We start from the raw sequence: 66,346 nt of genomic DNA on the forward strand, positions 1-66,346 counted from the left end.
ATACAAAAATGTTAAAATGTGTGTAAGGAATACGCGTGAATTATCCGAACCTTTCAATAGTGAACTAGGAGTTAGAAAAGGTTGTATTTTAAGCCCCTTTCTTTTTAGGGTTTTCATTATTGAACTAGCAGTGCAAATATGTGACATATGTACTAATGGTATCCAACTACACCCAAATATAATACAACTATTTCTGCTACTCTTTGCCGATGATATTGTATTATTCTCTAGTACTGTTAATGGTTTACAGAAACAAATAGACGAATTAGACAAATGTTCTGACCAATATAAATTGTGTGTAAACAGATACAGAACCAAAATTATCATTTTTAAGAGAGGTGGTGCTTGTTAATCGGTGTTTGTAAAAATATCAGATCTTTGGATGAAATGTCCTTCAAAACGTTCTTTAAAATATTCCATATGAAGATAAGTCTAATACTACAACATGGCTCTGAAATATGGGGACTACAACAATATGACACAATTGAAAGAGTCCATTTAATGCATGCAAAAGAATTCTTGGGGTAAAACCGAACACGTGTAATATGATGGTCTATGGGGGATTAGGTAGATTCCCTATGATTATATACTCTTCCATGCCAGCAATAAGGTATTGGGTAAGATTATCGCATATGCCATGCCATAGGTTTCCAAAAACATGTTATAATCTGATGAAGTTGTATGACGAAAATGGGAATTGGGTGACTGATATTGGAGAGATGCTGTACAAAACTGGTTATGGTTATGTGTGGTGCGATCATAGTGTTCGGTTACACACAAACTTTATCATATCATTTACACAAAGAATGTAAGATAATTTCCAATCTTGGTCGGAATCACTACTTCTGTCCACAAAATGCTTATATTATGTCAATGGAAATCAGACATACGTTTTGAAGACTATTTAGCAAAAATCGGCGTTAAAAAGTTTCGTATAGCCCTCTCTCGTTTCCGCTGCTCTTACCATGAAGTAGATATTGAAACTGGTAGGTATACAGGTATACAAAGGGAAAAAAGAGTATGGCGGTTATGTAATAGGAATGCTGTTGAAGATGAACAACTTTTCTTTCTAATATGTCCTGCTTATACGACTCTACGAACAAGCTACCTAAAACCATACTTTTATAAGCACCCAAGAGTAAGAACATTACTTTCACAATTAACGGATACTACCATACCACTATTACCGAATCTGGCAATGCACATCTACTTCGCTATGAGACTAAGAAAAAGGTATTGTTACAGAGAAGAACTTATAAATGACCTCTGTCTACTCATGTAAACTCTAAATATACTACAGGCCTGCGGCCTTTTAAGTACGGAAATAAAGATTTATTGATTGATTGGTTGAATCCGGGTTTTCCCATGTGCCATAGTGTAATAAAATCCGACAAAGGCAGTAAGCTAGAATCTATCAGTGTGTATAAAGCTTCCAACGTCATTCTACACTTGCACTCGGATGAATCAAATATTGCAGGCTCTTGTATTACTATATATTTAAACTACGGATTTATGTTACTATCCCTTCCGGTTTCCGCACTTTCCCATAGTCTCAGTGCCCTTTTCAACCCGATGAATAATATTGTAAGTGTGGATTTAATACCTATCTGAAAGGTATGCCAGTTTCGAGCGTTCCACAACAAAACGAACTGCTTTAAGACATTCGACAAGAACGCAGGACTCTAAGATTGCGCTGCAGCCTTGTATTTATATTTGGGTGGTAGACCAAAACTCGTTTTAATTTAATTTGGTATGTTTCATTGATTAATCACATTGTAATTATTTGCTGATTTCAGAATTTAGTTGCTTTGGTAGGGGTGGTTGGGTAGCATAATGGTCAAAGCGTCCGCGCGCCACTCTGAAGACCCGGCTTCATTACCTGTTACCCACGAGGACACAATGTGTGAAGCCCAATACTGGTGAGCACGACCCTCCCCCACCTTCCTTCTTCCCCCACACCATGCGATATTGGTCAAATATTGCTAAAAGCGGCGAAAAATTAACTCACTTACAGTCCACTTGAGTCCAAATCCCCCAATGAATTGCACTCTTACTGCAAAATAAAAAAATAAATAATCGTACATGACTGAAACTAACACTAAAGGAAATAGGAAAAACACACCAACTCAGCAGAATTTTGATATAAATTTTGTCAACAAAATATGAAAGTTATTTATCAAACCATCATTATTTTCATTTGATACTGCAAGATTTGTCACATGGGTGTAGCAACAGCTCAGGTAACAGCCAGGTAAGCGAAAGGCACGTGCGATGTTCATTTCATCGGTCGGGGTTGGTATCAAAAGTCATCACACTCATCAGAGTCATCAGAGTGCACTCGTATGATAACAAGTCTGATAGTCACCTGTTGTAAACCGCTTTGAAGCCAGTACTGATGATCCACTGCATTTTCAATTTCTCTGTTGTTTTTGCCATGTGTCTTGTGAAATGTTGCCATGGATTCGTGGACTAGATTTCGAACGTCTGTCATTTGAAACGTTGTGTTAATCCGTACAATGTCATATTTGATGTTACCCCAGATCAGTTCAATCGGGTTCAAATCGCAATGATAAAGAGGCAAACATAAGACATCAATACCTTGTAATTTTAGATACCGGTCCATTTTGTTACAGGTGCTCTGTTGTTGATTTTAATGATTTCATAAAGTTTTGGTTTTGTTGTGTTATGTGGAATCGGTACATTATGGTTTTCTAACAATGTTGGGTCTTTCGTATCAGGATCCTGGAGCATTGCCCATGACAGTTTGTGGGCAACGCCGGAAAAATGGTGCTTTTGTACCCATTCCAAGACAACCTTTCCATTCATTTTTGTGTGGTAAGCTCGGTTGCCTTTGGCTTTAGCCCTAACACACAAGAGAACTCAGGTAAGAATCCCAGAGATTTACTGCATGAATCACTATGAGTCGCCCTCTTTTGCTTATTGGCAGTCTTCTGGAACATGCCTCTTCAGTGCTAACGACCCATTCCGTTTCTGCAGTGTGTCTTGAATTCACCCAAGTCTCAGGCTCAAACCCCTCTTTCCTCATTTGACATATGGTCCGTAAATATTTTAACTCATTCACACAGTATCTGACCTTTCACATAGAACACGTCTCACTTCCCCGCCAACTTTGGTGTACCGAAATCCGAACTTATAAAGCAATTTCCAAAGCTGGTACTTAGATATTGAGAGGGAATGCTGAGTTTCCATTTCTTTAGCAATATGCGTAATGATAAGCGTCTATTCTTGCCATATGAACGTAGGATTGTGTTCTAGACATGTTGCTTTTGCGAATCAACATTTTCAGCTTTGATCAGATTTGGCGGCAAGCATATCTTCAGTGGTCAGTTTTCCGGATAGCAAGTTAAATATAGGTTTATACGAGCTTCTTTGCTGTTATATTAATATATTTTTTTATTATTTGTTTGATTTGGTGTCAAAGGAGACTCATGGATTTGTAACCGCTGGTCCTGCTTCGATATTCGTTGCTTGAATGCAATGGTGAATAATTGATTGCCTGTTAGCTAACAGGCGCCATGTGTATTATTTGAAATGAAACAGATGAAACAGACACGCCTATGGATTGCACCAGCCGGGCTTCCTTCCTCAATGCACCTGGTTGTCACTGACTTTCCAGATTCGACCGATGTTGAAGAGATTCACGAATTGGAGTCATGGCTGTGCGTTTTGTGAAACTGACTTATGTGCTTCCTTTCACCATTTTAATTGGAGTCCTTCTATGGTTACCTGTGATATTGCAAAATGAGTATTGTTCGCTGCGTAAATTACATGGATCTTTGTCCCAGTTTCAGAAACGAGATTCAGACTTACGCCGGGATATTTTGAACTATAATATCACCGTTGACAATCAAATCAATGCCCGGAAACCAGAAAGGCAAGAAGGGAGGTTAGTCAAGGATTTACATCTTTCTAAACCCATATCCCCAAGGAAGGAGTTTGACAGGAACAGTTTAAGTGAATGGTCAAACAAAACTTTCAGTCCACCAGGAAGGGTAAAGAAGGATTTGCGTGATTGGAAATATGGTCCTAGAAAGACCGAATTAAACGCCAATGAAGCTGAAAAGAAGGATGAAGCTGACAGGCGTTTTGGGGGGTTTCAGTGGGTTAGTGACAATATCACGTTTGTATATTCTGGTTACTATGACGACAGAGATGACATTCCTGTGGTTCGTGTTATTGCCATGATTCCTGATGATCTGAAGTATTACTATACCTGTATCTTGGAGTATCCCAACGAAGTGTTCTCTCATGTTATTGGTTTTGCGAAATACAACTTTGCTCGAGTTTTACCAGGCCTCTCCAGAAACAGGTATGTTTACTTTTATGCCCACGATAGTTTACATGGAATATATATATAGGCAAGACAGATATATATATATATATATATATATATATATATATATATATATATATATATATATATATATATATATATATATATATATTCTACAGTCACTGCCTTTATCAAACGCAGTTCATTCTGTTACAATGGCAATGTCGCATGAATTTCTTTGTTGTATTCGAAGAAAGCGTATCGATGTGTAATGTTACTTCAAGTTATAATTTAGAGGAATGAAATGTGTGTATTTGAAAAGTTAATCTCCCCCGCACGACCGCACCACCACTCAGAATACGGAATGGTTGGTTCCGTGTATGTGTTTTTAGCTGCCTAAGCACGATAGTTGTCTCGCATAGAGAGGGAGAGAGAGAGAGAGCGAGAGAGAGAGAGAGAGAGAGAGAGAGAGAGACAGTGAGTGGGTGAGTTACGTTTTACGCCGCACTCAGCAATATTCCAGCTATATGGCGGCGGTCTGTAGATAATCGAGGCTGGTCCAGACAATCCAGTGATCAACAACATGAGCATCGATCTGCGCATTTGGGAACCGATGACATGTGTCAACCAAGTCAGCGAGCCTGACCACCCGATCCCGTTAGTCGCTTCTTACGACAAGCCGAGTCGCCTTTTATGGCAAGCATGGGTTGCTAAAGGCCTATTCTACTCCCGAATCTTCACGGGTCGATCGATCGAGAGAGAGAGAGAGAGTATAAAAACGGTATAAAAGAGAACAATATAACACATTAATTGATTTACAAACACGCAATTTATTTAACACATACAGAACATGCTTGACCGTGACTCTTTCATCACAAGGGATGCAAGACAGATCCTTACGTTTCAATAAATGCTCATGTCTGAGTCTTCTGTGGTCAATACGACGTTGTTGCATGATGAACTCTTTCAATCGGACTGACGGCACAAGTTTGTGTAACTGGTGGTTAGTTTCATTTTAACTTATTGATCCCTAATTGAGTGTCCGACTTCTGTTGAAGAGAACAGAACAGCTCTGGGTGTGAGTCAACACTTATGCCTTTAGTTCACAACTGAGTTTCCAGCTCTTTAAATATTAAACCAAATACTATATCTATTTAGAATATTTATATACAGTCGTTATACTGAACTTACCACCGTGTGGCAATGAGCTGGCAGCTTACAAAACAGTCAGTATTCAATAAGGATATCCTACAAATGGGGAACAAAGATGTCGCATAAGCAACTGGAGAAATGGACATAATGGACTTATATACTCATTCTTAACAACTAGTCGATAATTCATCCCAATTCGCAAGTTAATTAGGGAAATATATCTATTCAATACAAGATACATGATAAATACGAGAGCAAAACAGAAGCTACTTTTGTATCTAAGATGGATTTAAAACTTGTGAAGATAATATCTGACCAGCTGCTTAATGATATTAAACTTAACTGTGGACAAATGGATTTCCATAGTAAAGTTTTGTTTGGAAAAGTAACACAGTGTAACGAGCTTGCAATTAGAGTGACGTGGTTACTGTGATGTTGAAAGGTGTGTCAGTGCTGGGACAAATCTATTTTTACTTTCTGTATACTGCTCAGATAGCTTGTACAGGCACTTGATGAAGCATAAACTAAACATGTTGCTAAAATATTTACAAAACAGTGATAAAATAATCTCGACAACAGTAATGTCTCCCCATCGCCTTAGATATACAAACAGGTGCACAGATTATTCCACTTCTATTCATCCATTTCCTATATTTGCAGAGTATTCAGTCATGTATAGATTCCTATGTGCCCTATGTTTCAGATACCGAAATGGCTATGTGATTTGCCCTGTAGCAAAGACACTTGGCAGACCATCCTTCCTCTCGGTTCATCAGCAGGGAAACATATCTCCAAGAAACAACATCACAATGTGGCGTTCCAAACAACGGAAAAACTCTTTGACCCGATGTATCAAAGCCTTTGAATCCAACTACAATAATGTGTCACAACTTGTTTGGAACATTGAACTCAACCGATTGTTTGGCGTGGACAAGTCTGTCTTCTACCTTAACAGTCAGACGCAAGATGTTGTCAACATGCCCCAGAATTATGAGGCCGAGGGTATTGTAGAAATTAGAAATTTTAGTATCAACCTTCCCGGAAGCCCAATTGAGATGTATATAAAATCAAATAAGCACTGGACACAATTAGGAACATATCACGAATGTCTTTTGTCTCAGATGAAGTCTGCAAAATATGTTACATTTCATGATGTTGATGAGATCATTGTTCCAAGGAAGTACAAATACCTTGTCCATCTTGAAGACGACCTTCTCAATAAAACATCAGGCAACAAGATAACCGGTTCTCTTCTCTTCAAGAACGTCTACTTTCCTGTTTTCAAAAACAAGACGACAAAAGACTTCCCCTTCAAACGTCTTGCTGAGATATATGATATACACCCCCTACTGTACACAACAAGAATGAAGACAAACCATGAGGGGATTTCTCCCAAACGCCTGGTAATACCCGATGTAGTTGAAGAGATGTTTATTCACCACGTGGAGGTATATAAACCAGGGTACTTAACTCTGGTGGTGGAGGAGGACGTGGCTTCGATGCATCATTATCGGCGTGCGAAAACAAAGTACATGTATGAGCCTGAGTCGGAAGACGTCTACATGCACAGATTCTCCGAAACACTCGTTGCAGCAGTAGTGAAACGATGCATGAGGGGCAATCATGCACAGAAGAATATTTCAGTGAACTGTGCCGGAGGATCATTCGCAGAAACTCAGTCTGGAAATTGATGTATGTTCTAGTACACACGGAAAATGCATTAGCACTGCAATTATAACTGACATTGTGTTGTGTTTCTGAGAATGTGTCTTTTACATTAACATAGAGGACCTTGGTTGTCCTTAAATAATTTTGTAACGTTCACGTACCTGCTGAAAAGTGGCTCTTTGAAGCTATAAGGTATGTTTTTGTGTGCTTTAGTAAGTCTGAATTGTTCAACGCTGCTTTATTTATTTCTGCTCTACAACAGAGTATGAACTTAACTTTGGACAAAACCGGTATTGCTGGATTTTTATTTTAGCGGTCATGGTCATGTGTTTTACAGAAAAAAATGAGGACAGTGACACAACATGGTATCAAGAGACACCTCACGTGATTCCAATTAAATTCTTATAATGGGTTCTTATCATGGCAACTGAAAAATCATGAAGAGGTACACATGGATCGCCACCCTCACACAAATACGCAGGCAGGCAAATATGTTTAATAAGCTTGTAATATAAAGTGAAAGTTCACGAGTAAGGAGAGTGTGCAAGAACATGACAACTACTTTGCCAAAGTGATAGCAGGACCAATATGCAAATCATTAATGATATGCAAATGCCAAAATATTATTCCTGAAGTTGTCAACAACAGTTTACAGTAAACTTTCTCTTTAGGATTTGGTGAGCAATATATATATATATAGCCGTCCCTGCTAACCCACACCAGTGAATTGTTTGTTTTTAAGCTAATTCGTACTGTGCAAATCCAACTTAACACAACACGAATTTTTGTCCTATTAAGAAGGATCTCCTTAACGTCATATATGTCGTTCTCTTTCACATCCATTTTGATAATACACATGAAAATCCTATTTCACCATTTAGCTCCCTTTCTCAGACTCTTTGATTTTGAAGGGTGGAGATAAGGGTTAGAATTGATCTTCAATAGCCCACACTTGTCGTAAGAGGCGACAAACTTGATCGAGTTGACACGTCATCGTATCTCAGTTGCATAAATCGATGCTTATGTCGTTGGTCACTGGATAGTCTGGTCCAGACTCGATTATTTACAGACCACCGCCATATAGTTGAGTGCGGCCAACAATTCGCTCACTCTTTGGTTTTATTTCTGCCTCATTGTGTCTCCCACATGAAATCGTTTCTTGTAAGTTATATCTTGGGGGTATACGAGGCACTGGAGGTATTCCAGGGGAAACACATTTCGATACTGCACTGTTGATCATATACAGATATGCCACCTGAAGGTTACTTAATGAATGGACTAAAAGAAAACTAAATAGTAAAATATAGGACCAAAGCAAATGAAGCATAGATGCAAGCAGCGAATGAACAAACTAAAAATGTATACGAAACACATAAAGTTGAGTATACTTAATAGTCCTTTCCCCTTCAATGACAAATCCCAGTCCTGTGTAACCTTCACCTTCGTAACCATTTTCGAATGCAAAGTTGTCATTTGCCAGCTTTGATGGTGAATACTGAGACAAATAGTTATCATTGCTTTTGCATATTCATTAATGAAAATCTTCCACAAAACCATTTTTTAGGAAAAGAGAATACGTTTTTTTAGTTTAGTAATTTCATCAACACACAACAACATGGAATCTATATAAACCAGCTTGTGAATACAAAGCAACCCAGCCCAAATCTTAAGATTTTCATTATAAGGGGCAAAGCATTATAATAATTTCACCCTTGGAAAGAAGGCACATTTTCTCCATAGTAGTTGGTATAGCGTTGACGTAGATCTTTATTGCCATTAAGTATATACTGAGTGGTCAGTTTTCCGGATAGCAAGTTAAATATTGGCTTATGCACGCTTCTTTGCTGTTTTATTTATGTTTTATTATTTGTTTCATTTGGCTTTAAAGGAGACTCATGGATATGTAAACGCTGGTCCTGGTTCGATATTCGTTGTTTGAATGCAATGGTGAATAATCAAGTGCCTGTAAGCTAACAGGCGCCATCTGGTTGTGCATTATATGGATTTTTTGGTGTAACGTAATGTAACAGATACGCCTATGGATTGCACCAGCCGGGCTTCCCTTCCTCAATACACCTGGTTGTCATTGGCTTCCCAGATTCGACCGATGTTGAAGAGAACCACGAATTGGAGTCATGGCTGTGCATTTCGTGAAACTGACTTATATGCTTCCTTTCACCATTTTAATTGGAGTCCTTCTATGGATACCTGTGATATTGCAAAATGAGTACTGTTCGCTACGTAAATTACATGGATCTTTGTCCCAGTTTCAGAAACGAGATTCAGACTTACGCCGGGATATTTTGAACTATAATATCACCGTTGACAATCAAATCAATGCCCGGAAACCAGAAAGGCAAGAAGGGAGGTTAGTCAAGGATTTACATCTTTCTAAACCCATATCCCCAAGGAAGGAGTTTGACAGGAACAGTTTAAGTGAATGGTCAAACAAAACTTTCAGTCCACCAGGAAGGGTAAAGAAGGATTTGCTTGATTGGAAATATGGTCCTAGAAAGACCGAATTAAACGCCAATGAAGCTGAAAAGAAGGATGAAGCTGACAGGCGTTTTGGGGGGTTTCAATGGGTTAGTGACAATGTCACGTTTGTATATTCTGGTTACTATGACGACAGAGATGACATTCCTGTGGTTCGTGTTATTGCCATGATTCCTGGTGATCTGAAGTATTACTATACCTGTATCTTGGAGTATCCAAACGAAGTGTTCTCTCATGTGATTGGCTTTGCAAAATACAACTTTGCTCGAGTTGTACCTGGCCTCAGAAGACACGGGTATGTTCAATGTTTGTGAGAATATTTTAAATGTGGCGTTTACTTTTATGTCCCCGATATTTATTTTACAGAGACCGGTAAAGCTAGATATATTCTACGTTCATGAAACGCAGTTTATTCTGTTACACGGCAACGACAATGTCCGATGAATTTCTGTGTTGTATTTGTAAAAACTTATTAACTTATTAACGTGAGTGAAAATGAATAAAATTGAGTATAGAGCAGTAATTAAGTTATTAGTTCTTGAAGGAAACTCGGCGAAGAACATTGAAGAAAGGCATTCAAGAGTTTATGGGAAGTCTTCCCCTTCATCTGCTACCATCAAACGATGGGTCAATAAATTTAATCATGGTAGAGAGAGTCTTGAAGATGACCCCCGTCCAGGTCGCCCAACAACAAGCACTAGTCAGGAAAACATTTACAGAGTGCATGGACACTCCACGAGTTAGAGGAGACCACGGGCATTTCACACGGATCCATTGAGACAATTCTTCATGAACATCTCGTCATGTCTAAGGTGTGAGCAAGATGGGTGCCAAGAATGCTTACAGATGAAATGAAGCAAACAAGGGTCACCATAAGCAACTCCATGCTAACCAGAGACATCAAGAATCCAGAAGATTTTCACTTTAGGCTAGTAACCTGTGATGAAACCTGGATCCACCACTATGATCCTGAGACAAACAAGAATCCATGGAATGGAAACATGTCACTCCTCCCAGGACCAAAAAAGTTCAAAGCCTCCAGATCAGTGCAGAAGGTAATGGCGACAGTCTTCCGGGATAGGAAAGGCGTCATCCACATAGATTACTTACCAAAAGAAAGAACAATGAATGGGGAATATTACGCTAACTTGTTGAGGCAAGTGCGACAATCAATCAAGGAGAAGCGCCGGGGCAAGATCAGACGTGGTATTCTTCTAGATCAAGACAATGCTCCAGTACACACCTCTCGCGTTACAGCCGCTGCTGTCCAGGAATGCGGGTACGAAATCTTTCCGCATCCCCCCTACTCTCCAGACCTGGCACCAAGTGATTACCATCTGTTCCCAAATCTCAAGAAACACTTGCGTGGTCGTAGACTTCAGGGTGATAATGCGCTTATTGCTGCTACTGAGGCTTGGTTTGAGGACCAAAATGGCGCCTTCTACAGAGATGGCTTCAGCGAACAAGTGTCTTGACTCACAAGGGGACTATGTTGAAAAATAAATGTGGTTCATACCAATATTTTGTGTTTTTCTATGCAAGGCTCAAAACTTATTGACATCCCCTCGTAATTTGTAGGTGTAACAGGGAAATATCTCTATTCAATACAATATACCTAGAGAAAACCACAAGCTAATTTTGTAACTAAGATAGATTTAAGACTTGTGAAGATAATATCTGACCAGATGCTTAATGAAATTAAGCTTAACTGTGGACAAGTGGACTTAAAAGTCACACAGTGTAACGAGCTTGCAATTAGAGTGACGTGGTTACTGTGATGTTGAAAGGTGTATCAGTGCTGGGGTAAATCTTTTTTTACTTTGTGTATACTGCTTATATAGGTTGTACAGATACTTGATGAAGCATAAACTAAACATATTTACAAAACAGTGATAAAATAAACTCGACAACAGTAATTTCTCCTCATCGCCTTAGATTTACAAACAGGTGCACAGGTTATTGCACTTCTATTTATTCGTTTCCTGTATTTGCAGAGTTTTCAGTCACGTATAGATCATGCACAGAAGAATATTTCAGTGAACTGTGCCGGAGGATCATTCGCAAAAACTCAGTTTGGAAATTGATTTCCGTAATGGAAAGTATTAAGCTATTCTTGATAGAGTTGTACTCAGCGTTTCAGCTATATGGTTTCGGACTATAAATGTTGCTGTCTTTTTGATAAGATGAGGGTGAGGTGATCAACTGACAATCATAAACATGGGTTTAACACACTGAGCGGGGTTAGGCAGGGATGTGTGTTATCTTCATACTTATAATAGGTAGATAGTCTTAACATATGGTGTTAATGCCGGTAACAATATTTTGGTGTCTTCTTGTATACTAATGACATTACGCCAGTTTTGCCAAAAGAACGTTCTTGGCAATTAATGCTCGACTGTTTTGCTGAATGGTGTAAGAGGTGGAGATGGTGGTGGTTGTGGAGAGAGGAGAGTGGAGAGATATATTCAAAATGTTGGTTGGCAAAGTGTACACTTGTATATTTTACATAATGACTTTTTATAATGGCCACAGACCGACCAAGGATGTACTGGATAGTAGGGTTGTGCACTGGCAAGCAAACTGTGGCAAATAAACTGTTGCAATATACTAGTATGCGCTTCCGGCACCCGTATTATGATTCGTGTTGTGTCCCATTGGAAACTTAAATGTTTTGGCAGTAAGTACCACTAATTGTACTTGTCGATCCTATTTTCGATAGTAGTCCCTAAACATATGTCTTATGGGTCAGATAACTGCAATCTCAAAATCAAGTTGCATACTCAAGGATTCTATTTCCCTTATATACCATTCATAAGATTACGGTATGCCGTTTTGTCATTGAACAACGAAGGAATAAAATGTTTTCAATGAAAATTAATTCAAAACATAAAGATAATCACAGAAAACTTTATATGTTCTACACCCAATACACCCGTTCTCAGAAATAATACTGCAATACGTATCGTTTCAAAACACGTATCACGACTGTTATGAGTGTGTATTTTCTGTATATTTTGTTATTTATTCAGTAATAATTAGTATTGGGTCACAACATTTAGTGTTTTGAATAATAATTATGATAGGTCACCTTTTGTTTAAATAGATGTCAACACTTTTAGGATTCTGGTTTTCCGGAATTTATCTGCTCCTAGTTTTCTATGTGTTTACTTCCGGGAGACTTATTCGAGGGCACTCTACAGTATTGACAATGGTCGTAAGTGCTCGAACTTTCGGGAAATGACTCAGTATATATAAAAAGGCTGGTTGCCGTGTTGAGAGCGACACACGTTCACATAACTGGAGGATATACATCACTGCCAAGACTTGATCATCAAAACCCTTCAACCCCTGACTCTACATTATCTGCTGTCAGACTGATTGCTGTGTTTACATTCTGCATAGTTGATTATCTCTCGTACTGAGACTTTGGTGAGTTTGCTATATTATATCTTGTGACCCATTGCCTTAGATTTGACAAAGTTTGTCACTTAACCGTAACACGATATACCTGTACACAATATTACTGTGCAGGCTTAGTGAATATATACATCATTTCATTCCTCATAGAAGGTAAAAGAAAATCATATCAATAAAATAAGCGTTTATTGTTTTAATGGACAAAACAAACATTTAAAGGTATATCATATAAAGGTACATTATCTCCTTAGTAGCTGGGACATCGGTTACGTAGATCTTATTCAATTACATCACCTATATCAGTGAATATATACAACATCAGCCATTCTTCATAGAAGGTAAAACAAAATCATATAAATATGTGTATGCGGATTCTAAGAACACTGTAAAAAGCTGAATCGAAATATAATTCCTTTAAAAAGTTTTCATTGTCCCCTAAATGTCTGAGAACTTGTGTAGTTCTCAGGCTATGGCATTAACAAGTGAGAGTCTCACTACTCAGCAACAATGCAGCAGCGACCAGCGCTCATGGTCAAAATAATTTGGTTGCAATTACAAAAACACAAATGGATTTCTTATTACCTGATGGTAAAATACCATTGCACAAAACAGACAAAACATGCACATATAATCTTGAGCTACATATTGATGGTAATGTTGGTATTGAATGAATTTAGTGAGCAGATCTTTCTATCATTTTTGATTCAGTTATATCCTAAAGTATGTTTATGTATTATTTGAATTTATGTTCACATGCGTATTGCTTAGATGGTTCTTATAGGTGGTCATATACGTCCTTGAACAAGTGATACAACTGTACATATAACATACTTCATTCCTAAACACAAAAAGCAGAAGATAACAAAGTGATTTTGTTAAAGAGTACAAAGTATGCAAAGCTCCATAAACCTCCAAACAAGAGAAAGTATTACTTTTATGTTTGTTGCCGAAATACTGAAAAAGTTAACTTTCATATTTACGATACCTGCATCCAACACATTCCTTTAACAAAACAAAAACACCATCATTTCATGTTTCATTTTGGACGTCATCGACATATATGCACACCTATAGATGGTTATGGAAGCTGTAAACAGTGATGTTCATCATTATTGTTTCCACCGATAGGTGTCATACATATTCTTGAAGTAATTTAGAATTTCGTTCAAAATATGCATGACATACGTTGTTACACTTCTACAGTTTAAGGCACATAAACATCGTACATCTTGTTCCCATGGCCGCTAGGGTACCCCGACTTCTCACGGGCTACAGAGTGGAGGAACTGGTCATACGTCATGCGCGATGAGTTCGTATTTGTACTTCCGGTTGGACTGTATCTATGTTTTTCATTCCCATGACGTAATTGACTTCCGTTGCTGCCGTTGCCACTGTTACTGCCGTTGTGAAGCTTCTCTAAACTCTGTGAAAATCATATATATGAGAAAATGTAAACGTATAGATAATAATTTGAATAGTGGCTATTGTGAATATTTGGCTATTCATGGATTTACACATGTATGTTCTTGTACACACGGAAAATGCATTAGCACCACAATGATAACTGACATAGTGTCATGTTTCTGAGTGTGTGTCTTTTACATTAACATAGATGACCTTGTGCTGCCCATAACTATCTTTATAACGCTCATGTATCTGCTTAAAAGTGGCTCTTTGAAACTGTAAGTTATATTTTTGTGTGCGTTAGTAAGTCTGAATTGTTCAACGCTGCTTTAATTATTTCTGCTCTACAACAGCGTATTGCTGGATTTTTGTTGTGTAGGACATGGTTATTTTTTTACAAATCAAGAAATATCAATAACTTTAATTGTTAAATCTGGAATTCGAACCATGAGTTATACCTATACTGTACTGTTGGGATGCAGCTCGTTTGGCCTTTGTGTCACACGCATGGTACGTGAAGCTGACGTAAATACTGTTCACGAACACCTTGTCTTTTGAATTTTGTCAATGCTTTCATGGAAGTCCGAGCAAGTATACTTCCAGCTATCACAAGGGTACAGCTAATCATGATTAGGGCATTGTGTGATTAGTTAGTGACTTATGTTATAACACAGGGATAGCTGCCACATACACACTCTGTTGTCAGTAACTCACAACTCACCACACCATTTCGAATACACACCATTACCACCCAATACCCATTCACATATTATCACTGCTACACAACTCTGTTACTGCCTACACCATCCCTCACAGACAACTCGCCACTGTAGGACCAGATGGTTGAGTATCAGAGTTCAAAAGGTGAGTATATAGCTGTTTGTTCAGAGGTTAATCAAGCGTTAATACAAACTTCACACCTTTATTCGTGAGAAATGCTTGCATAGTAGTAACGTCATTAGAGCTACTTATTCTGAAAGCGCGGCTTCACACAATGCGATGAATTTTAGAATCGTTTACCGAATCATTTTTTCAGGGTCGGCATTTTTGTCGAAATCTTGGCTCATTCTGTTTTGGTTATAAAACTGAAGTTGGGGCGCCTTTTTAGTCATCTGTTGAGGCATCTGTTTTACAAAAAAATAAGGACAGTGACACAACATGGTATCAAGAGACCGCACCTCACGTGATTCCAAATTGAATTAAATTCTTATCATGGGTTCTTATCATGGCAACTGAAAAATCACACAGAGGTACATATAGATCGCCACCAACAAACAAATACACAGGCAGGCAAATATGTTTAATAAGCTTGTAATAAAAAGCGAAGTTCACGAGTAAGGAGAGTGTACAAGAACATAACAGCTGCTTTGGCAAAGTGATAGCGGGACCAATATGCAAATGATTGAGGATATGCAAATGCCAAAATATTATTCCTGAAGTTGTCAACAACAGTTCAAGTTTTACTTTCTCTTTAGGATTTGGTGAGCAAAAAAATAACTATAGCCGTCCCTGCTAACCCAAATCAGTTAATTGTTTGTGTTGTATTATCTAATTCGTACTGTGCAAATCCAACTTAAAAGAATACTGTATAGTATTTTTGTCCTATTAACAAGGATCTCGTTAACGTCATATATGTTGTTCTCCTTCACATCCATTTCCGGTCTTCTGAAAAGGCTATGTGACCATTTAGCCTCCTTTTTCTTCAGTAACCCACACTTGTCGTAAGAGGCGACAAACGGGATCGAGTGGTCAGACTCGCTGACATGGTTGACACATGTCATCGTGTCTCAGTGGCGTAGATCGATGCTTATGTCGTTGGTCAATGGATAGTCTGGTCCAGCTGGAATATTGCTGAGTGTGGCCAAAATGTCTTTGGTTTTATTACTGCCTCATTGTATCTTCGCTTTATGAAATCGTTTATTGTAAGTTACATCTTGGGGGTACACGAGGCACTGGAGGTATTCCAGGGGACCACATTTCGATACTGCACTATTAATCACATACAGATATGCTACCTGAATGTTATGTAATGAATGGACTAAAAAAAATCCAAAATAGTAAAATATAGGACCAAAGCAAAATACATGAAGCAAACAGCGAATGAACAAACTGAAAATGTATACGAAACTCATAAAGTTGAATATATTCAAAAGTCGTTTCCCCGTCAATGTTTAGCCAAGACAAATCCCATCCCTGTGTAACCCTCACCTTCATAACCAAAAAACAACATGCAATAATGAAGAAATAAAATTGGAATATTATATTAACATTCGTGAAGACAAAGCACAATACAAGAGTTGCAAGAGGACCACGCCAAACAATAAACAGAATGATGGGACAAAGCTCCGATTTTACCAAAACAACTTTACTTGGTGTTCGCTAGTGTTGACTGCTTGGTCCTTCTTGCTTCTATAAAACTCGTATGATCCATTTTCGAATGCAAAGTTGTCATTTGCCAGCTGTGATGGTGAATAGTGAGACAAGTAGCCATCATTACTTTTGCACATTCATTAATGCGAATCTTCCACAAAACCGTTTGTTTAGGAGAAGAGAATACGGTTGTTGATTTAATAATTCCATTATTCTACATTACCCTGTGATGCAGTAGAAGTTTTAATGGACTAACATAAGGAAGGTGGGCACCATGAAGAAGTTGGCCTAAATTAAGGAAAGCAGGGTAACATAAGGAAGGCAGGGTAACATAAAGAAGGCAGGGTAACATAAGGAAGACAATCTAACATAAGGAAGGCGGGCTGACAAAAGAAAGGCGGGCTGACAAAAGGAAGGGAGGCTAACAGAAGGAATGTGGGCTAACATAAAGAAGGTGGGCTAACATAAGGAAGGTGGGCTACATAATGCTAAATAATCTAAAGAAGGCGGGCTAACAGAAGAAATGTGGGCTACATAATGCTTCATAACATAAGGAAGGTGGACTAACAGAAGGAAGGCGGGCTAACAGAAGAAAGCTGCTCAAATTTATCACCGCAATGTTCTGACATATTCATGTTGAAATTGTTTTTCTTTACTCAGTCAAGATGGTGTATCCGCATCAATAATTGATTGACCAAATATTTACTTTGAACCTTTGAATGATTGAACTGATACTCTGGGAACAAACATAGTAATAATCATTGTCAACGATCTCTCATGACTAGGGGTGTGTCTTTATTCGTTTAATGTAATAGTTCGGGGGAATACTGTAATCTACTGCACTACACGTGGGTAAGAGCCCACGATGTACTAACTATGGTTTCAAAGATCGCTATCATTTTGAAAACACTCACTGTATTTAGATGGTTATCCTTTCTTAATCTCTCGTTACAGTGTCTTATCATTCTAATTACAGGAGAATATGAATGTAACTCAGTCCCGTTAAAAATCACAACATGTATCCGATTAATAAACTTATTATTGCTACAATTAATGCCATCTTATCAAGTATGATCACTTTCTGAATTACGTGTGTTTGACAACGCATATGATCAACTCCTCTTCCCAAGTTTTGATTATATATTTTAGTAAGGCCTTCATATAGGGTACAATATTTCTTCAATCACATAGTGCACCTTCAGTTAATAAACATCCCTCCAGTATGCCAATGATTAGGACAACAGACTCTTGACCGCACTTAAAGTCGTTTGTTTGAAATTTTTGCATAAATTTAAAATTCTAAATTCTACAATAAAACGGAAGAAAAGGAGACAATGCTGGAACAAAACTGTGGCGTCCTCAATGCTCATAAAACAAGCTTAAGTGCAGTTCAGATGCTTAAAGTCAGTGATTCGGTGAATGAAACAGGCAAGGATCCGCCGAAGAGCTAGGGCGATAATCTAATACGCTAAGAGCGCATATCACAAACTGATGCAGTCATGTCAAACACAACGACCCATGAAGCTTATAATTATAAATAGAATTATAAATTATAAATATAATTACAATAACTGCTATTTTTCAGATGAATGGGTTCTGTAACGCAACACAGACCAGTCTCAGTACTAGTCTTGTCATTTCATAGGGGAATTGCAAAAGCTGGTTTTCCGTCATGTTATTATCTGATATAAGACAACACTGCTTACCGAAGACGACTTCATGCTTCTCATCTCCTTGATCTTACAGATGCACACGACGATGCCGATGACGATAAAAGCAACGCTGACGCCGATGACAACCTTTTCAAGGGTGGTGAGTTTCATGTGATGATCCATATCATCATCTGTTAAACGGAATAAAGGTACAGATTCGGTGAGTGCGGCTATATAATATATATTAACAATATTATATTAATTACGAGTAAAGCGGTGTTAAAACTCTTGTAGGTATGTCACCGATAAGACGTTTAGACGATCGATTTCAAATGTTTTCATTGTAGTGAAATATTCTTGTAAAATGTCTTCAGCCTCAACACAAAAGACAATATCTACAGCAGATCAATGTAAATATTACACATGTCGTTATTGCTTCATGGCTAGGGGTATTAACACGCTCATTTTGCAACAGTTATCGTGTTTGTATTATTCTCAATAAAGCACTGGGTAAGAAAATGTATTCACTATAGTTTAATTTGATAAAAAATTATAACAAAACCCCGCAAAGTTCAAAACCACAAATGTAACATAGTACATCACAATCGAAAAGGCATAATGATTTCTTGCTGGATTTGTTTAGCTGCTATCAAATAATGACACACACTGATGCCTTTCCTTTACCCCGCGTAGCCTTATCTCAGTTCATACACCCGATAGGAAGGTCATGAATAGCTCTGAACTCATGCAGAGTCTGACGTACGGTTAAATACATGTTTCGGTCTACACTAGGAATGTTCAACGAACCTGTGTCTGCAGGATTAGTGATCTTCAGATAACCTGGATCCACAACTACGTTTCCCAAAGAGCCGCTGGATTGAACAGACTGGAAGAACGATTTGGTATCGTCTTTCAGCGCTTGTTCAGTTATTGTACCAGATGAGGGTGTTACTTGAAAGTCAGCAATGACACTCCCCTGCCTGAAGGAGAATATATATGTGCATTTGAAACATTCATTCTTAGTCACCAATATCTCAGCTTTATTCTGGTCGTAGTTAGAAGACTGATGGATAACACTAACAACTGCCCTCGTCACCCCAATAGTGAAAACACAGATGGGTAGGTAATGGTATTAGCTTTGTCCTGTCATTCTAGAGACCCGGGTTCATTTCCTCCATGTAGAGTGGTAACCTAATTCTGTTGCTAAGTGATATTGCTGTAACAATGGTGTAACCCCACAAGCACTAACATCGCCTAATCTTTGATAAAATAATGGATTGATATTGATGATGCCATTAAAGGCATATGTTAACATTTAGTCAGTATCTTAGGTATATATCCAAAACAACATTACGAGCAAATATATTGACATAGATATCAGTCTAGAGTTTCAGCTTTCTGAATACTTCTTGTTTGTGCTTGGCAGAGGACAACGTGATCCTGTGACTACATGTTCCAGACAGGTCTTTTTCAGAATTTCATTCACAACAAAGTCAGATATCGCTATATTTGAAAATGCTAATTACATCAAATCATTCTGACTTACCTGAGATTGATGACATTTATTGCTTTTATAGATGCAGGTTTATTGAGCCGACTTATCTGAAAAGTAGTAATATGTATTTATTTAAACTCCTCAATAAGTACAGGATACAAACATACAGGCACTGGGAATGTTCTGTTCGAGAGTGTTATAGTGTTCTGTTGTATTGTGACTAGAAAATTCCTTATGGTTTAGTAAAATACTCCTCGTCCGGACTCGTACATTAATCATGGAGTCTTAGCTCCGCCAAACGGGAACTATTCTAGCTTACAGAACATCACAAGGAACGGCACAAGCGGCATCAAACAGCACGTCATTCCGACAGTGAATGTACAGTTTATAGTCTCTCATTCAAGATTCTGTTCAGTTTGCATCGCCGGGATTTAATACATTGCCACTGTCTATAGCTCGTGCCTATCTCATTGTCTTCATCAACATTAAACCCGTGAAGGTATGGGTTAGAATACTGGCCTTCAGTAATCCATGTTTGTCGTATGAGACGACTAACGGGATCTGGTGGTCAGGTTCGCTGACTTGGTCGACACATGTCATCGGTTTCACATGTCGATGCTAATGCTGTTGATCACTGGATTAACAGCTCTTGTTGAGACTCGATTATTTACAGACAGCCACCATAAAGCCGGAATATTGCTGAGTGCGCCATAAACTAAACTCACTCAATCACTCGTTAACATGGGAAGGGGGCGATCAGCAATATCAACATATAGATTTACAACATTCGAATAATAAAAAAGCTTGCATATGCCAATATGCATACTACATGTTCATTTGTCAAAACCAACCATAAAATAGGCATACTTTATCCCCATTACCTATACTGCCAACATGATAATTTGCTTACCGCCTCCTGCAACTGATTCTTCAGATTCATATATTCAGCGGAGAGCTTGTTGCGGTATGCTGAATTATACTGCAGATTGGGGAAGCGAAGGGAAGCCACAATCATGAGTGTTGGTTGAGAACCTTAAATCAAAGTGGTCGGAGTGTAAGACTTAGATCCGTAACGGAAACTATGAAGTGTAAGACAGAACAAACAATCAAAACTGTCATCGATAGAAATTGATGTTGATGCTCAAAGCCTGGAATCGAAATGACCACCAAGAAAGATCAATGAAGGAATCCTTCTTTATCCCAAATCTCCTCCATTCTCCACATAGATACCCCGATAATGTGACACTTGCTCCACTGATAGGCAAAATTAAATATGCCTCCATATTTGATCGTTATTAAAGACAAAAGACGTAATTCGATGGTGAATTGTTCATATAACTATCACAAGGTTATGATTTGGACTACGTTTGCAATGTTACTGTAAACCCAGCAATCATCTCATGATGTTTGATATGATGATTTGGTCGAATCAAGCCTTAAATTTCCTTAAAACATCTTCAGTCCAATATGGCCGCCGCACCACGTGACTTTTGACATATGACCAAGAACAGAAATTGTTCAACAACCATAGGCAAGTTTGCGCTTATACCTCCATCTCTTGCACATGTACTGCTGAAACAGATTCTCTGAGCGGACACCTGGGGCGTAGCTGCGTGTTGGGAGATGCCCCGGGTTGTTGGATCGTATCCTCCACCTACGGGGAACAACAAGAAGGGACACCCGTCGCCGGTGTCTGTGAAGGTGAAATCCTGGGTCTGACCGGTGTTTCTTTTCCGGGAGAACTTAATCTCAGTAACTCCATTGGTGACCTTTCCTGATGTGCCCATCAAGTTCTCTACTGTGTCAATTTGAGGAGGACTATACCCGGTGATGAACCTGGAAATAAACTATATTTTAGCAAAGAACTAGGTTCGGGTCCCGATGTGGGCCCATTTGGGCGGTATCCTTGGAGAAGATACTTAAACACACATTGGCCCGCCCCAGTTCAGCCAGCTGTAAAATGGGTACCACGCAAGGATGTGCTGACCATATGAGTGTTAGTTCATTGCGTCTAACAGGCGGCGTGGATGTATGTTCCCCGGGGAGGTGAAAATGTATCGGAAAGCTTCCAAAGACGGAATAGTAATGTACGTAGCGGCATGAGAAGGCAATGTGCCTTCAATACGACAACAAAATACAAAATTTCTCTTGCTTGTCCGAAAATAAATACAAAACTTTTTATGAGGAGCCATCATATCAGTTTTGACACGTTTGTTCTCGCCAGCTAGACAAAGCTATATTCATAAATACATGCAAGACATGGAGAATGGCAGTGTTCACATTCCGTATATTATACCACGCTTGGAGTTTAGATACCAGACGCGACTGCAGTGATAAATGTTACTATTTGACTGCATACCTGCTTGATACCTGCTTGGTATATCACACCATCCTAAGATGTCACGTAGGCCTATCTACCAGAGTGAGATACATATGAATCTAGCTTAGTAACTAAGTATCCTTTTCCATCCAACTTATTACATACTTGCCTCAGGTACACCACCCAAGGTACGTTCATGTATGAGATATCAAGCTAGTTATATACCTCACTGGAAACATGGATCAGGTTAGATTGCGCGAGATGTAGCACTCTTGTTTCACACCTGGCTTCACACCTGTAAAAGTCTGGTAACATGTACATACCTGTCCGAGATGTGAGTTGTGGAACCATCCACCCATCCAATCACAGCGTCGGATGATGCCTGCAGATGATCATGTTTTGAGATTTTCACATGTATTGGCAGGAGTTACTGTGTCAGTTACTTCACTAACAAAGTGTAAGAAAGTGAGTGAGTTAGCAATAATGGCAATATTCATGCAGTATCATGGCGGGGACACCGGAAATGGGCTTCAAGCATTTACCAATATGGTGAATCGAAATCGGACCTTCGGCGTGACTAGCGAACTCTCTAACCACAGCTGCTTGACACGTATTAGACGAGTCTGCGCAGTGAACGGGTTTGTGACAAGTAGGCGGGGCTGGGAATGTAGATGAATACACCTGGTTGCTACAGGTACATGAGGTAGATGGGGGATTAAGCACGTGCAATACACGCTGACCGTGGCGTGAACTCAATGTCGCTTCTGTTTAATACGTGTCCAGTAGTATGATATAACAATCAAAACACGATTGAACTTGAAATTGAACTTTTCAGTATTTAGACGACAACCCGTTTCCCTCTTGTTTCAAATGTTCTGGAGGTCGTTCCCATATATACAAAGTGGGATCATTTGTCATTTTGTGGCTCATCTAATATTTGTCAAGCTGTAGGCTATCCCATCTGCCCAGGTTTTAGATAGAAAGACACGAACGACTGTATAAAGTGGAAGCTTAATGTTTAGTAGAGGCATCTTGCAGTATATAGACATCGAGAGACTAAACAGAAGTCATACATGTAATGAAGATAATGTCTGTGGGTGTCATCGTCTTTATTATCAGGAACACAGCGTTTTGGAGTATATCCTTATTCAGTCTCAATGATGAGGAGGTTGACATCTACAAAAACTCTCTTTCTTAATATTCTAATAATGCTTTGGACTGATAATATCCTAGGTATATGCCGTTTCACAGCAACCCAATAACTATAAAGCACAACTACAACGAAATTGAAATAAACTGCTTTCTGCTCCCAGAGGGCCATCATAGGTCCGTCTTACTACTAACAAATATGCACGTCCACGAAGAAATACGGAAGCTTTTAATTTCCATAATTTTAAGGGAAACCACCTACCATTCTCCCAGTGGGTGAGAACCCGAGACCTATCCACTTCTTCTCTCCATTCAGTCTGGCGGTGACAGTGAAGTTGACCATGTCGTTGGCCACGTCCACGACCCATGTCACCTGGTAGGGGCAGTTGTTGCACGTGGCTGGCCATTGACCAGTACATCCTGTGGGAGTCGCAGCTCGTTCTGCAATGTCACAAGAAGCTTTATAGTCTTTTTGCATACCGACGATCTACTCTGGCTGGTTTCTTGAACTGTAGCACTACGTCCTTTGTAAGCTAGTGACACAGTATCGAGCTACGAATACTTTGTGGATTGGAAGAATGGTTTGTGTAGACATAAGGACTGTAGCTATCAAAACCTTCCCCAGACAATAAATTGTATCTTTTGTGCACCATAGGTGAAAATTGTATTCCTTTTGTAAGTGTCTTCTGCAAGGTACCCCAAGATTCTAGTACTATCACAAAAGACATTACCGCTTTATGTAAGTATTTATGCATGCTTATTTTATGATATATACCCATCAACATTGTTGATGTTACATAACGTCCTTGGACCAGCTGTCTCAACTAACGTTAACACGGGACGTTCTAAGTTCAGCTGGTTCAAATAACGATTACACATGACATTTTCGGACCAAATGGTGCAAATAACGTTAATACATGCCGTTCTTGGACCAACTGGTGCAAATAACGTCAATACATGATATGTTCGGACCATCTGGTGCAAATAACATTGACATATGGCTTTCCAGGTCATCCTAGAATACATATGTCTACTCTATGACGTACCCCTGAAGTTGATGGTTGCTGTGCCTCTGTTGGGTCTGTGACCGTGGTACTTGAGCTCATCGTCATGGTAATACATAGTATTGGACGCTGTCCCAGCCTCGATGCCAGATCTCGGTGTATGAATCAAGTTGGCGCTGTCTTGACCTTTGGCCCAAATCACAGTCATGGGGGCAGGATCGAAACTATAGTCAGCACGTTCAGTGGCTGAAAAAGATATTGAAATATTAAGCTAACCAACTCTTAACATCTGCAAATGAAAAAAATAAACTGATCTTGTCCCTTTTTTCTCAAAACAGACTACGATTGACTAACTACAACGATGATTACGACTGAAGGAACTGAAACAGCAGGGCGATAGACTATCATCAGCTATGTAACACAAAATTCAGACAATTTTCATTCATTGCATCTTTACGACGTTCGCAATGAACCCACCTGTGATCTTCTTCCTGAACAGTATAACAGTGTAACCATTCTCCTCAAAGCCGAGGGCAGCTGTGAGACTGTTAGTTCCACCATAGAAGTCATCATGCTGAGGGGTGGACCTGTCCCTGGTGTAATAGTCTCCCACCCTGCTCCTCAATCCTCGGGCAGACCCGATCACCATATCCGTGCAGTCCATTGGATGGGTGCGGGCTAGATGAACATAATGTGTATTAGTACACACACCAAGAAGTTAGATTAAGGTTGTTTGGACATTGTAAGAATTATTATATGTTCAGTAGACCATGCATGAAAACATCCTGTCTTTGTAATTAATTAGTTAAGCATTGCTAATATGCAACAACACTTGTTGCTTGCTAGCATTCTTTTCTTCCAAATCCTTGCTCGCTTTCGTCTCATTCATATAAACAGACTTATCTCCATGCTTCCGGTGCTTCGATCGTACCTCCTTGCTTATCACTAGAAATTGTCCCTGGGATGCCAACTCCTCCTCCACCAGGGCTAGGTTCGCCTTCAGCGTTTGGTTCAGCTGTAGTCTCCGGTTCTGCTGCAGTCCCTGGTTCTGCTGTGGTCTCCGGTTCTGCTTTGGTCTCAGGTTCTGCTGTGGTCTCAGGTTCTGCTGTGGTCTCTGGTTCTGGTCTGGTTTCTGGTTCTGCTGTGGTCTCTGGTTCAGCTGTGCCCTCTGGTTTTGCTGTATGCTCTGGTTCTGCTGAACCCTCCGGCTGCGGCAGTGGTCTGCCTGCTGCACTTCGTCCATTAGCTGGACCAGACAGCAGATAACATGATGATGATGCTCTGTTACCTGATCCTTCAGGTTCAGGTTCAGGTTCAGAATTGCTCCCTGGCTCAGCTGTGGTCTCTGGCTCAGCTCTGGTACCCGGTTCTGCTGTGGTTTCTGGCTCAGCTCTGGTCTCCGGTTCCGCTGTGGTTTCCGGTTCGGCTGTGGCCTCTGGTTCAGCTCTGGTCTCCGGTTCCGCTGTAGACTCTGGCTCACTAGTCCCTTCTGGTTTAGGAGTTGGTAAAGCAGGCAAAGCTGGGAACATCTGACACCCGGATCGAAAATCTGAAATAACGATACTAGAATATATAGTTCCGTGTTCAGATTAGAGAACGGATGATGCTCTTGTATTATGTTGGATATTTTTTCAACATAAGCAATCTTGTAATTTCTAATCGTCATAACACAACCCTCAGTTACCAATATCTTGGCTGCTACAGTTATCCAAAAGATAACTTGACTTAACCTCTGTGTAAGAGGCAACAGTGTCATAGTTCCTAGACCTGGTGATCCTACTATCAGTCACTGGATTGTTTGGCCAAGACTTTACATTGGCGACATTTGTTAACACATCCCACTCAGACACTCATAACGAACTTTTTGTACCTGTAGGTTTCCAACCCAGGCCAACCCATGTTGTAGTCTTCACCCTCATCACAACCTCCATTTCTTGCTCAGCCTGTAAAAGTGTGGACACCATGAAAATAAGACAGAGTTTCGATACTGCTTCGAGAAACACACATTCAGATATACAGACTGGACGAGTGTCTAATTTCAAGCGGACAGAGGCTCGTCTTTTTGTGCGATAGCTGATGTATCTCAATAACCAGGTACCAGTACAGGTATGTGCCACGAGGATCCTCTCGTATTTACGTCTTGTAATATGTCTATCAACATTACAAATATATCCTTCCTTGAATACGAGTCATTGTACTATTCTTTTGAATCGGAACTTAAGGCTTTACTATTACCAGTTTCACGTCCAGTCCAGATATTACATGTTCCATAATCTGGTTAAAGTTGATGATGTCATATTAAAACAATGACATAGTTTATATAGCTGCATTCTGTGTAGTGTTTCAGTGATGTTTAAGGGTGTATTTACCTGTAATTCTCTGTAAAACAACTCAAAGTCAGTGTTTAGGTTTCTCCTCTCGTACTGGCTGTAGTCGATCGTCCTGCTTTTCACTGAGGACACTGTGAAGAGAGGTTACATTTCGGGATTGTTATTGGAGTATATTGTTCCAATTACGTAAGACTGATAAGCAGTGTTTAATATCGTTCTGAGCAGTATTGACATTGCATGAGCTGTGTGAAAAGGAATACCCAGATACGCTATTCGTGGACATGTAGATCTGAATTGTTCACACGTATGTCATAATTTCTATTTTCCCTGTCTGGTGCTTTCATTTATGGGTAAACAAGGACTGGTCGGTTCGGTATTTTGTATCTGGGGTAATCATGCTTATAACTGTGGCATGGTACCTCAGTGAGCTAGCACTATAAAACCAGCTTAGCTGTGCGCTAGTACAAGCAGCCACGCATGCAAACGCAAGCCCGTCGTCTTATGAGCGATATATTGTTAAGTACGACGTAAAGCCCAATTTCAGCACCATTACTCTCGTAATGGGGAATCGAAAACGACACTACTTCATCTTTCCATGTGGCTACGAATTACCACCACAGTATACGGTGATAGACACCATGACCATGAGACACAGTACATGCTGATATGAACTGATCGGTGATATGTACCAACACATTCTATTTTCAGCATTAAAGAGTAGAATCGGTTTTAAAATAATCGTTTTTCATTTCCCAATTTCTTAAGGTTTACGTTCATGGTTATAAATGCATCCCTGTCATAGTGCAGCCTGGTTACACAATATTCCCAAGGTATCGGACAGCGATGGGACTTACCTTTCTCACAGTTCTTGCCGAACCATCCTATGTCACAGTAACACTGGAACCGAGGGTAGGACGTCGCCTGGGTGTCTTCACATACCCCGTTTCCGCCACAGTCGGAGGCAGACTCACAGTCATCTGGGGATAGACATGGACAGTTGTTTGATATATATAATTCCTCTGACGCAGATCGTGGAGCTAAGAAGGTGACGGTTTTGCTGTGGTTGTCAGTTTTCGGATTTATGCGGCATCATTTTGTGAGCGCAATAAATAGCAATAGCGTTCATTGTATAAATGTTTTGAAGCGCCAGTAAAATATTTTGTGGTCGTAGTCATACGCCTGACAAATTTGACTGTGAACCAGCTAATATGATACAGTCACCCTTTTTATTTTATTTAAAGTTTTGTAGATCTAGAAGAAACAAATATTCGTTTGAATTAGTTCAACTAAGTTACTGTAGGTTGAAGGCCATGTAGGTGTACCTTTATATTGGCATCGGTCCCCTCGGTACAAACGGTTGCAGAAACAGCGATCATCCTGCCATGTTCCTCGCCCAGAACAAAGTCTCTTGGGGTCAGCGGCATCGCCTAAGTGGAAATGCATATGACGTGAAACAGATAAATGCCTTATTCATCAATCCCTAGCACATAGTCTCCACCGACAACATGAACTTGTACGTTGAATAATTGTTGAAATACAAACACATGTGCGACATTAGCTTCAAAATTCCGTCTTAAGAGAGTGAGGGAGTGAGTGACTTAAGTTTAATGCCGCACTCAAACCTATTCCAGTTGTATGGCAAGAAATCGGTCTGTAGGTAATCGGGTATCGACCAGATAATGCAGTGATCAACACCATGAGCATTGATTTGCGCAAATGGGAAGAGATGCCATGTGCCACCCAAGTCAGCGAGTCTGACCATCGATCCCTTTAGTCGCCTCTTACTACAAGCATAGTCGATTATTGTGGCATGCATGGGTTGTTGAAGAACTGGCTAGCTATTATCGAAACGTTCGTAGCTCTACGAACTTCTTAAACCCATTCTTAACACATTGGCTACGATCAAAGTTGAGAATTCTTAGGGCTACGAACGTTTCGATAATAAGGGCCCAGTTCTTCCCCGGATCTTTACGGGTCCCATCTTAAGAGAAATATTCTCTGATTATTTTGACAGAGTTAGTCAGTTACGTTAATAAATTTATTTCATTTGTATCATCATGATATTGAAGGAATGCTCAGACAATTTTTAAGGATTCCACTTTACTGAGACTATTCAACAGTGATTATTATTTCCTGTCAGAGTCTACTCTTTACATGCATATGTGTGGATTCATCTGCTCATTGGGTCACTCGAGTCCGTCAATACCCCATCATATAACCAGGTATGTTTGTGTTTGGCCAAATGAGTATAAGAATTACTGACGATAATGTTATTTATGCAATAACAGATAACGCCCCCACGACATATCCACGTACTTTTAATGATTTTGATGTCTGCACAGCTCCAGAAGATATACTGGTTAGTACACGTTCCCCACTCCTGGGCTTGTCTGATCAGTCGAAGGGTACACCCATTACACTCAACGTCGGGGAGGGTGATAGTGTAGTGCAAGGTTCTGAAAGGTACAACAATACATCGAGCAATTGATGGACTTTCAGCCCACACCAAGGACAGGAAAGCCTTGATTTTCAGAAGTTCGTAACACACGGGTGAGTATTGTGTTGCGAAAAAAAAAATACGTGTGTGGGCAACCGGGGATTTGAACCCATAGCTAGGGGACTGTGGATGATAGGATCTTCGACTCTCGTCTTTATTACTCTTATAAACGGTAACATTGAAGAGAACAAAGGCTTGAACACTCTGTTGTACCCTTAGTGTCTTCTATGTGCAACGAGTCTTCTTTGACGCTCGTTGACACGAATTCAGACAGAACATCATATCCACACTACATTATTCTTACAAGGAGGATTGGGATGCTAGACCACTATCTTTCTCGACATATGCGTCAATGTCAACAATGATTCTTGGAAGAATATGATCAGTGGACCTAATGGTACTGAGACAACAAGTTGGAACTCCCATAATACAAAACTAGTCACATATGGCTGCAACATTGACCTTTCTCTTGGTGATTACGTACGTTGAATCGTTGTAGCCCAGAAGTACAATTGGGGTTCCAACGTTGTTTCGGGATCCTGTTGAATTCCCTGGTTCTGCCGTACCCTCTGGTTCTGCCGTACCCGCTGGTTCTGGTGTACTTTCTGGTTCTGGTGTACTTTCTGGTTTGGGCGAAGATTCCGGCTCTGCGTTTGTCTCGGGTTCCGCTGCTGCACCTGTTTGTGATCCCGTCCCGCCAGGTCGGACAGTAACGGAAGTATCCTGGTAGCGCATTACTTCCCTGTCATTACTGTCCAGGATTTGAAGGTAAAACCCTCCCTGAAAAGGTGACATTATTATTTAACATTAACTCGGTCAAAACACCTTGAAAACCCTTACCGGGGAAGCGTTTGCACAACATCGAAGACCTCAGTAAACCATTTCAAATATTATTGTAGGCATTTTGAGCATATTTCCAAATCATGTGATATCTTGTTTTCAATTGTACGACTATTACGGGTATATTAAGGTAAACAGTTGACTTGGCCCAGTGGACATGTACACCCTTCACATACTTCTCTGGAAGTAATTTAAATGATGAGGAATATAAGGAGAAAATATGTAATATAGTTCTGGAACAGCTTACATCGTCTTGTAATACCAACTGAGTATTTGAAGAACTGTTCAGTAGTTCGTTAGCAATGCTTGAATGAAAGCACGTTACGAACCATAAATAATAGAAGATGGACAACTAATCACACATCATGAATTAGTAAGACACTGAGCTTCTACTGAGTTGACATTCTGAATACATCTTATGAGTCGAACGTAAAATTTAAACGTAACATGGATAGTATGAATAATGACTGTCAAGACGATGATGATACAGATCCAGTGTCAAAGACTTTGTTTACTGACAGTCTCAAAGAGACAGTTTTATGGCTGTGTTTACTATGATACCGATATCAATTGTTACTTTTATCTTTGCTCTAAGTTTTATATTAATGTATTTTTACATTTAACATGAAACAGAATATATTTATATCATAAATGTATTTTACTTTTACTCTAAGTTTTATTGCAATTTATATTTTTACATTTACTCTATGTTATGCATTAATTTTTATTTGCAGCATCTTAAGTCAACCGTTGAAGTTCAGTCCACATGTTAAATAAACACTGAACTGGTAAAATGGGCAATGCAATGCATGTCTTATAAGTCTGAACACGAGAATGTTGTTGTCCTGCAGGTATGGTCACCGTGTTGATGGATCGGTGTCCGACACACCCTCTAATAACAACCTGCTGTAAGAATACTGCCAAAGATAATTATAATTATACATTCATGGGAACCCCGAACATGCATTGACAATACTGACAGGTGTAATGACACCTCCAGGAGATGTGAGGCACAGGCGTCAATTATATACATTGCTTAATTGTATGGTGTCTTGGGAAGCTACACTTAGTGATATGTTCGATTCAGCTTCAAGAATGTCGTATCGAACTGCATCTGAGTGAGTGAGTGAGTGAGTGAGTGAGTGAGTGAGTATGGTTGTATCCCGCTTTTAGCAATATTTTACCAATATCAAGGCGGGGGGCACCAGACATGGGCTTCATACATTGACCCCATGTGGAGACTCGAACCCAGATCTTCCGCCTGACGAGTGAATGTTTTAACGACTAGTCTACTCGACCGTCCCAGCTGCATTTGAATGTGATGGGATGATGCAATACTTGTGTGAAGAGTTGCTCCATGATTAAATCATCAGGAATCGAAGACATTACGTACACTGTTACTTGCTGCTAATTCTGAGCAGAACATTCACTGGTATTTCTAAACGTGCATTTCATGCGACTGGAGCTGAGGCAACACACATCAAAGGGACTCATAATTCAGATTATGATGGACTAAAGATGGTACAGCTATTGTAGAGACGTAGTTGTAAATCCGTAATATCCCAGAGAAACATGAAAGCATTTCAATACAGTTCACAGCAATTGTACCTACTCGTGTCATTCCTGTATGTCACGGAAAGAGGCGAATAGTTACGAATGAGTTCACAGGAGCGATGACAGCGTGGTCACGTGGGGAATAAACAGAAACGTGACGAGATATAAATAAATACAAGTCGTCGTGACATCGACATGAGACGGGACAAGGTGTGTCATACCGATAGACAGATCGGGGTGATTTAATATTGATGAGTGTTGTATTACCCGGGCTGCTAGTAGCCATAACCGAAGGATGCTGTATTATATATAGGAACTGCTACTGACAAATATGGCATTTCATGCGGATGTCACGGTAGAACAATAGGTCTCACCACACCTAGTTGGTTAGACACAGTGCATCGTAGATATGCTTCGTGATATAATAATATCATCTCTCACAACTGTGATAATCGTTCATGCCAATTATATTTTACACATGTTTGTCTAGATAGATTTAATTGAAGTTTTCATACAATAACGGGATTAACGGGACAAGATGTAAGTGATGGATAGTTCAACCTTTTGTCGATAAAATATACAAATGAGTTAAAAAAGGTAATATGCTTGCATGACCACAGTGAATTCCTATGATCTACGGAAGGAATGAGTGAGTGAGTGAGTTAATATTTAACGTCACATCGGCAATATTTCAGCCATATCGTGACGAGAACATTTAACATGAAAGGAATATATTTATATCATAAAAACCTGTCAACAAAGGACAGTAAAACAACTAGAATATCACAAAGAATGTAAAACTAGTAATTAGATCTAAAACAATTCAACTATAGAGGACAATACAATATAAAAATGGGCTATGGAACGCCAACAACTGAAGGTAGATCATCTACGGAAGGAGATATACACACTCATGAATTTGTCGTTACATTATTTCTGATATCAGCTGGAAAACCATACACATTTCTCAACATAATCGCAGCCTTTCTGAAGAACATGTGAAGATGTGGGTTAATTTGTATCTTTAACATAAGAGGCGACAAACAGGACATTTGAACTTTTGAACAATATCTGTTGTGTCACTTCATTTATTAAAGCATACACAAGCCTTTTCCCCGACATGGAATTATTAGTGCCCTATATCTTCTGTCAAACGTTACATATAAACATACAGCGAGGATATCTTATATGTCCTTTTTCGTGTCCCGTATGCCAAAAATGGCCGGCTTTATATTAGATTGTCCTATGTACGTGTTTCACCACGCCGTGTATATAACATCTGACAGTACACGAAACATTAGACTCTCTCTCAACCCTTTTCCCAACCCCATTATGCCACAGTATAGTATGCAACATTGTATGCACACAAGGTCAACATTTATCGTGACAGAAGGGAACAATCGTTTCATTGTCACCGAACAAGTTCTGTCCTTTATATAGAATGTGTCTAGTCATAACGACACGTCAATGTTTCGAACAAAGTAGTCTACCAGTTTGTGTGTTATGTGTCATTATCGAGTCACTCGAGGGAATCCGTGCAGTCCTTTTCACCTATCAAAAAGAGAATCCTAATGATTAACTATTTACTCAGGTTGCCGTGACACAAAGATGAAAGGTATCTGCCTTCTGATAATCGTAACATAATCTAGTACAGGATCAATAAACTAAGTTATACGCATTAAAGTCTTGACATGAGGCTACAATATGTGTGAACGTTCGTTGATATTTTCATATAATTCTAAATCTCCCTCAACCTTTTCTTATATGATATGTTCGTTCATATTTCGGGCAATGGGGTAGGGTCGTGGTTACCGCGTTCCCCCGTTACACAGAGTGTGCTCAGCAGCTCCGGAAGATGTACTGAATACAACAACATCTGCCTATGTCACACTGATGAATGTATCATTACCAAGAGATTAACTTAATTTGGGTACAGTACGTTAATGACAGAGAATAACCAGTCTCGATTATCAGACACCACTGGTCCTTTTATCGTAGTAGGGTGAGGTGTCAGTATGGAAACACAGAGTGGTGCCTTCAAATTTGATAGGTTAAAATCAATATCAACTGTTGTTTACCTCAAGGAATTCTACAACAATATCATTATCATTGTAAACATGTTAGTGCACGATGCAGCAGGACCTGTGTATATACCATGTTAGATTGTTGTATGCATGTTAGTGAATGCACTAGGACCTGTAAGCAAGGTTGTATCAACTTACCTGGTGTGGGTACGCCATATGCCAGGTGACATTTATCACAGATCCTGCTTTAAACTCAGTTTCTGGACCAAGACCTAAGGAAATAAGATGCACACATATAAGACGAAGTATCTTTCTCTAAAAACTGAACCAATGCTAACATATAGTGTTTATAATGTTGACAGTGTTTTTAAATATACATATAAACTTTGAAACATAGATTGCTGAGAATTCTTCCTCATATTTGTAATAGCAAATGATACGTAAATTCAACATTTTCTCGAGAAATATTTTCTTGGGCAAGAAAAGTGATGAGAAATATAGTTGCCTTCAAATGGCGATAAAAACTAATTTTACTCTAGTTTCAAGCTTATCAAAGGACCAGACATATAATTGTACAGACCGGTCGATCCATACATTTCATAAACGACTGGGTCAGCTTTCAAAGATAGGGTCACGTTTTATATTCTGAGAAAGCTCAGTGATTACATGGCTTAGTTGAAGCTGTTCACATCCAACAGTCCGTCGTCCTTCGTCGTCGTCATGGTCATCATGATGAATACCTTAAACTAATACGGAAACGCAAACATCACGCATCCACGAAACCGTAAAGACTTTTCAGTTCTGTAAGTCTCTTTATTGTTATTATCTATGCAGCTGATCTATTGACCTCATCATCCATGACCTTTAGCCACTCGTGCAAGGCGCAGGTCAAGATAATATTCATATGCTTAAAGAGAACAGTTTATAGACTGCCTGCCATTAAGTGACATATTGATTGTTGACGTCCAGTCATAGCCTCGTTCTGCCGGTGTGTCTGGGAATTAAGTCCAGTATTCATTGTACATATCTTGTTATTGTGGCCAATACTTCAGCGAGATGACAACTATACCGGGGAGATCACACTAGGATACTGTGTATAACCATCGACACATAAATATGTCATACACTTATGGATATGGGTTCGAATCCCCGATTTGCCCGTTTATAGTGGAGTTCACTGAAGTGCCAAACGCCTGGCAGTCACTCACTCACTGTCTTGGTGGATGATTTTATAAGGTACTTGTGTGTGTGAAAGTTACAAAATGTATTTCCATGTAAAGATTCGGAACATGCGACCTTACATGTCAGTGCTTGAAGTCGACATACGGATCTATATACAAACCCGCTCTTCAGTATAATAAAGACAACTAGCCATAGATTATACCTACTCTGTCATCCGTCAGCATCTAAGAAATGCCTATCATATACTTCATTCAATTACCAGCCTGTAAAATTGGTAACCTGTCAGCTTTATACCTTGTTAGATTGCATCCAGAGGCATCTTGTTCAATGTAACACTGATTTAAGGCGATATGTGATCAAATCTGTGGCGAGGCGATACGTGCATACTTGCTGTTATTGATAACTGATTACCTGTCGCCTCAAGGAAGAAGATTCCAAGTTTGATTGAGACTGAGATGTCAATCAGCGACGAGGTATGGGAGAAGATCATATCGACTGGTGTTACCTGATAAATGCGGATCACGAGTAACGCCCCTCTAATCCAAGCTGATATTATTTTACCAGTAAGGATAAGTGACGCTAAATGTACCCACACAACCAGAAAGGAGTTATAAGACATCATCACAGAGTTGTTTGTCCGACGCTGCTGTTCAAAACTGAATTTACTAAGGTGATTTATATTTATGGAGTTTTTTTCTATCTCGTTGTAGATAGAGACTGTTTCTTCTTCGTAAATATGTTTGTCTAAGTGTCCAGTTTACACTTAACACATCGACAACGATAAACAAAAGACCCGACAAAAATCATTATGTTTCTATTGATGAAGTTTTACGATTCAGACAACACCATAAACCTGCTTTTATGAACTACCATAAAATAAGTATTTTTAACAAATATGTGCAATAATGTGAGTGTATCTTGTCCCTATCACAAACAAATGCATAGACACCTCAGCTTTTAAGCTGTTAAAACGTGTATTTTCAACCCTCGCCGATTGTTTTTTAATGCACGTATTGTTTACTTATTTCTGTAAATATTGTTGGTTTTGGGTGAAATCTGGATACTGGTGGTGCTACGAAGCGGTCAAATGAATATTTTCGGCGGTGAAGGTGATCCAGATTTCAAAAGAAAATGATTATGTCTTTTTCAAAGTGATTAAACCAACAACTTGATATGGTGAGTTTTCCTATTAAGCACTCTGCACTCTCTCATTTGTCCTACCTCTCTTTTCATAATCCTTCTTTCCTTAACTTGTTCTCCTCATGCTTTAAATTCCGTATTTTGTGCATTGTAATTCATAGTGCATTTGTTCGTTTCCAAACAAATACTTGCACAACATTGGCTTTGCTTTAATACTATAATAAATGAAAAAACACAATTCTTTCTGCCGTCGCAAATGTGCTTTGAAACATTGTCGACCGAAATATTAACAAACGTGATGTCTCTAAAACGTGTTTCAGATCGGCGTTTCGCTCAAATCAGTCACAAATATCTACATATAATACGGCATACGCTGTCTTACATGTGTGTATTTGTGAGACAATATTGAGATATACGGTAGACATTCACGCCTATAAGTATACGTATCACTTTGAAGATACACATACAACACCTTTCCTTCTTTGAACTTACACGTATTTGTGTGATCGATGGTGTCTATTACTGTCGGTGCCAAACAGACCAGTACCAACACTCAGCTGTTCCTCTCATACAACTCATAAACTCAGTATAACATTCCGCCCAAGCGAAGACAATACATTTAACTTGTGTACCGAGAGATGGTCTTTCATTACAATACTATAACCCCGTGAGTAAAGTTACGTGAGGCGATGTATTACGTAATTAGCAGCATCAGATGTTAGCTGAATGGACGCCTCCCGTGCCCTAGCACCCATGAAACCAATGACAATTGTAATGCCCCATATGGCTACCGGTAAATGAAGTGTTATCAACAATGATGTATAATGAGCTCCATGCTGATGGTCAAGGGCCCAAAGGACTTAAGTGACCACTGATGCATCACACAACCAGGCGGTTTGACCTCGGGCGTTTTGCACCTGACCACACGACCCCATGGCCACCTCCTCCTTATATTCTGTTTTATTGAAAAAGAGGCTTGTGACGGTAGACAATAGTCTTTAAGACTGAAACACGACGCCATTCATGTAAGTTGTCAAAATATTTTGTATTTAGTTTTAATGCTCTTTAGAGTTTATAATAATCATTTCACCCTTTCGCCCGCTTGCCTGATTTTGTAGACCTGGTTTTGGATCAGTGCTTCAGAGGTTAACCTGGTATTTGTCGTTGACCCATTAACGCGGTCGATGGTGCGTATTTCTTTTTATACTGTAGGCTTCGCATAAGAGGCTGAACATGAAGGTATGGGCCATTGCACTCTAACTTTGGTCAGTTGACAACATGTCAATAGCCTCTAGACGACCGCTTCGCCAGTGTATACACAAACAATAAAGAAAATCAATTACCAGTATGATGAGCTGAATCAATAAGATTTACAGAAAAGGGGAGAAAATCTCCTTCCTGGAAAGTTTCAAAGTCAGGAATGACAGAGATCTTCCTTAATGGCTGGAATCATCACATATCTTTTCTACTAATACCTGCCATTTACCCTTTATTTATATCATATGATTTCCTACTTATTGTACCAGTGAGGCGAGCGAGTGAGTGTTGCTTAAGCAATATTACTATCCTATCGCAGTAGGGATACCAGCGGTTGTCTTTTCCTTCTGAATCACGCAGAGACAAAACGGGTGTTGGGTAGTGACGACAGTTGAATCATAACACTACCCTCTGTCTATCCTAAACACAAGGACGAGTCATACTAATAAATATTGTTGATGGATAATGATTTGACGTATTTAGTTGATAAGCGTACATAACAACAATATTTTAACGAGTTTGGACATCTGAGTCGTGCATCCTGCTATGATCGTGACACCTGTATTGTGGGTACAGCTGTTAGCTAAAACAACGATTTCCAGAACAATGTTCTCGGAAACACGATATTTCCTTTTCAAATAAAACTCCACCCAAACTGTAATGGATTGTAATGGAAATGGATATGTGTTTCTTTTGCAGTATTTGTGTTGCATCCGGGTTGACGCGCTCGGCGATTGGTTGATCATGAACTGAATACACCAGCAATTGAATACACTAAACAACGTTAGACATGCTGCTTTTTCATGGTATTCATGCATGTATCTACCCACTCCACTCACGTCGGTAAATACCCGACGTCAATGAAGAAAGCACTGTTCTGATGAGTGATACAATCATGCACGTCGCACCTCAGTATTGATATCGATGTAAACAGCACTATCTGTGAGTGTTTAAAGCAATAGTAAGATACTAGGCCATTAATTTGATGGAGACTTGGATATTGTTTTACGTTTTAGATACCTATAGTGAGTGATGAATTTATAGATCTATGACAATGGTTTATGACCATTGGATTTATAGACTTCTGTAGATGGCTTATGATCTTCGGGTGCATAAACTTGTAAAATGGTTTTAAAAACATTGAGTTTAAAAACTTATGAAAATGGTTCATAATCATTGGACTAAAGACATATAAAAATGGTTTGTAATCGTTGGGTCTGTTGACTTCTATAAATGGTAATGATCATTGGGTTTATAAACTTAATGAAAATGGTTTATAATCATTGGGTTTAAAGATTGATAAAAATGGTTGGATCACCGGTGTTAGAGACTTAATGAAATAATAATTGATTCAGATATAGCCGTGTTACCATCCCTGTATTTATTAAGGCTACAGGAATCCATAAGGAATTATTTGTCACGTCTTCCTGGATTCAGTAATAAAACAGTATTCGCTCTCCTTGACCAAACAGCGTCCAGAAACTATGCCACTCGCTGGAGATTAGCATATTCAAATATTGACAATTATTGACCGAGTGCCGTGACCTATTTGTCCAGGAAAATGTACACAGAATGCATATTCGTATTTTCTATTTTATCTCCAAAGGCACATTAGTTAAAACACATTTTATTAAACTGGATGTTGTGTGAAAATGGGCATTCGTGAACTTGAACATTACCGAGCTTTGGCATGTTTACATTCAAAGCTTTTGCACACACGGAGATTGTGAGGAGATACAACATAAATATCAGAGCAGTCACATGTCTTCAGTCAGAAATGTTCAAACCTTGTTAAGATGGGAAACTGTAGAAAATCCACACGTGGATAATTCTTGTAAATAACAAAAGTTAAACACCATTTTGTCCAACTTTGACGGGTTGAACTAGAGGCTTTATCGAAGTTTGTTTAATTGTTTAACTGTATGCCATTGTTTTCCTCGGTAAATGAATTTAACCAAAAGCCCGAGTTAGAGCAGGTGCCATGGTTCCTGGAAAAGTCGTTCTGGGACGTATATATGTCTGTCTGTCTGTCTGTCTGTCTGTCTATCTGTCACATGTTCACGATAAATCGACTCAGCTTTAAATAGATATGTCTTACGAATACAGAGAGATTTTGGTTTTTTTTACATTTAATTAAATAATTAATTCTATTGTGTATTTTAAACACTCTTACTGTAACCGTTAAACCTCTATTGAACAACTGTAACCATATAGCAATAACGTGGATATTAAGACGTGGTAGTTCAAGCATGTTGTACACGCGGTCAAGTTGTACACGCGGTTAACTTGTGCATGAATGCTATGTATATTTACTGTAGTATCTAATATTACACACGTCTATACCTGGAAGTCAGTGGTTGTGAAGGTGGGGACCAATGGCGACTAATCACAGCGGAATGTGAGCACTGTAAATACTTGGCGAGCGAAATGTGGCAGCCAGCAACCTGGTATCGCGTATTTACAGCTGAATGATGGTAAATCCAATGCAAACGTTAATCGCCGGTCTATATGCTCCGTGCGTACAGATGTAGGTTTTCAACACAAGTATCTTGGCGAAAGGCTGTTATGAAACCCTGTTATGTTATAGGTATCTACAAATGAAACACGTAACTTTATGTATGACAAATTCTTGTCTATTGCATTACGCGACGTATCGATGTAGATTGTAACATCGTTATCAAGCTGTTACTCTACATCGAAACGTCGCTTAATGCAATAGACAAGACGTTGTCATCCATAAGTTTCATTGTTCAATTTTGACTAAACAACTTCTAAAATGCCGATCGAACATTTATAGATATCTTTTCTATGAGAAATTGTACCTGATTTTATAAATCTCCATAAATATTATTCGTATGTTTTCGGATCCACAATATACAATGGATTTCTGTTTCAAATGAGTCTAATCAAATGAGTATATATTCTAATATCGTTCATTCTTCGCTGAACTGAAATACGTACAGTATTAAACATGGTTTTTGTGTATTAAATTTAAGTGATTTCACAAATCATCATTTTGAGTCATGAATTATGAACTTCGATTTTCCCAATGAGTGAATGAGTATGCTTTTACGCCTGTATTACCAACAATCATGATGGAGAACAACAGAACCAGGCCAATAATCCACGATGTGGAATGGAGTTCACGGCATCAAACGCCAATGCGTTCAAGTAAAAATAAAAAAGCAAAATGAGACAAAGCATCTTACGAAACTTAACTACATATCCTAACTGTGAAGTGATCTATATAAATATCATACAATAACGCTAAAACACAAGTAAATTTAGGTGAAAGCTTACCTCGTGGAACTCCACAAGGAGCTCTGGTCCTGATGTTGTCAAGAAAATCGAAGGCATATTTTCTCGGTGGTGGAAACGTTAAGACAATATGAGCACTACACGTCTGAAGTGCTACGAAGGCTACCACAGATGTGATCAACGTTAACATTGTTCTGTTTGGGCTATCCAAAGAAAAATAATTCCGACAACCCGATCGCTGCCGTGGACCCGTGAGTGTCCTTCCCGGAGAGCTCGCGACGATTACTGAAGCCTGTGCACTTATGAACGTTTAACTCAGCGCTCTACCTGTAGTGCTATGACTGAACGAAACCAGTTCTTCCAGGCCGCGCCCCGAAGTCTCACTAGTTGAGTTTCGTTTCGGTTGAACGGATTCCTCTCTTCAGTGGCAACCCAAATGGGAAGACGTGCGTAGTCGACGTGAATATCAGCGGTTCAACAATGCAGAATACTGCAAGTCATGGACGTGCTTTATGAAGACCATTCACGTCATGATTTTGTAGCTGAAGACTGATTTGTTTGGCTCCTTAACACCAGGTGCTCCCAACCATGACAGACGTTCAGCTGATGTTCACGTGAATATCTATAGGTTAATATCACGAAATAACCTGAGTGTATGTATTGCAATGAGAATGGAGCATATGCATGTTAAGTTTTTAATAAAGTTTGGTAGTTTCTTCAATAATTGTATGAGTGAACATTCAGGGTAGTGAATAAAGTTGACACTGCAAGTCGTCACTAGACACATTCGTGATATAGTTCAGTAAATGTACGAGTGCGGGGGTCAGCGGTATACCATCCTGTGTCAACGGAACGTAGAAGGAAAACCGGACTACACCTGACCTCAGACGTTTACTGTTAATTAAAGAGTAGCTACAATATTGATACTTGATATGAGTGACACGATGTGGAAGAAAGGTAAATACAGTCTAAAGTTTGCGCCAAATGAGTATTTGAGTATTGTGGTATGGATGTTTAAAGACCTTTCAAAATCCAGGAGATGATGTTAGAGGTACATTGGATAAATGTTGCTGATGCTATTGGTAAATAAGCGCCAATGGGCTCTGATCCGCAATTAAAAAAAAACATGAGACCAGAAGTGTTACAATTAATGCAAAACGGTTAATTGTCAGGTCTTGATTTATGAAATTACCGAATATATTCAAATCCTTAATAATTTATTCCTTAATAACACCTTATTTAAAAGGATTTAAATAACTGGCCAGTTGAGGTTTAAATGTTTACATCTGTTGTTACAGCGGGTTATAAGCCTAAAGGTTAACGTGTTTGTCTGTTGCAGTGACCACCATGGTTCATTTCCCTCATGTATAGTACTAGAATCGAGGCTCTGTTATTGTTGGAATTTTGCCACAATCGGCGGAAAACAGAGCTCACTCGCCGAATATCTTTACGGTTTTTGCAGAAAGAAACCAAATGTCCAGAAACCCAAACAACTGAAAATAATACTAATAAAAAACAAAAATAACCCCCCAAACAAACAAACAAACAAACAAACAAATAAATAAAAAAACAAACAAACAACAACAACAAAAAACAAAACAAAAAGGGAAAACCGCGCACAAGTGAACTCACTAACTGGTGACGTCAGCATTATGAATTTTACCTTTGTTTATTTAATATACATACCCAACCCTAGTCACGATATAGCAGAAATACCCGCCGATGTGACTTGAAATTTTAACTCAGTCACTCAAACCTACAGGACATCAACGTTGTTAACCCGCTTTTTGACTGGTAACCTTGTTCAGTTCTGCAATACTTGTGCATGTGTAGATGGATGGAATGAAACAGACTGTTCCTCACTTTATGAAGTGACACTATCGTCCGTATAAATTGCATTGAAGGGAGCTACGAGCTGATATAGGGCTTTATAAAACTCCCGTTGTATTGTTTTTCTGCACAAGTAAATAATTTCTCTGCATGTATGTCCTTCGGAGTCTGTGTGTGTATATTTGAGATCCAGATACGTTTGTTCATTCATATAAAAACAGTTAACATTCTTTTGACACACCTTATATATTATACTTATGGGAAGTCCTGAGAGACCGCAATCTGTTTCATAAAAAATGCATTTCATCTTTCGCCCATGATTTAACGCCTTATTTGAATACAACCACTAACGAACGGCACCTGGTAGCAATATAGTACTTTTGTTAGTAATATATACTGCCCATCAAGTTTAGACTCACTTAACGGGCTCACTCTGTTTTATGTATATATACATGAATTGATTTCTCCACTAACCTGGGGAACCAACAGCAAACCTTATGCAGATAAAGTGCTCGAGGGTCAAACATCAAATTGCTGAAAAGTATGTGAAAATTAGGCGCATGTGAACAGCTGCGTTTGGTGTAGAGGTTTGTTAAAACTCCTCCAATTTTCACTGAGTTTCATCATTTATTAAACTCATGACAACTGTCTTTTCAGCTTTACGAATTTGTTTTACAATGCATCGGTTTATGTGTAAACCGTACCTTTAAACGGCATAGAATATTTTGCAAATCTAGTTTAGAACAGCTGAGTGAAGTAAGTGGCTACATTTACGCTAGTAAGTCTAACTTTTGATGGGTTGTACATTTTCAAAAAGACCCGCAGCCAGCTCGCACCCAAATAAAGGCATATAAACATTGAATGGATTTCATGCAGTGCGCCAGAACTTGAACCCCCTCAACAGTATGTAAAAGTTCCAAATTTAACTGAGATGAGAAAAAGTCATACGGAGACACATTTTTCACTGTCTAATCACAACTGAAATCGTGCACATTAAATCCGTTAATTATATATTCACACATCATGACTAAGGATTTTTTTCGTGACGAGTCCGTGTTGATATTAGAATGGTATCTAATTCTGTTCTCAGTGAACACGCGCTGGAGCTGAAAGAAGAAAGGCTGCTGAAATCAGTATCCACTCTTGAAACTGCTGTGTCATGTTAAATGTGCTAGTCATGCTGGAATATTGTGTGGTTCAGCAAGGCTGACCACAACGTCCACACAGTAGATCCCTTCTCCACCCTCGTGTGTAAATGAGGTCGGATACTGTTATCTATTACTCGTGGAGTATAGTATTTGACCTGAATATATTTTCCGACCTTGTGTATTCAACCATGACGAGGATTCTTTATGTCTGATTTCATCTGGGTTTGTGAGTCAGACTCCTTTGATACTCAACCGTGTTAAAAATATGTACCAGTGACATCCTCATGTGTTTTTCAAAACGATTTCAAGTTCCCATTTAAACGATGAAGTTAAACAGACGATTTGCATGTACCACTGGGGAATATTCAAAACGAAACGAAGTTGCTGCAAAACGAAAATATATTAGTCAAACATGTACTTGTTTGATCCTTACGGCAGAAAACCTGATTCTATGTTGTACATTCTCCTGTTCTGTTATCAATCAGAAATGAGATTTGTGTACCATTTGTCAGACATATTTGTCTATCTTGAATGACGACCTCGGGGTTACACTTACAACCAGCGGCTCTGTTCCATTCTGGAATACGGGAGTCCATTCTCATAGTATAATATACCATATGTACCGTATATGACCAGTTATGCAAATCCAGTTTTCTCAAGTTGTGACTGTTTTTGGGAGGCAGGAAACCCGAAATTATCCAGGTCTAGGTTGTTTAACGCTTCCACATGTGATGTGGTAGGCTAGCTACGGATAGGGACAAAAGGGTTACAATTTAGGTAACGTCAGCAGAGAAAATAGTGTAACAGTGGTATTAGTGCACGTATTGTGACAGGTAGGTTTCATAACAGTCAGATAACATGACAGTTTAGTTTCAAAACCGTGAGATAATACGACAGGTAGGTTTCAGAACACGTAGCGTTACAGGCAGGTTTTAGAAAAGTAAAAATAATTTGACAGATAGTTTGAAGAACATTTAGATGATATAACAGGTAGGTTTCAGAACAGTTAGATAATATGACAGGTGGGTTTTAGAACAGCGAGGTAATATGACAGGTAGATTTCAGGACACTTAGATAATATGACAGGTTAGTTTCAGAACCGTGAGATAATATGACAGGTAGATTCCAGAACACGTAGTGTTACAGGTAGGTACACGTATTAGAAAAGTTAGATAATATGACAGATAGTTTGTAGAACAGCTAGGTGATATAACAGGTAGACTTCAGAACACTTAGATAATATGACAGGTAACCTTCAGAACAGTTAGATTAAGTGACTGCTAAACATTAGGACAGTAGGCTTTAGAACAGGTTGGTAATATGACAAGTAGGTATAAGTGCTTGTGAGTATTTCGACAGGTAGGCATCAGGACAGGGAGGTAAACCAAAAGAGGTCCTTGGGCTGGAAGACAAAAAAACAAAAACAAACAAACAAAAAAAAAACAACACATGCCCGAGTAATAAGAGGGGAAACCTTTGACTGGTAGGTGTATCAATACAACTAAGCGATATTACACGCTGACAATATAAGTCAGTATTCTAATGTAATAGATGGTGTTAATCCGACAGACAATACAAACATTGATAAACACTAGGATGTACATTTAGAAAGCTTTGAACACAAATGTAACTAGTGAATCGGTATTGTATATTGTTCCCTAACTTATAACACAATAGTGGTTTACTGGTGCGTGAGTGAGGTGCAAACACACATGGCAAATCAATCGGCATGTTAATCTGCAAGGCCTCTTATCCGTACAAAACTGCATTACCTCAAACGCTCGTCTAATGCAGTATCAATCCCTAATACATGATACGAAGTATTCATTATACGAAAACACACAGTGCTAACAGTCTCCATTCATAAAACCAGTCTTTTTAAACGGCCAGTCAGCATTGTCCTCCATGTAATTTATTGTGCACGACAATAACTATTTATCGATTGTGGGAGGGAGTTTCATGGCATCTGTGTTACTGATTATTGACTTCTGTCAGATGATCACAGGATATCGACTCCAGTGTTTAGAGTAGACCTGAAATGCCCACTGTTCCGTGGCGAAACCAGACATACGTGAATAATGATTAATCATTCTTGCCTATTTTGTCTTTAATACTCAGCTGAATGTGTAGAAAAATCGAGTCGGGATAATGTCGGACGCTGACGTTTAAGTTTACACTTATATTAGAACTATCGCACGACGATGTGCAGAGTAGCAACCAAGGTGACAACAGACGCCTAAGATTGCGGGGTTCGAATCCTATTATCCATATTTTCGCCAATTGTTTCTACGTTTGTCAGCGCAAACCATGTCCAATGCACCACTCACAGGTAGAAATTCGCGAATGTCTCTGCAACTTTCAGAAACGCCTGTGAGTATGTTCATGTCGCTTTTAGCAATATTCCAGCAATATCACAAAAAGGGACACCCGCAAAGGACTTCAGACGTTGTACCCATGAGGGGAATCCAAGCCGGGTCTTTCTCGTGACGAGCCAGCGCTTGTGGTCAACCCACTGCCTGTTTAGATCTGTACTTCAGACCTGGAATCTTGGGCAAAATAACGTTACTCCGCACTTGAAAATATTATTTAAACAAACGGTCAACGACACGAAAAGCCCAATGTAATGTGTACCTGTGTTCTCAGTCTCACACGATACCTCAATGCGCGAAGGATCTTACAACGGTCAAGGGTATTCAAGGGATATGAACATGCGATCAATGAATCGTATGAAACGGGCATAAAATATCTATTACTCGCTCAAAATGAGATAATACTCGCTGAAAATGAAATAATTAAAATCATCCTAGTAATTTATTTGCCGATCATTGGCCAGACAGTTGACTCAGTATACTACTGATAGGTGAGTGTAGTTTTACGACGTCTTTGGCAGTACATCAGCAATATCACAACGGCGGGCACCAGAAATGGGTTCACAGATTGTGTCCAATGCGGACGAACCACTAGGCTATCCCACAATGTGAACCTGATTTGTTTCTTTGTTTTAGTTGCACGAGTACCAGTTGAGAGGCATTGTGCTAGTAAAATCCTAAATCATAATATAATCATGATTAATTAATTCTTTACGATCTCCTTTCTTATTCTTGTTATGTAAATAATATACGATGTATGCACATGCTTTTTTAGCAGTTTGATGCATGATCCTCGTACAATTCATCTGCGAAAGATATGCGTTTGGGCCGTTGGTTCCCCCAAGGTAGTGTGGAGAAATCATACATACATACATACATACATACATACATACATACATACATACATACACATACATACATACATACATACATACATACATACATACATACATACATACATACATACATACATACATACATACATACATACATACATACATACATACATACATCTAGGAAAGAAAAATCTGCATATCTATTATTGAGTAACTTCAAATTTTGAAAGAATGTATATTAATCGGCAAGATACTGTACTTAAGAATGGAAACAGCGGCTACTCGAAGCGTCATGTAAATATCGAATACTTTGAAGACAAAGGGAAACAACTCTTATAACCTAACCGTTCGATCAAACTCTATTCAGGTCGGTCAGGAGTGCTTCTTATTAATTCGGCTCAATTCGGGTTCTTCCGTGACCTGAGCAACAAATGTTCCAGTTATATGGTAGCTCTCAGCAACTGACGTGTTAAAATGCATGATTTCAGAGTACAATGCAGATAATGTGTAAAACAGGACGGGTAATTTCGACAAAGCACTTTAAGGATCATACAAGTTGTGTGGACGAACAGTTGTGCATTTAGCCACGTTTATACAACTGATTTGAATTTGCAACATATATCATATTTGGGATTTTACTTTCTTAGTAAAGTACAAATTCTGGTACTTTTTTGGGTTGAGTCCCATCCGGGATTCGAACCCGCACCCTCAGAGTCAGGCACCTAATCGCCAGCACACATAGTGATTTGTATTTGAGTATGATCGTAAAGGGTACCGCTATATCGAATGATACGCTCACTTTTTTGGCGAACACCTGGTGTCCTCTCTATATGATAGCGATCTATGAACACATCGTTATGATAGATATTGTCCCACTGACACTTTTATTCCTTCATTGTTGAAAAAGTCTATTTGAAAACAGTAACTATTAAATTAAATTTAATCTAAAATTAAGTAATTTTTCAACCATATACACGTAATATGGAGTATACGGTAATCCAGGAGCGGACCTGGTTTGGGGTAGACTATATTACATAACAATGCCTCCACTTATGTCAAAGATGTCAGCATTAATTTTCACACGTTATTCAGACCACAGACCGTGATGTGAACATCTCATAATTAATGTATGTAATTATCGGCTGTCCAGACTAATCAAGCAGGGCTGATGATTGTTGGGATGTATCATTGATTGAATCGTCCATTCACCCCCACCTCCCTTCACCCTGAAACATGCAACATTGATGGGGTGCATACAGCCTGAAGCATACAACATTGATGGGGTGTATATAATACAGTAGACATGACATGAGGTCGTGTATAATGCACTGCACTCTTATCTGTGTAAGGAACACCAGGAATGAGTCTTCGACCAAATAACATCAGTCTCTCTTGAAATGTTCTTATTATATTTGTGTGTTTTAAATAATTAAACGGAAGCATCTCTTTGTTTGCTTGTGTGTATTACGGAATGAGCTTAGAACTTTTTAGGGCAAGGCAGTTTCTGATAATAAGTTGTGTTTCCATACAGTCACAAAGTTCTCATTCAATCTAGCAAAGGTGTTCTTTTCCTAAACTTTCAGAAAGCACAGTAACTGTACATGGGAGCTGAATTCGTTTAGTCTTACTGCCATATTGTTTAACAGCGTACTCAGAATTATTACAGCTATCTAGTGACTGTAAAATATAGATTCTGGACCAGGATCGCGTGATAAAAAACCAAAAAAAAACCATGCTCATCGATCAACAGGACCCCTCTTGTCGCCTCGTACGACAGGGATGGTTTGCCGAAGACATTTCTAATCCTGATCATAACAAGGTCCGCTCTTCATTGAGAATACAAGGATAAGGATTTAAAGTTTCGAAAGTGAAATCGAATTATCGACCGCTACCATAAACGCCGTCACATTACAATTGACGAATCAAACGTCTTAAAAGTTGTGTCAATACCCAAGTTGATAAATAATCATCCTAACTGCTCAAGTGACTTCATTGAATAATTACAGTAACAGACTCGAACATAGGCTCATGGAATACTGTTTCATTGTTCACACTGTTCCACTGTTCAGCAGTGGGATTTCTTTGCCACCATGCCATGTTCGCTGACTTGCTTGCCCCATGACATGTTGTAGCAGAACTGAAACACGTAATTGATAAATCGGGAATGAGACCTGTGAAGATCCGGGATAGAATAGGTCTTCAGCAACAAATGTTTGCCATAAATGTTTGCTCTGCTTGTCGAATGAGGCGAGTAACGGGATCGGGTGGTCAGACTCGCTGACTTGGTTGACACATGTCATCGGTTCCCAATTGCGCAGATCGATGCTTATGTTGTTGGTCACTGGATTGTCTGGTCCAGACACGATTACTTACAGATCGCCGCCATATAGCTGGAATATTGCTGTGTACGGCGTAAAACTAAACTCACCCAATCACTCACTAACTCACATCAGTCATGAACATTCTGGGTGAAAGTAGATCATCTATTGAAACATTATATTATAAATCTTCGACTTAGACAAGTGGCACCATATTTGACTGTTTGTTTATGTTCAGCCGATGCCTGTGCTCAAGTCGTGTTGGTTAGAGGGTGAATACAATTGATTGTACGATTCAGATCACATCTTGAGTATAACTTAATCAGTGCAAGCTTTCTCAGATCCCCTACACTTTCCTCTGGTTCTACTCCACTCACTAGTCAGCGGTCTGTGAAAAAGCGTATTTGGTTGTGAGATACAGAAAACATCTTTCTACATAATTAGTGTCAACCCAGTCAGCGAGTCAGGCACTCAGTCTACCCGATCCCTTAGTCTTTTAATCCGTGGGTTGCTGAAGACCAGTTCTAGCCCAGTCATTTAATTCCTGCTACAGTTACAATTCTCTTTTCAGTGAAATTTACAGGTTGGGGAGTAAAGACGAAAATTACAAGTTTGTGAAAGCAAGATAGGATCAGATTATTGAGGAGGCAAGTACTACGTGTGTACGACTTGATAGTAAATAACATGCATGGCTTGTACATAAATCTACCTTTGCCACTTGAAATCATATGTATAGATCCATGGTGAATAATACTTCACCGAAATCCATGTCACCAGAAATAGACACCCCATGAAAAACAGCGCCACACTTGAACATCGCCACGCAGCTATGGTCAAGTAGATACGAGTATCTAGGTCAGCGTAAGACAACCATCGAAAATGCACTTTTTGAGGCCCTCGTGTCTTTTGGAGGATTTTAAAAATGTTTTCAGATGACCCCTATACTCAAACTGCTTCACAGTACAAAACATCATGATGCATTACATTGGGAGGCATTTTGTGGGATGTGTATGTGCAAGTGGGGGTCTGCGAGTGAGTGGGCGCCTTACATGTTTTTTTAAATATATTTTCAAAAACTCTTTAATCCTCGCAAAAACACGAGGGCCCGTGGACTGTGTGAGCAATTCAACGAGAATGCAAAGTATTTCTCCATAGCTCGAAACCTGGTGTTTTGGCTGAAAGAACCAACATTTTAAGTCATCGCCACAGGAACAAATAACAAAAAAGTATTTTTAATACTTGTTCAGCATCCATTATACTTGGCTTTCGGAAGATGAACTGTTTAATATCTGTACGATTTGTTACTTGGTGTCCTAGGTCACAATATGTTGTTTTCTGTTCTACTATAATTAAATTGAGCTACTAACAAGAAGGGCTAAATATAGGTCCTTCCTGTAACAGAGAATATATGGTTTCGATGTCAGTATGCGTGAGGCGACGTTAAGACAAATACATACGCTGTGACAGTATTGTCTGTTCCAGGTTACAACAAACTGTGAGAGCTTGAAATAGACCAGTAGTTTCAAAGAAGACACGCACAAAGTGTAGATATAGATAAGATAAACTAGGAAGGTAGGGTATTCATATCACAGGATAATACCTTTGGAACTGAATCCACAAATATGATTGTGGACACCAAGGAATGTATGGGTCCAGCAGGGCATATGACTTCTGGATTTCGTGGCACTGTCACAAATTATCAGATCGGAACGAAATAGCCCGGAATCTTTCGCCCTGCGTCTGGTCTTTTAAGACAACTGGAATTTAAGTCTCTGGTATGAATGTGTAAGGCTTAAATTTAGCTTTTTGCAATATTCCAGCAATATCATGGCGGGGGAGTTTAGAAACGGGTTTCACACATTGTTCTTATGTGAGGAATCGAACCCGGGACTTCGGCATGACATGCAACTTTTAACCATTGGGATACGTCGCCTGTTTGTGAATTGGGAGGCACGGGGCATGGTCTGCTGCACCGGCTGTTTCTGAGTATATCAGCACCTTACACCTGATTGTGATTTACACCGAGGTGGTTAACGTGTGCATCCAATGGGTAGTTGATCACGAGGCGAAAAAACCTCGACACACTCAATCACAGTTCAGACAATAAACAGTCATGGTGGCGGTAGCCTACTGCCGTGTTAAGCTGAACTCACAAGTTCAGTACTAGTGTACACTGAACAGCAAAAGTAACGCAAGTTTCGAAAAAATGAAATGTCATAAAAATAAGCTATCATAATTATGTTCAATTAAATATTAGAGATCTGGCAAAAACTTTATGTTTCTTTTTTCGTATAGTATATTTCATGTCAATTGTGCATGCGACATTCCCTTTCTGTATCCGCTTGTATGCCAGTATTGTCTTCATTGGCATCATGCATGTATTATCTTGCGTAATTTGTAAAGCTTGCTGATACACAATATACACAGTTATTCATGCTTTCACATATTTGTTCACATGTACTGCCAGTTTACATCATATTGCCGTTATTGACAAATGTACATGTGAGTCAACTAAACTTTATAGTTACATTGGCTATATTTCAGGTACATCGTGACAAAGGTCATGCGCTAATGACAGATAGTGTTAGAAAAATGAATTTCTCAAAAAGTACTTAAAATCGGATATAATGTTAAAATGTGAGGGATTGAAACTCAATCTTATCAATCTTAAAACTGTGACAAGACAATACAGAAGCTATCTATAGATCACCATTCAAAGGTACTCCAGACAATATGTCGAGTTACGGAGTATCTGTCGCGAGTAAGATGGATTTTATCCTCTAAAGAGCTCGCCAGCAAAACTTACAATAGAAAATCTGTCGTGAATATATCCGTTTAATTATCCCATGATGTAGACTGCTAAGCAAATCTAAATGTACTTAGTCTTTAAGAAAAGAATGTAAGCAAAAAGTTTCAGAAGGTAAGATTCTCATTGATGTATGATTGGTAGAGTAATCTGAGATGCCCGTTTATCTGGGATCCCCGAATACATAGACGTTACAGTCACCACCAAACCAACCAAACTAGCATTTGTAATGCACCGACGTCCAGTTTAACTGCTCAAAGGCGCTCTGTTTCTCTCTATGGAATGTCCATCACAACGGCACATCGTATTTAATCTCGACTACCTGGGAGTGCGCCTTGAAAACTACTCTTGCTGTCTTCAAGGCGCACCGAGTTCATGTTGCTTTCCTATTACTGAGGGTACCATTCGCGGATGGGTGGACTGGGACACAGTCATAGTACTTTGTCCAAGGTCAGTACACGTTGCTGAACCCGCAACTACGTGTTTACATATGGACACCATCTGGTCATATTCCAATAGATTCGTGGGTTCTTTTAAGTGCACAAGGTTGTGTAAGGTACACTAAGGGTGACACTGAAAGAGACAACACTGAAAGAGTCTGCACACAAAGCTGACTCCAAGGTTTTTACATCCGGTCACAGGTGGGCTCGACCCCAGCACCTCCAATCTCGCGTAATTGCTAGTCTGGCGCCTTAGACAGCTCACCCCCAGTAGACGTGTCTATCTTCTTTTGTCCGATAGTTATGGTAGCAAGGAACTTGCGGGTACGTACGTCAATATTTTGTGACTAATCTTTTGAGATCCAGTTGCTCTCTGCTATTCGTTCGTTTCCTATCTCCACGCACCAGGTAGCCCTACCCCTAGCTGCTGTGTTCCAGCACTTAGAAACCTTTAATTTCCCTTGGTTAATTGTTCAACTGTCAGGCACCTTCAGCTGTGATAAAGTCTCAGGCAATTATCGACACTCCCTCACTCCAATCAATACTTTCAAAGCTCCTTGGTGAAGTGCTACACGTGGGTTTCTGCTGTGGCCGATATCTTGGTGTGCGGTGCCGCGGGGAAAGCGGGACTTAGAGAGTTGGTGGTTTATCAGTATTTTAGTCTGACAAGCGAAATACGGTCACTAATCTCACCCCGATAGGGCTGACTGCTGACGTAAAGAAACCTATATTTTTTCCAGTCAGTGTTCGCGTCCCCTGGTTGGATTGTGCGATGTGTAAAAAAGTCACTCTGTTATATTCCAGCTATATGGCGGGGATGTATAAATAATCGAGTCGGGACCAGACAATCCAGAGGTCAACAGAATGAACATTGATCTACGTAATTGCAATACCATGTGTCCGTCAAGTCAGCGAGCCTGACCACCTAATCCCGTCTTTTACGACAAGCATGGGTTGCTGAAGACCAATTCTAACCCGGACCTTCACGGGCCGTGTGTCTTTTGAGACACTAAGTAAATAACAACATCTTAATGTTCGGATCTCTAGACCGGTGTAGAATGCTCTGGTCATAAATTTATGTTGTTGGCCAATATATTGTTATAAAGGGTGCTATGAAAATATATTTCCAGTTACGGTGTGTAGCAGAGTTCCCAGCTGACTCACTCTGCAGGTTTTATTTACGCAGTCAGGCAGAACTGGTGACACCATCATCGCAACAGCGAGTGGAGGGGTTATGCAGGTGTTCAGCTGCTTTTAACAATAGTGTCGCAAGGGTAACCAAAAATGGGTTTCACAAATTGGTTTGAACGCTTTAACGTCTATGATACCCCATCGCCTCCGATCGCTACAGCGAAGGGTGAGTGAGCAAGTTTCCAGCAACATCACGACGAGGGACACAAAAAATGGGCTTCACATATTCTACCCATGTGGGGAATCGAACCCGTGTCGTGTGAAGGCGTGACGAGTGAGCGCTAAAACCACTAGGCTACACCACCACCCTACAACGGCGTTCACACATTATGTGTGTGTACAGATAGTCCTGGGCCCACTTACACAAAGCGATCTTAAAGCTACAATGATTGCAACTCCCATTCTCCAATATAGGCTTAGGATAGTCGTAGCGCTAAGATCGCTTTGTGCAAGTGGGCCCTGGTTGTGTTTGTAGGAATGTGGCCATGAGACTTGCCATCGTTCCAGATGGTGTCCTTCGTTTGGAAATCGAATGAAAAAAAAACTTCCTTATATCCATTCTTAATTTCTCACATAGGGTCTATTATATAACGCTCATATTATCTGCAGTATGTACCAGTGATTTTGCGATCCCCAGTGTATGCTTGGCACACAGGGCTACGGATACTGACCACTATGCCATCGTACTAAGCGATTTTACCACTTAAGTGACCGTGTATCATATACCATAACGCAAATTTACGATAGCCTTAGCACTAGGGTTGTTTTGTACAACGGAGCCCTGGTGGTCAGAGAGCAGGTGCCTGTTGGTCAGAGAGGTTACTCACCAGCATTTGGGGTGTGTGTTCCAGACTGAATTATGTACGGGTCACAGCAATAAGAGTGGAATAGTGTTGTCTCCGAAACATATCGCAAGAAAGTTACGGTAGAGACAAGCGACAAAACGTGTTCTGCACACATGCAATATTTCTGCTAGAAGCAGGACCTGTTGTAGTTCTGAACAGAATGGTCAGGGCAGGGTAGCATAGGGCCAGGCATTCTTATGTGAGGCAATGCAGGGCAATGCAGGCTAGAGTGAGAGCAAGGCATGGGCAGGTGGAACAACACAAACTTATACTAAAAGAATTACACATAGTTGTCATAAATCATTTAATGTCGGTATTGCCAATTTTCAAAATACATTATAATAATTCCCCGATGCATGCATACATGATCAATCACATATTTTAGAATGCACACATCGGCACCGACCGATGCTGAGGTCATGGACAGGTATTGTAAATGTCTCAGACGTTTAGTCTGCTTCTACTACCTGTTCACTGATTGGCTTGTACACCGGCGACAGAACAACATACAACCGAAAGGAATAACACAACGCAGACAAATGGTAATAGCACTATCTATTGCTTGACCAAGGCGATATACCAACACCTATGGTCAGGATTGTCACGACATATCAGTATTGCACTTGGTCATTTAGTTTTGCGTCAGTCCTAATGGTAATCTTGACCAGTCCTGGATCCTACACACTTCATCTCAACATGTTTGTCACTGAACAGTTCAACATTCACATTGTTAAGCACAGTCGATCACCATTTGACACAGTCAGAACACCGTTAATAGTTTAGTATCAATCATATATCTAAGCTGCCGTGTGTCTTAAAAACATCCTTTCGCTCCGCACAGTTACAGTTCATGAGTGCTTCAGCTGGATCTTCTCAGTTCAGACCTTACTGAGACGTACTAACCTTTGCCTTTGCCTCGTGAACCTACGATTCACACGCTTCAGATGAAACTTCAAAAACTTTCGTTCTATTCGGGTTCGGAACAGACTTACAGACTTTTTTTCATGTTGGCTTCAGATTAGACTTCGGGGACGTTCGTTCATTTTCGTTTCAGAATAGGTTTTAGAGACGTTCGTTCATTTAGGCATCAGAAGAAACTTCATGAACGTTCTTTCAATTCGGCTTCAGAATAGACTTTAGAGGTGTCACCTGCATTGGCTTCTTTGTGTACTTTTTCCTTGGATTGCGTCTCGCTAGTTCCTTGTTGCACTCATCTGCCCACTTGATTTTGTTTGGCAAGGAATCCTTTCTTGTCCTTTTAGCATTTGAGTCTTCCTTTTCTCCCTCAGACTCGTACCTGGTATACTCCTCACTGTCCCGTGGTCCGAACGACTCCCGTCTGTAGAAACTGTACGCCTCGTCATCGCCACATGACTCACAGTGTCCGTGATCGTCATCAAAGATGTCATACTCTGGAGATCGACCCTGTTCATGAAGAGATTGTACAGTTTCCTTGTACACCCTTGATTCCATTTCGGTACTAACTGATGTACCTTGGGACCCAACTTTGACTTCTTGGAGACTTGTTCCACTACTATGGAATTCGTTATCAAAAACTATCAGATAAATGTCCACAAGAAATCAGAAATAGTTTCTTTCTATCACATCTTCTGTCCTCATATGACAGTGACGTCCTTGGTCATATGAAGGTATGATGTATTTTCAAACACATTGAGCTGCAATGATCGAGCGTACCACAGCTGTACAGACTGTCAATACTCCCGCATGCTTGTTGCTACTATGGGGTATCGCGACGCGTACAGTACCTTTATACCTCGTCTGTGTTTACATACCCATGCTAGGCAAGACTGGTTATCTGTGGCTGGCGACGTGCCAAGGACTTAAGTCGGTCAGGATCACTTGAATCGCCATTGATCAAGGACGAAGTCAGTCGCGTGATTAATGATGATACAATCTGCAGGTGTTGTGACTACATTCTTAGATTCTATGTATTCAATATTTCGGATATTTGATCGTGGTTTTCTTGTTGAGTTTTGTATAAGTATATCAACTGATTATTTGATTATGATACACTGGTGTTGTTTTCGGCCGAGATAAGCTGCTTTCACGATTGTAACGCTACCATGAATGGCACCAAAACAATAATATTGTGAGTTGTAGATCAGGGGGATGAGGTGGTTTAGCAAAATCAGTATGATATCAGGTAAATAGTTAAACAGACTTTGGTACTGGGTTTTTGCTGGGTTAGTTAAATACAAATGCTAAGCATATGTGAAACGAAAAATATTGAGTCTGATTCAAGTCTTATGGACTGTAGAAAAGTCGCTGATAGAGGCTTTAATATGGATAATAGTTTGCAATGGAAGAGATACAGACACGCCACAGTACGTGATCTATTTGCGTGAGCACATTTGGTCACTAAGACATGCACATATCTATTCCTGTGACTCTTTGACTTTTTGCCAAGCACGTTCTTAGCATTCAAGACGACACATGAGACACTCCCTTATAACGTAGTCCAACGACACATGCTGGCATGCTGTGATGTCACAATATGATGACATACTATGGTGACATACAGTGATGGTATACTATGATGACATCCTAAGTTGACACACTTTGATAACATACTATGATGACATAGTTGATGACATACTATGATGATATCCTATGATGATCATAATTTGATGACAAACTAAGATGACATACTATTGTGACATACTATGATGATACAACCCTGTCATATTATGACATAATACAGATTATATAAGTAACATATCATGATTTCTCCAAAATGGTATACGTCCAAGTAGTGGTTTTGCCACTAACTTAAGCTGACCGTCGTGTTTCCGAAATGATGTTCAAAGTGACGTGGAAAGCACTCGGACCCTCTCGGTTGGGATGAAAGGGAACCACGATAGTGTCAAGATAGCGGTTGTATGTTCTAGTTTAATGTCTGTTTCCACAGGAATATTTCCCACAGATATCCGCAGGTCAAAAGTCAGTATAATTTACAATGTGCTGACAGACCATCGAGGGATTTAAAAAGTGATTGTGATGCCTTGCCAATACAGACTATCTGTTATGCACCTCTAGGCATGAAATACTTAAGAACTCTTGCGTACGTCAGTGATATCAATGTGCCTCATCAAACGAAAAAAGCAATTAAGTTATGAGTTATTCACACCCGATCTTCTGTGTTAGGCATGGGCGTGACGTACAATATGCTTATGTTTACATTTACATATGATAATCATTTATATACATTATTATTGGTATATAGTTTCTCAATCATACATGATAAGGTAGAATCTCCTCGATGTTTTCACCTTGAGTACATGTACACAATAACATGCTCGTTGACGTCATCGTCTTTGAAATCATGCTCCTTAATTACGTTCACGTCTACCCTCTGGTGTGACCTTCCTTGTGACGAAATACGTATGTTGCATTGGGGAAGTAGATTAATTGAAATGTTTTCATTGAGAAATGCACTGCCCTAATATTGTAATCTGCTGGCTAGGTTCCAACCAGCGTCATAGAAGTCGACCAAATCAGTGATATATGAGGGTCGTTGTGGCGCAGTAAACGACAGTGAGGGTGTATATCGTGTCCCCAGTGTCACTAGGAATAGGTAATAAAAACACTTTGAAGTGTACGATTAAATATTATTGGCATGTGATAGTGTTGTGACGGATTAGTTACTGTTGAGGATTGTACGAACAACCATAACACACTTGAATTTTAAATACATGTGCAACTTAATACACTTGCTTCTGAGTTCTGACAACGTATTCAAATGTAACAATGTACTCAAATGGTATTTATTGAAAATGTATATAGATTAGTCTCTTCAAAGAGTCGTCATACATGGGAAAGTACTTTTAATGTTCTGTGCAGATGAACATGAGATAATATTACAGGCAAAGCATCGTCCCAGATGGATTTTTACATATACTATACGTTTTCGCAAAACATGGCGCGTTGTTTATTATTTGCTGAGTAGGTGGTAAAATTAATAAAACAACGATGTTGAAACGATAGGCATTGAATCTGTATCGCGACGTTTGCAGTGTCCACAAAGTGTTGGTTGCAGGTCTGGCTTTTGGTATGTATTATTAAAGCTATCGAATAGCCCTATTTCACACAAGCGAATGCTTGAGTTCGACTCTTAGAGTGGTACAGCGTGGGCTGTTACCATGGCCAGTCCATAATAAAGTGTGAAATGTAAAACCACCTCATTCACGATAACAAGTAACACAAAAAACCGAAGATAATAGTTACATACCGTTACATTTTATTACGCCTTAAATTCCTTTTGGAGACAACCTAATTATATCAATGACATCGTCTGGTATATAATGTTGACAATAACAACAGTTCCAACAACTTCATTAAAGCCAAGTTGATCTCGCCTTGAACTGCGCGGGCCATTCTGACACTAATCCGTAACTAATGCCCTCCTAGCCACGGGGAATACACACTGAAACATTATCCTTCCTTGGTATACGTTAGGAGATATTATTGGATTCAGTAAGTTATTTTAGTCATTGACCTGTTAACGCTACCGTACCAACGTTTAGTGCACGTTCCGTCATGTGGAACCTAACCTCTACGTGACGTTGTGAATGGCACCACCAGGCCAGCACTGACAATGTCTGTAGTACTCTGATATATACAAGAACATATAAGGGAACGTGATGAAAGAGGTTATATACCGCGTCAGTGGCACACGTCATGTACTTGCAGTAGATAAAAACACGAGGTGCCATGAGGTGGAGAGGAGGGAGGGAGGGAGGGAGGGTTAGTTCACAACATAACTTTTCCAGACAAACAAATGCCAGATGATACAAATTTACGCCTGATCTAACTCAGACCTGAAGTATACTCATTAAGGAGGAAAATGAAATACAGTGAAATATTCCCCCAAAGATTAGAACAGATAGCATCAGAGGAACCCAAAAATATCAATAGACTGTTAAAGCTATACTGAGAAGTACCTACTACATGTATCTATAATTAAGTTATATGTATGGTCATTCTACTATATACATGTATTGTGTATGTTAATGGGCCTAAGGTTCGTGTACAGCCACAAACACGCGGTACCTGCAGATTATTCCGTGATAACCACTCATCATGGAGACCTTCACCAGATATAGGAATATCCTCTCTGTGAGGTAAACCAAATAGGGAACTTCAGTAATTATCAGTACGAACCTCAGTGCCGCCACTTAGAGGTCCCTGGTGGTCTTGTAGCGTGAGTAAAGGGAAAAGCAATCGACTGCACAAATTTGTCCTCGGATTTTTGTCAACAGTTTTATCGCGACTTTATCTATGGATTTCCTACGGTGACGGAATTAAGCAGCTGGAACGCAGACCACAACGTTGTTTGTTGTTATGCTTGTATAGTTAAAGATACACCTTCTTGGAATGGAATGGAAGATAAACCTATAGGTATTAGAAGAACACCACCCACATTCAGGGGCACTATCCACTTCAGATCTAATTCTACACCATCAACACAACAGTATTGTGTAGAGGACTTTGCAGTGTGAGTGTGAGTGTGAGTGTGTGTGTGAGTGTGTGTGTGAGTGTGTGTGTGAGTGTGTGTGAGTGTGTGTGAGTGAGTGAGTGAGTGAGTGTGTGTGTGTGTGTGTGTGTGTGTGTGTGTGTGTGTGTGTGTGTGTGTGTGTGTGTGACCCGCATATCGTAAAGCTGGAATAGCAGCTTTGTTGCTTTTAATCATGAGCGTTTCGAAGGTAAACTATGTACGTGTAATGCGAGAGAACTGTGATACGGGAGAACCATGATGTACCAGGGCGAGTGATGCGAAAGTAGGCTGAAAAGGGGCTGTACTTTGCGAGACCTTACATTGTTTAGTACCTCCAGTAACAAACAACGTTTCACACCTTTTCAAATTATTGTTAGCTGAGAGTAAGGAACCGATACTCCTTGTAGAAATAACATTTCCCCCACCCATCCATCCCCAAAGTAGTTACCTGTTGCGATTGCAACAAGCAAGACTGGTCCGGTCCATATTTCCCTGTCACGCAATTTGGAACCATAACTGCCTCTTGAAAGAACCTATACGCGTGCCCCCAGAAATCTGATACCGGAAGGTAGCTGGGTCTCGCACGTCGCAAGTTGTCGAGCGCAAAGGGACAGGGGAACCAGCTTAGTACCAGAAAGTAGCCCCTCGCGAAATTTACAGGTATCTATTTTTTGAGTTAGTTTGCGTGGGAGTGAGAAGAGGATGACTTGGAATAGTGGTGAGAGAGTAAAATGCTACATGGAGTTTAAGCACATAGTGAATCCCGTTTATTGAACAGGGCACTACAACTGTAAATGAATGTCACTTGTTGGCGAAAGCTTTTGTACCAGACAACCGTCTGAAGACCTAAGATCCAGGTTAGAATTGCTCCTCAGTAACCCATGCTTGTCGTGGGTGTCGTTCGCGCTGACTTGGTTGACACGTCATTGTGTCCTATTTGCCGAGAACGACGCTTACTATGCTTACCACTGGCTGTACGACACAGTAAACTGTATCAGAGTCAGTATTTATGAGATATGTTGTACTTGTGATTACACTTTCTCAATGAAATTCTGGCGATCTAACCCACTCAGCCACCGCTGAGTCTGGCGACTCTTTGTGAGCATATCCCAATTGCGTAGATCGATAGTCCAGATTGACGATTTACAGACCGTCGTCATATAGCTGGAATGTTGCTGAGTGTGACACTAACTAAACAACCATCTACCCAGTCAACTAGATCAACTAACCACTCATGACTCGTGTATATTTGTAGGTCCCCGGACGGGACTCTACCCATGAAAATAATTTTATTATGAGAATGTACACTTTACCGAGAAAGTGTAATCCAGATAATACGTGCTCAGTCCCTTTAATGTCGAGCTCCAGTAAAGGTAACGGATGTACCATCTTTAAATATGATGTGACCAGGGTTCGAATCACTCAGCTTCCGCTCTCTATACAGAACGTTCTACCCACTACAACGGAAGCGGCCAGGGCAGCTACGTTATCAACTACGCCACGGAACCTAGGGGCAGGCAGTGTGAAACGCCAAGGAGACCTCCCGAGCTGACACTTTTTCCACTGAGCCAGGGATGCGGAGTTGGCAAACACGCTATCTAATACACCATGGGCGCGGCCAGAGTAGTCAGTACATAAGAGAGGCTGTCATATTTACATGAAACAAAATTAAAAACCGTAGACGTCCTTGTTTCAATCGTTTATTCAATGTCGTGAACATGATAAGAAACGGTAATATACAAAACATTTATACATCATCATCCGTTATTGATACAAGGTTTTAACATTGTCCACCTGGGTGTAAGAATAACATAACAAGTGAACGTGAATCTCCAGATTTTATATTCGTCATAAATATATCGAATACTGATAGCACATCATCTTAAAGCTTTCCAAAACATCTCGATAATGAGTAACGTCGCTCATCCTCCGTGTGTACTGTTCACGCACTATCAGTGATTAACCTTGTATATCAATAATTTTAACATTAAAAGAGTATAAAAGGTATTCATATATAGGAAATAATGTAGCACCAGGCATTACAACATAAAACAAAATTATATAATAGTGTGAGCGCAGCATGTTCAGTGAATAACAGCCAAAAGACTGTTTTGATTTGCCACAAACCGTCTTTTCGATTGCAAGTCTTTCAAGTCAGTGGAAGTAAAGTCATTGCACATGCATGTCCTCGGAACAGTCACATGGCACCAGGCCTCTCCATCCTTAGCATCAACGATGCGTGGAAAACAAATGAGTCATATCTTTGATTCACATTCTCTCACAAGTCCCGTCCTGATACTCAGTTCGTCTTCAGTATAGGTTTCAGAGGTGGAGAACGAATGGGTTTCTTTGTATAGCGTTTCCTGGGGTTCTGTCTTGCAAGTTCTTTGTTACATTCGTCCGCCCATCTGAGTCTGTGAGACACTGACTTTTTACCTTTCTGACTTCGTTTTCCCTTGCCACAGTCAGAGTCACAAAAGGGACATTCCACAGTCTCACCATCCCCACGTCCATATGACTCTACCATGTAGAAGACATAACCCTCTGAAATACTGGATCCGCAGCTCTCACATCGTAGGTGAGTCTCTTCATCTGATGTATCGGAGTCAGATCGGGCATCATCTCTCGTAGGTTGTACCATTTCTTTATAGATAGACGATTCCATTGATCACTGTTAATCCCGTCTCAGCAATAACTGTCGCTTAATTGGAGGAATATGCCCAGATATGTACGTTGAAAGAAGTTTCAACACGGATTCTGTAGAAGTGTTATGAGTCAATATATCAGCCGTAATGGCCGTAAGTCTCTTGACACAAACGTTCACGTTAGAGTCACCCGAGAGAATGTGATTAGGCAGCGGCGCCCGACACTCTTTTATAGGCAGCCACAGTATACATCGACCCCTCCCACCAGCGCCGTCAGCGACGGGTCAAACGGGTTCCTGCCTCGTCAGAGATTACGTGTTACCATCAGGAGTGTCTGCACTCATCGATTAACCTGCGGGGCTGCATTGTGAATGAGACAATCAAGATAATACTCAGGCAATGGCATGGGGAGATACTCAGTGCCTTGTGAATCATTAGTACGGGCTCTAACTTAGTTGACATTGTAGATGTGCCTAATATTTATATTAGTCGATATTGAAGTAACTAGTAGCATTGTCAGTGGCCATTATATAATAGAATGATAATTCGGTAATCCGGGTGTACACTTGACAATTATGCTGACTGGCGATTTGTATTATGAAATGATACGTGTATTTTGAAGAGGAAAAACGTAAATGCCTACATAGAAATATGTAACAGTTTATCTGTACTGGCGTTAGGGATGTAGTTGTCATCATATATATGGGCAAACGTTAACACATCTCCCACAACAATAGGTGGCATAAATATACTGTGTATTATATGGAATGTTCTGAAGGTAAAATGCTGTATTGGAAAAGAAACATGTTCTAATCATATTCTTTAAGTTTGTTTCTATCTGAATGTATAGCTGTAAACGAAAAAAGGTTTAAATGAACCTTTGCCAAAATACTTTACATTCACAGGTTTATTTACAATCATCAATATTCAGATACTTGGATACCTATTACCTCCGTAAGAAACTAGCATTGGTTCTCATGACGGTTTCGAGCACAATTTCCGATATTTGGCGCTATATTATAGTTGTCAGTGATATCTGTCATACCTTGGTGGTAACATATTTTATGAATACGTATTATATTTTCACTTTTGAATGCGAGGATATTGCTGCATGTGAAATTGTAAACTGTCTTATGTGAATTATTCTTTTTTCTGATACTGTTTTTGTTAGAGCAAAGCATTTAAATCACGTATTGTTAAGAAGCATTCAGTTTCTATCAGAGGAACCATCTACAATCCTGTTTGGTGTTAGTCCTTCCTTTGAAACAATTTAATCAAGATTTAAAAAATCCACCCACGCACAGTCAGGTGTCTGTACCGTATGTTGACACACCCATAGCATGAAGCAATACCCGATCACAACAGGATAGTCCCTTTAATTCAATAGATCAATATTTGGTACAGGCTTGTCCTTATTAAAAAAGATATCACACACAGTATGTGTACTTTGGATTGGTTAACAGTGTCAAGGGGTACGTGCAATTTACAACACATCAACAAGTGCTATCAGTGTTTATGAAATGAGCACATGTGAAATATACATCATATCGGGGATTTGAAAATCCACTTGAGCCCCAGAGCAAATATGGGAAAGGATTTGGCGAGGTTCCAAACGACCGTTTCAAATCTCAGTGGCAAATATATGAAGGTCGCGTGTTCGTTGTAAACAAGTCACTCAGTTCTTAACCATGGTTGTTGAAAAAGTTCTTGAATGAATGAAGTAGACGCACATACGCACGCACGCAAGGAAGGAAGCAAATACATCTGTTGTTGGGTTGCTGAATTGAGTTTTTCAGTCATACAGTGACGGGACTAAGGCTGCACGCATAGACATTTTAAGTACAAAGCTAAAATGATTTGAGTTTTCAAAAATCATATTTGTCCATTTCTTTATTTTTGACAAAAGGTCATAGCGCCAGTTTTGAAAACACGAAATGTCATTTGCTTTACAGTGTTACAAGTTATGGTAACCATGAGATGTCCGCTCACGCGGGAAAATAGATATTTCAGATTTCCCTTGAAGTGTGAATCCCTTGCAGTCAAAACGTCCACTCAGTCGGGCAGAATATGAAAGTATAACCAATTGTTGATATTAATTTATGAAGTTTATTTCTTCCAACCTAGGTGTCCCTCCTTTTTCGCATCAGGTCCCAAGTATCATTTTTGATAGTGGATTGAAAACTTATCTTAAAGGTGTCAGTGACTCGACTTCTATATATTTATACTCCTGCACATTTACGTTCTCTGCCATCAAAACACCTGTGACAACAGTTTCAAATGTACGTTTTGTAGTATTCCATTTAGAACTGCTAAATACGCATAGCATATACATACCTACGCGAAGTATCTCGAAAAAGGTTTGAATTCAATGTTTTTTATATTAATAATTAATTTTCATGTCATGTGACCTTTTTTGCACGTAAGAAAATGGCAAAGGACTATTTGTGTGCTCGTCATGATCACTGTCTTTTTAATAAAAGATTTTGCAAATGTCGTTTTTCAAATCCTTCTGTAAACTTTAAATGAAGGCACTGAATAATGATACGATGTGCATCTTGATAAACTGGAAACTGACAAAATGAAATGCGTCAGTGGCAAGCGTTTCAATATTGGAGGGAGCAGAATATCCCAACTTTGGATCCCGTCACTAAGGCACCATCAGGAATCGTGTTAGTATGAGAGAAATCGCTCATCACCAAACCCTGTTGAATGATGATCCGTCATGTGCTAAACAGACCTCTAAATGTGACACTGGATCTGACGTCTCCTATATGTACATATTTGGAACCAGTGTACAGTTATCAGAAACACTACGTCTGCGTACATTTACCACAACGTAATCGACTCCAACAGCTGCAGTGGAGTCTATTATATCGTAAGTGGCTTTGGATTACTAAGGAATCTCGATTCTTTTCCAAAACGGGGATTCAGGTGTTATTTGGAATCTCAGTGTCTCGACGACGGAATGAACGTTATTCCGAATGCTTCAAAGATGTTGACAGACTGAGGATGGAATGGTAGCTCTTAAAGGACAGTGAAGACACATCGTATTGATATCAATACCACGGGGTGTCAATATCTATTTCTTCGCGTTGTACCGATTCTGCAAGCACCAAGTTAGTGCTTGTCGACATGCAACCTGAGTCTGCACCGGTTTTGTAAGATCCATGTACGCTAACCTACGCTTGTGTCAAAGTTACCGATTTTCTCCTCTGATGCCAATATGTGGATTCATAACGTCAACGTCACTCAAAGACACATTACGTTAACAGTCCCGAGTCTGTCGATCATTTTGCCAACTTGTACCTCACCACACAGAGCGTTGACCACCCCAGACAGAAGCCTGAATATCTCTTTTTACTTTTTCAGTGACAAACATTCAGTTCGGAACATTACACTGATAGGATCATTACTTAACTTTCTACAGACATTGTTTGTCTTCATTAGGTCTTTTCCAGGTCTCGATGGCCGTGGGCTGGTAACTTCAGCTCCGATGTACAGACTTACACACGTACCACTACTTTAACACAACTCAAAGAGTTGCTCCTGTTGATAGAAGGCCTTAATGTTCCATCACATGAACCCCATAACGGGGCTGCCTACACATCTTGCCCATCACAGATGTCCCGGTCCACATTCCTCCAGGACCAATCTAGGCTAACGTCTGGCCTCTGAAATGAACTTACAGACTTACCATTTTATAGAAACATGGTTCTTGAATCTTATCCAGAAAATATAATCAATAGGAGACCACAGTGCCTCTGTGATAATCTAGACTTTCGACATAGTGTGTGATCCATGTTCCGTATTACGTGTATTTGCTTCAGGGTCTGTACGACAGGCTGGGACCAAGAAATACATCTAAGATTTTTGTGCTGTGCAATGATATAGTCATCTTCT

General features: G+C 39.7%; 2 protein-coding genes across 3 annotated transcripts; one reads left to right on the top strand and one right to left on the bottom strand.

The window, feature by feature from the left end:
* The first annotated feature begins 2,219 nt into the window (after nt 1-2,219).
* Nucleotides 2,220-7,137, top strand: LOC137292069 (uncharacterized). The gene is made up of 3 exons (XM_067823613.1): nt 2,220-2,251; nt 4,001-4,330; nt 6,150-7,137. Exons 1-3 carry the CDS (start codon nt 2,220-2,222, stop codon nt 7,135-7,137), a joined length of 1,350 nt encoding a protein of 449 aa, XP_067679714.1.
* A 6,059-nt stretch (nt 7,138-13,196) lies between these two features.
* LOC137290213 (uncharacterized) lies at nt 13,197-40,995 on the bottom strand. Of its 2 annotated transcripts, XM_067820952.1 has the most exons (20): nt 40,546-40,888; nt 33,865-33,938; nt 29,733-30,028; nt 29,068-29,207; nt 28,074-28,178; nt 27,606-27,728; nt 26,791-26,882; nt 26,292-26,364; nt 25,353-25,970; nt 24,899-25,099; nt 24,464-24,667; nt 23,680-23,858; nt 22,592-22,650; nt 21,498-21,784; nt 20,859-20,980; nt 20,000-20,055; nt 19,261-19,433; nt 18,508-18,644; nt 15,452-15,555; nt 13,197-14,450 (listed from the first exon to the last, which is right to left on the bottom strand). In XM_067820952.1, exons 1-20 carry the CDS (start codon nt 40,691-40,693, stop codon nt 14,444-14,446), a joined length of 3,198 nt encoding a protein of 1,065 aa, XP_067677053.1. In that variant the 5' UTR covers nt 40,694-40,888; the 3' UTR covers nt 13,197-14,443. The 2 variants fall into 2 exon arrangements, with proteins under 2 accessions (XP_067677053.1, XP_067677052.1); XM_067820951.1 differs by lacking the exon at nt 15,452-15,555 and having other exon boundaries at nt 40,546-40,995.
* Nucleotides 40,996-66,346: the final 25,351 nt, after the last annotated feature.

Source organism: Haliotis asinina, chromosome 7 (genome assembly GCF_037392515.1).
Source record: "Haliotis asinina isolate JCU_RB_2024 chromosome 7, JCU_Hal_asi_v2, whole genome shotgun sequence".
Classification (NCBI taxonomy): Eukaryota; Metazoa; Mollusca; class Gastropoda; order Lepetellida; family Haliotidae; genus Haliotis; species Haliotis asinina.

Excerpts from the sequence above, each read along its gene's own strand:
- LOC137292069 (XM_067823613.1), top strand. The coding sequence starts at position 2,220 with ATGGGTGTAGCAACAGCTCAGGTAACAGCCAG. Across the intron at positions 2,252-4,000 it reads ACAGCTCAGGTAACAGCCAG|TCCACCAGGAAGGGTAAAGA; the intron begins GTAAGCGAAAGG and ends CAAAACTTTCAG. Across the intron at positions 4,331-6,149 it reads CCAGGCCTCTCCAGAAACAG|ATACCGAAATGGCTATGTGA; the intron begins GTATGTTTACTT and ends CCTATGTTTCAG.
- LOC137290213 (XM_067820951.1), bottom strand. The coding sequence starts at position 40,693 with ATGTTAACGTTGATCACATCTGTGGTAGCCTTCGTAGCACTTCAGACG. Across the intron at positions 33,939-40,545 it reads TCCTTGTGGAGTTCCACGAG|GTCTTGGTCCAGAAACTGAG; the intron begins GTAAGCTTTCAC and ends TTATTTCCTTAG. Across the intron at positions 26,365-26,790 it reads TGTTTTACAGAGAATTACAG|GCTGAGCAAGAAATGGAGGT; the intron begins GTAAATACACCC and ends ACACTTTTACAG.